This window comes from Convolutriloba macropyga, chromosome 4 (genome assembly GCF_964194025.1).
Source record: "Convolutriloba macropyga chromosome 4, txConMacr16.3, whole genome shotgun sequence".
NCBI classification, from domain to species: Eukaryota; Metazoa; Xenacoelomorpha; order Acoela; family Convolutidae; genus Convolutriloba; species Convolutriloba macropyga.
In genome coordinates this window covers 62,495,659-62,567,747 of record NC_134471.1, presented here as the reverse complement: position 1 = coordinate 62,567,747, position 72,089 = coordinate 62,495,659, and the positions used below count along the sequence as shown (strand labels likewise).

At 35.3% G+C, this 72,089-nt stretch overlaps 1 protein-coding gene across 1 annotated transcript; it reads left to right on the top strand.

The window, feature by feature from the left end:
* Positions 1-38,493: 38,493 nt before the first annotated feature.
* On the top strand, positions 38,494-59,560 carry LOC142338596 (uncharacterized). Its single transcript, XM_075388418.1, has 4 exons — positions 38,494-38,530; positions 49,619-49,758; positions 52,150-52,274; positions 59,107-59,560. The coding sequence occupies exons 2-4, from the start codon at positions 49,680-49,682 to the stop codon at positions 59,347-59,349; spliced, it is 447 nt and encodes a 148-aa protein (XP_075244533.1). The 5' UTR covers positions 38,494-38,530; positions 49,619-49,679; the 3' UTR covers positions 59,350-59,560.
* The last annotated feature ends 12,529 nt before the right edge of the window (positions 59,561-72,089 follow it).

Sequence of the window (72,089 nt, the reverse complement as noted above, 5' to 3'; positions counted from 1 at the left end):
GATCGAAAACTGGACTTGTTATTTATAGTAGGAGATGTCACTGTAGCCAAACGGCTGCACCTAAGTTGATGACATGAAACTTCTTGTTAGGAAAACTTTTGATGTTAGTTTAGAGTTGTACAAAAAGTTTTGCAGTTTAAATCTAACTCTTGCATGTCCTTATGATACATCTAATCGAATAAGCCAGCAAAATTGGATTTTGCTATTTTATTTTGTGGGGTTCTACTGAGGAAAGGTTGCCCCATCAACGATATTCGTAAGCAAAGGCAACATGGGCAGCAAAGGTATGTCTCTTTTTGTATAATTTTAGTAATTCGTAATGTCATCCACCGATCGGGGAGTTTTAACTTGCAGTGTATCACTTGTTTTGTTCTGAGCCCCCACTCACCCCAACCGTTCTAATATTGTTAATTTTGCAAATTTTTCGTCTAATTTTGACTTATATATTGTTGGCTTATTCGAACTTTTATGCGTGTTCAATTTATTGATTTTTGCTTGCCGCTTATCAATCATAAATGTTCTTCCACTAAAAAGACCAAACCGTCGTTTTTAAATTTGACCATTTTTTGGTAAATCAGCCATAAAGTATATAAATCGGAGCTAAATCAGCAAATTCTAGCTACAATTGGTGCTTTGTATTCAACTAGCACCCCATAATGCTGCTTACCTGAATGCCTTTAATGCCTCATAAGATGTTTTTCCTGCAAAACCGTAAGTTGACTAAGTGTTAGTAATACTGTTTTTTTACAGCCTGCTTTTAAGTTGCAAAGTTTTGGTTTCAGGGAATTATTTTCAACTACAGCAGTTTTTCAATTTTGTTTTCTTGACTTTTGTAACGAAAGCTGTTATACAGGTAACCTAATGGCGAGAAATTATAAGTTTCGGGAGCACTCGATAGGATGCTAAATATTTTGACGGCATTCATATAAACTATTTTCTTATTTTATAGGTAAATTTTTTCCAATTTTAGCCGTAGTTGCTGTGCCTTTTGTTTTGACGTGATTCAGTTGGACTTCTGTTCTTATTTTTTCTCATTTTGGTTTTTTGAAAATTTTTTTAACAGATAAATACCTGTACTTAATTGCTGTAAAGATGCCTATTTCTTCGAAATGCAACTGATCGTGTACATGAATTAGGCACCATTAATCCTTTTTAAAATTTTGCTCCGTTTTTTGTCCTTTTCACTGTCTTGTGTCGTAGACTGTTTGATATGTTGGCGTTGGCTTCGGGTAAGAATTGGTCCTCAGTAATTATTTTAAGTGCTACATATTCTCACGAATTCTTAAAACTTCTGAGTCTTCTAAAAAATTGTTTGCCTAAAAGCTCTTAACAAATTCATTTTCGAAGTATTTTTACATAGCGGATGTTGAAGGCATTTTTAATGATGTAAATGCATATATAACAGTTGAAAGACGGTCATAGTGTGTTTTCAAGAATTATCAGTGAGTTTTGAGTTGTCCTAATGTTTGTTATTCATTTGTTGTCTTTTTTATGCGGAACAAACCCTCTCAATTAATCATTTAAATTTTGTGTCGCAGTTTTTCCTCAGTCGGTAATTTCCTCAACTGTTTCCTTTTTGATTGTGTTCTACAACACTTAATACTATTTCGTATCTATATTCCGCAATTTTCAAGAGCTCAATGTTCATAAGTTCAACAGTTTATGAAAGTTCGCTTGCCTGTCTCATGCTCAGTTCGATAACTTTTCTATTACCTAGCTGCATTAATCAGAAGTAAAATTTCCACTAATAAACTCATGAAGTAGACTTGTTTTGATAGTTTGCCCTTTAGCGCATCTCGGCTCTATTTTAACAAACTGTTTTTTTTTCAAATATTTTTCCATATAACCTCATATATATAATTTATAACATTTTCTAACTTAAAATTTGCGCTAAAAGGTTAAAGTTAAGGTTAAAGTGCGGCTGTTTTTAATGACCTGTACTTGAATCACTATAAATATCAAGAACTTCATACTGTTGGTAGTATGATACTTAACGGTTTGGTTGCCGGGTTGATGACAATTTAGAAAGAATAATTATTCCCTATTTGCGGAAATTTAAAAGATCTTCAATGTCTCATTCACACTGTATGTCCTGTATTCTTTGAAGATTAATCAGTAAACTGTTTTTTTAAAGTTATAAACGGATTAGAGGGCAAGACAAATATTAGCCTTACAGACATTGTTTCGGATTCGCTTTTGGTTTATGATATTAATTAAGAGCCCAAGTAGTTGAAATAATAGTTAATTTTTTGGAACATCATCGAACCTTAGACTTCGGAGTCTGAGAATTCCAGCGCCACCCTGGATGAGGTGCGCGACCCGAGTCAGCCTTGATCAGACCGACTTGGGTCGCGCACTGGGGGTTAACTGCAACCAATCCACCATGGGGTTTTGTCGAGAAGTAATGTAAGAATTGCGGTGAATAGCGGTGAAAAAAAATCATTTTCACACCAAAGCAGTCACCATCTTTTTGCGATCAATGCCGTGAAAACGGCGAATTTTTGTAAGATTTGCCGTTTTTAGCGGTGAATTTTTGTAAGATTTGACGTTTTTAGCGGTGAATTTTTGTAAGGATTGCGGTTTGTAGCGGTGAAGTTCTTATTTTCACAACATTCAGTGGCTTTTTTCAAACTAAACTGCCCTACAGGGTTTCGAACCTCTCATATTCTGCATGTCAACAACTTCTTATCCCACTGCGCCATCTTTCTCTTACTTCAGTGCTATTTCGTTTGAACTTAAATCAGATTCAATAAGGTGGTACTCAGGATGAGGCGTACGAGCCGAGCCAGCCTTCATCAGACCGACTTGGGTCGCGCACTGGGGGTTAAACACGACCAATCCAGTCTGGCAGCACTATCTAAGGTCTGGACAGTCTGATCACAAGATCCCATTAAGAGTCTGAATGATGTTATCAAGCCACTTTCTAAGGTCTGAACAGCCTTTCCAGAGTCTGTCGGTCTGATCAGAACCTTTTCCAGACTCTGGAAAGTCTGCTGAGAACCAAGAGGTCAGACTAAAACAAACCGCCAGTCCCCGAGAGAAGAAGAGATAGTTTACCCCCAAGTAGACTATTTTTCGGGGAGCACTTCGCAATTTTACTTCGTGAACATCAAAGACCCCACTAAAGACTGAGTTTTGATAATTGCTGTTGAGCTAAGTTTTTTTTATTGTTATGTATAGTGTTGGCGCCACTATTGAAGAGAAGAATGAGACAACAGAACTGAAATCAAATCTCTAAAATGCTCAAAACCGAAAAATTTTACAAAGTCAGATAAAAAATTCGTACACGTCCGATTTTAGGAAGGGAAACCCTGAGCAAGCACTTGGTAGGATAACCTCTAAACTATCCTTGGACCCAACGAACTTTATTGCATTATAAATTCAAGTGTGGCTTTTGGCAGAGTTCAGAGCAGACCCAGGAAAGCATTGATGGCGAAAGGTCAACTCAAGACGCTAGAGAAAGAACGAGATGAACTTTTCATGTTATTTCCCGGTCAGCTCGCCGAGCTAGAAGGCTACCTGACAATAAAACAAAAAAAGACGTGAAAGTGCTCATCGATGCTTCTTCGGGACGTGCAACAATTTAGAAGACAACAGAGAGCAGCATAGCTAACTGATCAATAGTTTTGAACTATCGGAAGGAAACATTTTGTGGCTACAAAATGAAGGAAGTCGCTGGTCCAATTGAGAACGAATTGTTAATATTGGAAAATAAGTTAAAAGCAGATAATTCAAGCGACTCCGAAAAAAGACATTGTGTAATCAGCTGCAGCCGCTAGATGAAATTCACACAGGGTGCATTCGAATATTAAATTCAAAAATTCCGCCCAATTTTCTGCGAACGCCGTAGGAGTTACTATAGAAGCCTGATCAATCAGTAAGGGCACATGAAGGACTCTGGAAACCAAACGTCCCTAGAGGAATCCCCAACGATCAGCAAAAATGATCCAAACAAGACGGTAATTGGCAACGACAAAGACGCCTCAAATTAATTTGGAGAAATTGTTGAGATTTTTTACCCAGAAGTCTGCTAGCAACAGGAGCAGAAAGGAACTCAGTGTTGCCAAGTCGTGTTCTTCGAGACAACGTGAAGTCAAGCAAATCGAACTTGAAAACTTGGTGGCCGAGCCAGAAGCAAAGCAACAACTTAGAGACCAACAAATTCGGAATTCGGTTAGAAAATGAAAGAGAGTTAATGACGCTTCAGCTACAACTGCAGGAACAAGAAGAAAAGCTGCGTATTTGAGTATTTGACAGCGAAAAAAAAAGAAACAAAAGAAAGTAGAAGCAGAGGAGCAGCAGTGACAACTAGAAATCGAACTAACGAGAAGAAAATCAGGAAAATCTGGATCAAGGGTTGACGACACAGAAAGTGTTGGAACAAGACCAAAGACAAGAACACTAAAAACAGTTGCTGAGCCCTCTAGTTGTAGCCGGCCACTATCTCCAAACTGTGATATCGACTGTCCCAAGAATGTCACACAAGACTTAGGCGACAAACAATTCGGCGCCTATATAAATCTACCCCGCTGTTTCACGTGGGTGTAAGTCTCCTTTTAGCGCCATTGGCTGAGCCGAGCATTCTCAAGAAAACAGAAATTCAAAAACCAATTAGGAAAACGGACCCGCAAACGCAATTGGCAAGACGATGTGTCAGCAGCAAGGAACTTCAGCATTCCAAAGCACAAACAGGAGTCAGAGTCCCCTAAATCTTTCTGGAAACAGACCTGCCAAGAGTATAAATAGGAGCACAGTGAATCAAACCAATCCACAAGTCATTTATCAACCATGATCGACTGTTGGTTCCATTGACTTGCTAAAATTATAGCTAACTGAATTTTCTCTGAAGATCCTATAGAGTGGCCCGAGTGGTAGGGTCTTTTCGATATTGTTCATCAAAAACAAATCAACCAAAAAAGGATCAAAGAAAAACAGCAATGTTTGGAATGGGATTCTGCTCACAATTATAATATCATGCTTGGGATATATTATGCGAGAAGTACGGCAGTCCATATTTAATATTCAATGCATACCACAAAAAGTACATAATCATCCTCCAGTGCGGCACGACAATTCCACGGGCATCATCAAATCTGCAAACGTGGTTACAAATGTGGTAAACACTTCAACTCAACTTGGATACAGATAAGACCTATAATCAGAAAGCGGGCTAAGTTCAGCAATGAGAAAGCTTTATCCGCAAGAGAGAGAGAGAACATTGTATGCAGTATCTTCAAAGTTGTTGACTACTGAGAGAAGTTCTAAATGTTTTCAAAGGTTGCATTGCCTCAAAAACGGCTCTTCATAAGAATTTATTTGCACAAACAAACTCTTCGATTGAAAGAAGTAAAATTCAAAGCCGCGATAAGCCGAAGACGAGTAGTTTTGCTTCAAGTGCTGAAAACGCAAGCAAATCTATGAATCTCGGTTGTCCCTTCAAGGACAAACAGCAACCTATTTGGGCTTGTGAAATGTTCAAATCAATGAAATAATTGAAAAAATTGAACAACAAGGTCCTTTCCAGAAATTCCGACTGAGTTTCGCTTGTTTGAGACCAGGTCACAGGTCGGAGGACTGCAAAAACAGGACATGTAGTTTACCCAACTGCGGAAGGAGACAAAACAGATTTTTGCAGTGTGATTTCTCAAGGAAGGAAGCCACAGCGAGTGTCTCAGACGCTACAATGGCTTGAGCAACCAACATCAATCACCGTGTTGCAAATCAAACTGAAGAACAGAGGCTTAGGCCTAAGTGTGCTAGCAATGCTTGATTTAGGATCACCAATCTCATTTTTTGACTAATCAGTGTTATGTAAACTTCAACTGCAAGGCGTGAAAGCGTTCTTATCACTAGCAGCGATCAATGGCTCACAGGATGTCAAGACTGAAAGAGTGCGAATAGATGATTCAACCACAAAGAAGGCTCGACCATTGACAATAGTGATATTCTATATTGCACTAGGAATTGAATTTGGGTGACCCAATTGTGGAGCTGCAAGTGTTGAAAGACCGTTACGCATATTTGAGGAATGTGCAGAATCAGAACTGCAATCTAAACGAGATTCTATTTTATCTTGGACAAGATAATTATAACGTCCATCGCCATTTCGATTTTAGAACGTCAGAAGACGAAACTGCACTACGAGCGGTGGAATCAAAGTTGGCTGGACTTTAAGTTGTCCACTACATGCGAAGAAAGCAGCAACTTTTACCAAAACTGCAACATCAATTGCAGATGATAAATTAGCAAACCAGTTGAGTAAATGGTGTTTGTACTTTCGCCTCAAATTGGGATGTCACCGCTCGCTCAGAAGATGAACAACAAGCAGTCCTAATGTTGGAGCAAACAATGCAATTCCGCCGTAAAAGACACTAATTTTCATAAATATTGTAAGAAGACTAAGTGAAGTTGGCGAACAACTGCAACTCTGCAATGGGACAACTCAAGTCCCCAGAACGACGCACACAGAAAAAATGAGATGCCAAAGAATTGCTATCAGGATACCATCGAAACTGATGTCAAAGCTAAATACGTTCGGAAAATTGCTCAAAGTGAATTGAATGAAACCCGATACACACTACAATGCTATTTGACACATGGTTTTGTCACTAACACGCATAAATTTAAAAAGGTCAGAAAAATGTGATCTATACGAACCAGACGTACTGCAGCGTCTGATCGGATTTTTTTTGCTTCCAATAACACAATTAAGCTTGATCAGCCGACATAGAGGCAATGTTTTTTTGAAATTGCTTTGCCAACCGACGACAACCGATGTGTAAAATTTCTCTGGCGAGAAGACCCAGATTCGAAGATGAATGTATACAAGTACACGTGACACGTTTTTGGGGCCAAAAGGCCTCCGACTTCTACAAATTACGCCTTGCACCAATTGTCGAAAGAAAATGCAGTCAACAATGAAATTCTCGTCAAAAAGATTTAGGCGAAACTTCTTCATGGATGACTTCCTTAAGTCAGTCAAAATACCTCAAAGCGCACTTGAAATCTACCAGAAAGTTAGAGACATCCTGAGCAAAGGTGGACTCGTATTGCCAAAATGGAAAACAAGTGACGATGAAGTCATGTCACAGATCCAAAAGACAGACAGGTCAACGAAAGTTGTGAAAACTTCCGGAGCTGAACCACAGTCATCTTCAATTTATTGGTCCCGACTTGAGTGTTGGCAAAAGTAGTCTCATTTTTTGTCGTAGAAGTGAGCAAAAATAACTCTGAGAGTTGTCCTATCGTTTGTGTCACGGGATATGATTTGGGCGGCAATTGGACAAGCATGGGTCAGGGAAAGTTTAGCAGGCCACTCAAAACTGTTTATTGACTGGTGCTCTGAGTTGACAGAAATAAGTTCGATGTCATCAAGCTGACTTTATTTTGAAAACTTCGCACAAAGTTTACAGATGAGTCAGAAGAAGCAATATGCATTGCGGCTTATGTGCAAGATGAAACAACTTTGAACAACTTTGAAACTGAACTTTGTAATCGGGAAATGTTGTAGAGAACCCTTCAGACACGTCACAGTGAGGGAGTGAGCTGAATTCGCCTCAGAAAGCAGATACTCAACGAACATGATGTCAGAACTGAAAAAAAATCTATCAAGGGACCAATTCATCAACGATGTTATAGTTGCTACAAGCAGCGCAAACGAAACAACGTGTTCGTTGCAAACAGAGAAGCAGAAATACTGGAAAACTCACCGATGGATCAATGGCGACATGTCAAAGGTGTCGAAAACCCTGCCGAAATAGGAACCGGAGGAATGTCCATTGAAGGACACCGGGAGTCCATGTTGTAAACTGACCGGCAAGTCAACAAAATGTTGAAGATGATTTTTCAAGGCCGTGTTGTTAATTAAGAGAACGAGGTCGAAACTGAGCAAGCTATCAGTGTTGTAGCGACAGAAACACAACCAAGTTAAGCAACCATTTGACTAGAACCGCTACAGTCAGCTTCAAAAGATTCAGAAAATTTATTGCCCCCGGCATGAGGTTTACGGCGAAGCAGAAGAAACCTCTCAAAGCAAACAACGTCCTTTAAGCAGAACAAAATTTATTTAGATTTTTTTAAACCGAAAGCTTCCCGAATGATTCAAAGTCGATATCAAGCAGCAAAGATTGAACCTCGACAAAATGTCACCATTCATAGAAGATGATGGAACAATTCGATTGAAAACTCGAATGAAGCAATCAAACCTTGATTACAATGCCAAACACCCAATATTGTTTAAAGCAAGTTCCAGGTTTTAGAACTCTTGTTGGAGAGAGCTTATCGCGGAGACATTGAGCATGTGAGGAGCTTTCTTCAACAAGAGTTCTCGATTGTTGCGTTGCAAAGATCATTACGAAAATTCAACTCGAGATTTATCAAACGCAGACACAGGAACGCCAACCCTATCCCCTCTCCGATTGTGGACCTTAATTGAACACGACTTCTTGAACATGTTCTTCCATTCACCCATACTGCAGTTGACTGCTTCGGACCCATCGATGTGAAGTTAAGTTGATACCATGTACCTTAAAGATATGGTGCTGCCTCTTCACTTGTCTAACAACAAGACCAGTACACATCGAAGTTGCACAGTCATTGGACACCGAGTCATGTCTAGCTGCAGTGACAAGATGTATTGCAAGAAGTGGCTACCCAAATACCGTCACCAGCGAAAACGGCACTAACATGGTTGGAGCATTGAAGCAACTGACAGCAGTCCTGGACAAAAAGGTGCAAAGCTAGGGTTGAATGTGACTCAGCTCAGAAAAAGATACCTCCTTGCAGAAACCTCCTGGAGAACCGCATTTTGGTGGAGTCTTGGAAAAACTGGTTCAAAGTTGTGAAAAGGCTTGATTTGATTTTTGGACAACCAAAGGCTTGCCAGCGAGGTACTCAGTACGACGATGTGTCTTGTAGAGCAATTTCTCAGAAAAAGACGCCTAACAGCAGTTGTCGACAATCCAGAAAATTGGACAGTCCTCGCACCTAATCATTTCTTGTTAGGACAAGACAACCCGAGTGCGCCATTGAAGCCATCCAATGAGCGCTACCATGACTTGATAAAATCCATCCAAACGGCTCAAACATATGCCGCCGTGATATGTGAAAGATGGATTCGTGAATACCTTCCCCAATGGAATCAGAGATCGAAGTGGTCAAAAGAACATCCAAGTCTTCAAACTTGACGATGACGTCGTACAATCAGCGAGAGTCAATATGGCACATGGCGAACAGACAGCTAGTAAAATTGTCGCCAGTTTTCTATGATGGTGTTTCCGAGATCAAAAACAGGGCTGGCAATCTTAATCAAATCCAAATGTTTTAAAGGTTGTGACCCAAATTTTGTAGAGCCCCCGATTTTGGGAACACAAATGTGAGCAACCCGAGGTTTTAGCACACGGCTAGGGTAACCTCTAAGCTATCTACAGACTCAAAAAACATCATTGCATCATTTTTACGGGTGTGGCTATTAGCATCTATATTGTGCAAAAAAGTATTTTTTGATTTTTTTTGTCATTTATTGTTAAATTTCTTAAATTGTTATGTCTATGATCGTTTAGGTGCTCATTCATGGTCAGAAGCCTTATATTTGAGGCATATAGTGTTACCTTTGTATCGGCCTTGCTTATGTCAATGAATGCAAATAGTTCGTTAATTTGAGATTTACTACGTAAATATCGACTTAAGTCACTATAATTGATTTGCCTATCATCAACAAGTATTGTCATGTTATTAATGATATCTATATGTTTATTTACGTTAACCGAAATGTTAAATTAGTGCGACATTTTTGTATCCTCAACCATTAAAAACTGTTAAAAAGAACAGTTTTCTCTCAGATTGCAGTAAAACTTGATTTTTCATCAACATTACTGTTTTATGTAAAACTTTTCTTGGTCCTAAGATCTTCCGAGTTCTAAATTATTTGAGCTTTCTTTACACGAAGTCAGCAACAATACTGCCATTTGGCTGGAGCCTTACCAACTTCAGCATGAAATTGAACATAGATTATCACTAAGGATATTCTTAACTTCAATCAAAAATAATGTTACACTCCTTTAATACAACCAAGCGACTAAGAGTTTCGACGAAATTGTTAGTCAATTGGAACCGAGTCACAAACCAAGCCGTTGTAAAACTCGAAAATCAGGTCGTGAATATTAGGTTGCGCTGAGACTCTTGAGCACCCGCAACAAATAGATATTCTTTACTTTAGAGTCGAGAAATCATAATCACGAAATAATCTATCTTACCAATTAGTTTTGATACTTCGACAATTACAAGTGTCAATCAGAGTACCGCCAATGCGCGACTGAAGTCGGTCTGGAACCCTCAGTGCTCACCTCGTCCTGGGTAAACCAACACAGTTCAATAGTAAAAACTTAATTCATTCAGTTGAGTCACTTATTCCAGGTTAAAGCTATGCTTGGAAAAGGTTTGGAATTTTAAGCTGAATGAGACAGAATGAAGTCTGAGCAGCGCAATTTCATTAGTTTTTAGCTCAACTGATTACATTTGAAGTTTGCAAGCTCTTTATACATACTCTAGCTCCAAGCTAATTAGGACTAAGCCGGTTTATATGAGTGGTTACGACTTTCTATATAAAATAGATTTTACAAGTGCGCACATGTAAGTTGTTAAGCTGAACTCTATATTTTTCATGCAGAAATTTTTACTCAAAAATCAGGCAACAGAATAATGGCAGTCAAATAAAAACTCCTTTTCAGACAAATTCAGCTACGATTTGCACTGTCACGAACCGCTGGGCAGCAATGTTTTCAACGGCCAGCTATTTTGATAGAAAAGCGCAGGTGTATTTACTGATTAGCAACTCTCGCATTAATTTACAATTTTTTTCTTACAAATTTGACCTCAGATTTTTTGGTCACTCCGTGATCAAATGCGCATTGCTTGCTTTTTATTTCTGCGGCTCAATGGAGCAGATTACTTTGCAGAAGACGTCCGTTTTTCTTGCGACAGCCATGTTTGAGCTAATAACTATAGAACAAATAAAATTTATGGCCCCAGAAATATCATATAACTGGTTAGAGAATTTCATTCCTTGCCGAAAAGAGGTTTAACAATCTGAAAAATCTCATGGCAGAATAAGGGTATCAGATACAAGATCGTAAGAGTAATTAAGATAACATGGAGGCTCGTTAAAGTGCGTTCGCACATGATGTTCTGACCCGCGCTCATCCACATTTTTGACTTAACTGTCTTTTGACTGACATTTTTGACAAAAATATAATCAAAAATAGATGTTTGATTTTTAAAAAATCGTTACAAAACCAAACTAATAATTGAGTTAAGAAATGCCATGCCTCATTACCACGAAATCGCAATTAAAAAGAGAACGGGAAAAAACATTAAAAAAGCAAAGACAAAAATTTCACGGCAAAAACTCAATATCTAAATTTAAAAGCACCTATTAACAACGTCAAATTACAGTCAGACATAACCCTAACTACATATATTTAATTTTTCCTAACTACACAAAAGATGGAAATTATCCTTAATGAGACTAAGTCACAAGTCGATAAAAAAGAAGGAATAATGAGGCGAAATTCAAAAATCAATCAACCTTTTTAACCAAATAGATTCAAAACATTAGGTTTTAACAAAATAATTCCTTATAAATATACTAAAATGTAATAAAGAAAACAATAGGACCTGTCATCGGGTTTTGATTAAGCCATAGGAACGGACTAAAGATGCAGAAAAACTCAAATTATTACAAACAACAAATTACAAACATTGCAAAAACACAAATTAGCGATGCCATTAAAAGTATTAGGACTTATCTGAATATTATGTATTTTTATTTCATTTTCTATATATTGAATTATACTGAATGAGTATACTGAATGAGCTAAAATTATACTGAATGAGTAATTAAGTTCAATTGGGCCACATTTGAAAGTCATTGGGAACTGTTATTACGCGATTGTGCGCTAAAGGAAGAGAAAAAATACACAAATACATCACTCACATAACGTTTTTTAAAAACACATATTGTCCAACAAACAAAACATCAGTTTCGTCTTTTTAACAGTAAACTTGTTCATTTTTAAAATACAGGGAACAGTAAATCTTAGAAATGTGTATTATCATAAACTTTACAACTATTCGCTTACAACTATCTGCGTAGGGTAACAGCATTGTTTCAATCCCCAATTACAAGCGAATGAGACCGTTAAGCATTTTACGGCCACCTAAAGAATAAAAAACAAGCCAAAAACAGAAATTCAAAAAAAAAAGTGTCGAAACCATTAAAAGATGAATTTTTCAGTGAAAAATTTTCCCCTTTCAATTAGTTTTTAACAGCAATGGGATTCCCTTTTTTAATTTTTTGACTCCAATAAATCAACAAACATTAATAAATACATTAAAACCACGAAATTTTTTAACACGTAGTATCAAAGCCGTTAAACTAAATAGTTTTCAACGGAAGCTAATAAATACGCTAGACTATGCCTCGTTGAGACAACAAGGATGTTTTCCAAAAATTCCAAAAATTGAGTCGAAGAGTGCGACAAGAAAGTGTCGAAGCCATTTAAACCATAAGCATTTCTCTGCAGACTTTATCTATGATCCAATGAACGTCTTCTCTAGGACAATGGGAACTACCAATATTAGGATTACGTGTTTAGATTCGAAAAGGAACCAAAAATAAGAAAAAATATCCAAAGTTTTAAAAAGATTTGAGAACTCGTGCATCGAAGTCATAACACTAATAGATAGAAGATTAGAGCGCTAACTAGGTTATTTTCAGTTGAATTCTTGAGAAAGAAGGCGCGATCATTTCTGAGACTGACTTACAGTTCACGTTAATAAGTTTAAGATCGGTTAAGGTTAAAAAAATTTCTCGAAAAATTATTTTAAAGCCATTAAAACCGATAGCTTTCAACGGAAATCAATAAATACGCTAAATTATGCCTCAATTGGAGGACGAGAATATTTTTCATATATAAGTAATTAATAGAACGTCACAATAAGTTTTTTGGCCATGGAAACAAGGCTGTTTGCCATTCATATTTCATCAATAAACCAATACAACAGGTCATTGACAAAGAAAGCAACAACAAATACAAACAAAAATTTAAAAAATCAGTAGAAAAGTGCAAGAAGAAAGTGTCGAAGACATTTGAGCCATAAGTTTTACTCTGAAAATTTTATGCAAGATCCATTGAACGTCTTCTCTAAGCCAATGAGAGATATCAATATCAGGATAATGTGGTAAATTTTCAAGAGGAACCAATATTACGAAAATACCCAAAAACATTTCTTAAAAAACTTTGGAATCTTGTGGCATTGATGTCATACAATAAATAGTTAGACGATAAAACCAATCTCACCAGATTCATTTTGGTTTCAATGAAAAGGAAGGGGGTCCTGACATTGCTGAGACTGACTTACAATTCACGAAGATAAGTTTATGATCGGTTAATGTCAAAAGAAATTCTCGAAAATCATTTCTAAATTCCTAACAGCCATTAGCTGTCCACTCCACGCTCTAGATAGGTTCACTTAAGGCTCATTATGAAACCTATTGCAATTGTAGTCAACGATTTTATGCCATAGATTTAGTCAACGATTTTTCCTTTAAAATCTCGAAAAAACAGAGTCGATGCAAAAAAAAAAACACGAAAACATTGAAAGCAAATTTTTTGTTCCTTGAAAAGGAATTGGGCTTCATTAGACTGTAAATCAGGTTTGTCATCAACGGAAACTCGATATGAAATGTGACTAGTCTCTAGGTGACTTAAGAAAACAAAAAAATAAGAAAAGTTTTCTAAAAAAGAGATCTCAAATAGAATTCGATTTTTTTATCATAAACTTTCCTAGGAGACCAGAAATAGTCTTTTTTTATCGCCCTTCGTCTGTTAGGAACTCAAAATTGATTCAGTTACTTTCGTAAAAATTTTATTTTCATTTAACTTTTTTTTTATAAAGAGATCTTAATTTGAAGAAAAATTACACTAAAAGTGAACAAAATCATGCCAAATATCCCGTGTTCAAAAAAAACTTCAATCCTCGATAACTCCTTGGAAAAAATCGAAATTCAAAAAGATCTTTTGAAACGAAATTAAAAAAACTTTTTAATGATACCGCTCACATTTCTCTTCGATGAATATATCGATCGGCCAAAATTGTCTGAACAAAAGAAACCCATTTGAGTATATAGTTCCTCTCCTCGTAAGTGGGGTCGGAACAAAAAAAGCAAATTTTTAAAGCGCAGAGTTTGGGTGAGATGGACTCCAACAAGCCCTTTTTTTAACGATAAATGAAGTGCCAAAATGCTGATAACATTTGACCAAAAATTACAGAAATTATCTTTCTGTTCCTTAATTTCAACAAGAAGCTTATTTTTGGCAACATTATTGTTCAGTTGAACCGTTTTATTCAACCTATTCTTTCAGCGCAATGAGACCACAAACGAGATTAGTTTTGATGTAAAAAATTGAGGAACATCATTAAATATTTGCTAAAATTCCTATTTTGTGTTACCATTCATCTTGTAAAGCTGGTTTTTGCCCGCCTTCATATACTTCTTTAATTTCATTTGCTGTAATTTATCAAATGCAACAGCTGCTAACAACAATTATGTCCGAAATATGCGCCTAATAGGAAACCATAACCTAATAATTGGATCTAGAAGAATTCAAAGATGTTTTTTTAAAGCTTTCTAAAGTGGATGAACAAATGGCATTCAAAATGTAACCATTAGAAAATGTTGCTTGCTGATTGACACAAGTAACTGTTGATATCTGACTGGCAGAAATCTAATTAAAAGCTTAAAACTTTAAATGAGCATCCAAAAGTATTATAATTTAGTTTTTTTCAAGCTCTAGTTGACTCTAGTCAATCCTATATCTAATTATTCTCTTTCAGAAACAATTAACCTGGGGATCCAGCCATTTAGGTCGATGAAATGCTGCAAAGTTTTGCCGCTTTCAAAAAAAAATCTCCAACCTCACGAAACAAAAATACAGATGAAGACAATTAAATTATGTATGTACCGCAACGATTTTTTGCGCTATCGTAAAAAGCAACAAGTTATTGCTTATCTTTGTTATCGGTAACTTCATGCGTTCAAAAGAAAAATAACCTTGAGCTGCAAAACTCATCATTGGGCTTACCACGGTTTACGTTTTGAAAACTAAAAGTTATGATAAAATTCAAAACCTTATTGTCCTGAGTTTTCTCAAATTGCAAACTCAGTTTGCGATACTGAAGTATTGCAGTTTTTTTCGGAGCTTTCATGATTTTGCGAACAAAAACTTGTAGAGGCTAATCATTCCGTCATTTTTTGCTTATAAATCGAGGCAGAATAAAGTCCTCAAACATTCAGAATTAAATCGTTGAATTTTTGTTTGAATCAAAGTAATTGTACATTGAAACAATCCGTGCCAAAAACATAATCTTAATTCAGATTTTGGTCCAAAAAGCCTGGAAAACTTTAAATTAGCGCATCAAAGGTATTACTTCAAAGTATCGTATTGAACCACTTCTTGTGATTTCACAATATAATGTTTCTTATTATTCATAGATTAACGAGAACATATTGGCATGAAAACTGATTACTGCTGACAAATATTTGCTTCAATGATTACCCCTTTATCATTGTTAATAAAACAGTTGCTGTACGAGAAAGATTAAATTCATTTTATTCCCATTTTTTTGAAAAACAAAAACAAAAACCCTTAAAGTAGAAAAGACATCATTGTCTTTTTGAAAAAAAAGATTTGTCGGTTTTGGTAACACAGATCAATGTTTCTGTTAGCATTTTATAGCGCACGTTATCAAAATATCACTTACCAATGAAAATATTGAGGCATCTTTTTTTTGCAAAAATTGTTAAATACGTGTAAACTTTATAACGTTTTAAAAATATTGAGACCCTTCCAACAAACCTGCTTCAAAATTTTTTATCTTTTTTTTAAAAACCTCAACATGAGCCTCCTGGATACTTTACTGTTTATAATTTATGTGCTCGTGTCTTTTTCCAAAAAAAGAATCTAAACTGTAACGGCTGCACTCCTATCAAAGTCAAGAAAACGTTACACCTCCCAGTTCGTTTCAGCGGTTTCAAATCTGTCCGAATATTGTGTTTTTGCAGTTAACTTTTGTGAACTGTATTATCCGCTAAACTGTAGCTTACCGTTGCATTACTTGTTGCTCTATTACTCCTGATAACTAATTGCTCAGCTTTGCTGAATAACAAACTTGTTTCTCTCAGAATATGGTGTTTTGGTTAATAACTCAAGTTATAAACCGAATTTCGGAAATCTAGTTTCCAAAAAAATGTAGCCCTATAACTTGGCTATAACTATGCACAGTTTCAACCTGCTACAAATAGCTGTTGTAAAACAGGGTCTTTTACCATTTGCAAATCTGATAATGATATAATTTTTCTAGCTTCAAAGTTATCAAGTCTCTATTGATTTCAATAACACCAATGTTGAACTAGAATGGGCTTCGTTATAGACAGTAAAGGAAACTGACTTTATGCTTTGCACAATATTTCCCTGACTTAGGAACTTTGTTCCTCAGAAAGAAAGTTTTGAGATTATCAAAGTTAATTCTCTTTTCACAAGTCAGAGTTAAGTTAAAACTGTACAATCAGTAAAATGACCTACAGAAACAAGACACAATAACAAGTAATTAACCGCTCAAGAAAGTGTGCTTTAATACGCACTGTATGACAGCTTAATAAAACCAAAATTGCAAATTTCTTATGATTTTTGTTAGTTTTTCAAGCTCTACTTATACTGCCGTACATGTCAAAATTGCATCTCTGATTGATTGTAGATTTTTATGTCGTAAGATTCTCTGAATACCCTGAATTTGGGGTTCGGGATACCGTATACGGTGCTCCGCACTCTCTGAATTGGTATGAAAGTCGCCAAATTCATCGAATCTGGTTTACCAAGTTGGAAATCTCTTGCTTCATTTGAGCTATATTTGCGTGGTTGTGAACACTTGAGTACGTGGCAATAATAGCGTAGTTCGAGTTTGACTTCAGTTTAACTTCATGTATGACGATTGTGTACTAATAATAGTTGCTAAATATAAATGTTGAACAAAATGAACAAATCCGTATGGTTTCGATAGATTGTAACATTGAATTTCGCTCGTCATGCTCTTCTAGCTTTAATGCTTGAAATGGCCTTGAAGCGCTTTCCATTTTGGTTATTGAGTTAGTAAGCTCAGCCGCCACAGAAACCTCATCTTGTAATTCAGAAAAACAGAGTCACTTCAGTTAAGATTTTCAAACTTCTAAATGGCGTTCTTTTTTTTTTCATAGAAATTTTTTCCAACCGAGAAACTGATGACCGATAAAAACTTGGTTTTCTCAAAATCAATCATTTAACCCAGAAACGTGTAATATTAGAAAAAATGAGCTAAGTTTTTTTGGTGTAATCTTTGGGTTTATTTGAGGACAATTTCATGTATCTGCTAATGTTTTTCATTTTATGTTGGACCCCCAGTTACGAAGATTGTTTCTTCTGCTCGCACTAAAAACGTTATTTCTTCAAGGAAAACTGGAGTTACAAAGAAATTTTAGAAGTCAGACTAAATAAAATTATAAACTGCTGCAAAATTTATATCTGATTTTTGTATTTTCCCTTCCCTCATGAGATTTGAAAAATCCTACGTCACCAATTATATTCGCTGAAACTCAATTGATTGAAAATCCAGATAAATAAGGATTGAAAAAAACTGTTAACAATTTCTCTGTCACGTAATTTATGTATGTTATGGATCAGTTTACGGCAGACAAATCTCCTTATTTTTTTCAGAGAATCTAGAATTTAGATTTGAAGTTCTCAGTTCATCCCTATTGCATGGCTGTTCGAGATCTTTTTTTAAAAAACGGGCTGTACATTGACCAAATTGGTTCGAGATGTATTCCGATAGTTTTGAACGCAATTCAAGAGTTTTTCAATAGAATAGGTTCCATAGAATTTACTGATTGAGTTCAGATCAGAGAGATAAAATGAAAAAAAATACAGTACTCACAAAAACGTTGTAGATGTCACAAGGTAGCTTTTTTCATTCGATTTTCCTTTGATTGAATGTTTGAAAAAGCACAATTTCTGTCCAGTGAGCCCATTTTTTAAGTTTTGGATTACATCATCCTTAATCAAGACTCCGTCCCAGAGATTTCACGTTTTTCTCATTAACTCTTTATGAGTAATGGTTTTGAATATCAAAAAATTAGTGTGGTTCAATCATGTTTTATAATGAGACCGACAGCATAACAAAACAGAACTACTTGGTAGCAAAATCATGATAGAGCGTGCTTTCTAAATAGTGAGCCATAATTTTGGAAAACTTTATTTTCTAATAAAGAACGTGAAGCATAACTGGTTCTGTTATACTTGAAGTTGACCTCAATCATTACAAAAAGGAGGAAATCAATGAACTTTATTAACATGGCACTTAACCTACATTTCTAATATATCATTAATAGCTCTAACTGCAGTTTCCAATTGGCAAAAAGAAGTTAATTTTCCGCCTGATTCATCTGAATCATTTACCCCTAAGAGCGCTAAAACAGATCTGGCTGTTGTACCCAAAACATTGTCTGGTAATCTGAATGCACTTCAGAACCGTTTTGAAGTATTATTCTCCAAAGAAAGTAAAAAGCTTCTCCTCTCCTTTACTAGTCCTAATTTAACGTTAGAAAAGAAGCAGAATTTTATTAGTGAGTGTAGCGCAGACCATTGTTTTTGGCAGTGTTTTAAGGCACTATGCACCTAAATATCACTTAGTAATAAAAATTGTGAACAATTCTTTGCAAATATTGTTAAGTGCGCATAAACTTTATAACGTTTTTCAAATTTTAAACAAATTTTAATTAGCATGCTTACTTTTTCAGATAACAGACACATGAGCTTGCTTGATGAACACTAATTTCCAAAGAAAATCGTGAAGTCTAGCTTGTTTTGTTTTGTGATTTGTATAAAAAGACAACCCCAAGTAAATTATTTCTTTTTGTCTGTAGTTGCTCCGACTTTTTGAAACTGCATTACTTTTCATTCTTTAATTCTGACTAGTGAAGAACAAAAGATCTATTGTAAATATCGCATTCCTGTGTCACGATTCATTGATATAATATATCGGTGAATGGTTTAATTGTCTTGAACATTCCCGAAATTTCGCAATGATGTCAGATCGTGATTGAAAAACTCGAATATCTGATAAACAGAAAGGAGAAGAAACTGCTCTCTCACAATATTTTCAGAAGTTCTCATCACGGCGTTTAAGAACTTAAGAATAACACAATCTGAAATTATTAAAATATGAGGGTTTTTTAATGGTGTACTCTTTGTCTCGGTTGTAAAAAGTAGACTAAGAAAACTTGAGAACATAACAATAGGCTTCAATTTTTGCATTTATGATGCTAGTGTTTCATCTTATGAAGGCAAGGAGAGTCTTTGCAATAAAGTGGATCCTAGTTATAAATAATATTGTATAATATTTCCTCCTCAATATTGTTTTCAATTTGACTTAAAAAAATTGAGATAAATGACAAAACGCTGATTGGTATGTGAGAGAATGAAATTCTCTGTTTTTTTCTTGAAAAGTGATTAATAGCAATTTTGTCATTGTAAGAACAATGATTCCATTCCACAGAAAAAAAAAAGAAGTATGTGTTCGTACGGTTTGTTCAACTACAGGGGATGAGTTGTAAACTTTTGCTCTCTAAGCTTAGTAAATTTATTTAAGCGGTATGGTAGTTAGTAAATTCAACAATGTTATTAAAGGTAAGGAAAGCTGGTAATAATACAAAATTCAATTGAAAATCTTATTTTTTATTTAGAGTTAAATCAACAAACAAATCTCCGTCGTTCTTCAAACATATACAAATTATACTCAGTATTCTTCCATTCTTAGCAATCTGTTCCTCAATTTAAGCTTGCAAAAATGAGATTTACTGAACAATTTGTAGCAAAAAGTAACATTTCGCCCTCGAAATGATGGTCAGAATAAATTAGTTGCCATGTTCTACGAAGAAAATTTGGAAATAAAAAAAAAACTTCTCTTCGGATTGAGATAGTAAAATCTTAAGGTTTCGTTAATAAATACCATTTGTTACCATCAAATTTTAGTTAGTTGAGACCTATTCATCGAACTAAAAAAAACGAAAGATTTTTTAGAAAAAAATCAATGGTGTGTAAGGTATTTTTGAGCGATTGAAACTTTTTTCTCAAAGCCAATTTTTTTGGCATTTATAAAACCTGAAAATGAAGAGCAAAAAAGTAGGAGCTCGAAATCAACAACCCGTTCAATATCCTATCGGTAGAGAAATGAGAGTGTTGATACCACTGTGAGATTCTCGCGGAAAAAATCAAAAAGCATGCAATCAAACTTAAAGAATTGTAAGAACTTCAAGAAAAAATTTAGTCAGCAACTACTCGATTTATTTTAAATAAACAAACAGTCACAATACTCCAGAATTAGAACTTAGACCGACAGAATTAGACTCGAAGTAAAAGTTTACAGCCAGTCAATAGTAGGCCCTCTCCGACTACTCACTAAAAAAACAAACTAAAGGAACAGAAGAACAGAAAATGTAGGAAAAATAAAATGAGAAAAGTAAAATCTGAAAACCAAGTGTAACCCAAAAAATTCCGCTGCACAATTGGCAATTCAAAAAACCAATTTGCAAAAACATGGGATGGAATTCCAATAACACTCACTAAAACAACCGTCAAAGGGTAGATAAGAACACAAAAATACCATTACTAAAACCAAAGAGAGAAAAAAGAGAAAACCAAAAAATCATCATAAGAGAAATTTTAAGGGCACAATTTTTTCTCCAAAAGCCTTCTTTATAATCTAAGAAAGATACCGCTCAAGCATTGACCAAAAAACAGCAGACGTCTCCATTTAGCAATTAAAAAAGCATAGAAATAGCTACAAAGTTCTTTTTTTCTAAGACAAAATTGCCACAGAACTGCCACTAATGTTAAAACCGAACTAGTTTTATATTGGGACAAAAAATGCATAAAATCGTAAAAAAATAAAAAAGCGCAAAAAATCGACAAAAGGCAAAAAAACGCCAGAGCAAGACAAAAAAAACCAAAGTTTGATTTGATTTACCGACATGAGTAACTATTACAAGAATCAATAGAACAGACTTATTTTTGACTAAAAGAAGTGGCAAAGCCGAACCAAAAATGTAAAAAGTAGTAAATTTTTCGCAAAAATGGACGTGATCATTTGCCCACGCACCGAAGCTTTTCTCTCTCTTTTTTTCTTGCTGCATAATCAGACAACCACCCTCGTCTTTCTGTTCTTTGGTGTTCTTCAGAATTTTCAATTAAACACTTGTTTTTGAGTTTCACTTCCTGTTTCAAACACACTCCAACAAAACTGCCGATCAATGAAACACTCCAACAACATTCCTTTGCCTATATGAGATTTACTGAACAATTGGTAGCAAAAAGTAACATTTCGCCCTCGAAGTGATGGTCAGAATAAATTAGTTGCCATGTTCTACGAAGAAAATTTGAAAATAAAAAAAAACTTCTCTTCGGATTGAGATAGTAAAATCTTAAGGTTTCGTTAATAAATACCATTTGTTACCATCAAATTTTAGTTAGTTGAGACCTATTCATCGAACTAAAAAAAACAAAAGATTTTTTAGAAAAAAATCAATGGTGTGTAAGGTATTTTTGAGCGATTGAAACTTTTTTCTCAAAGCCAATTTTTTTGGCATTTATAAAACCTGGAAATGAAGAGCAAAAAAGTAGGAGCTCGAAATTCACAACCCGTTCAATATCCTATCGGTAGAGAAATGAGAGTGTTGATACCACTGTGAGATTCTCGCGGAAAAAATCAAAAAGCATGCAATCAAACTTAAAGAATTGTAAGAACTTCAAGAAAAAATTTAGTCAGCAACTACTCGATTTATTTTAAATAAACAAACAGTCACAATACTCCAGAATTAGAACTTAGACCGACAGAATTAGACTCGAAGTAAAAGTTTACAGCCAGTCAATAGTAGGCCCTCTCCGACTACTCACTAAAAAAAACTAAAGGAACAGAAGAACAGAAAATGTAGGAAAAATAAAATGAGAAAAGTAAAATCTGAAAACCAAGTATAACCCAAAAAATTCCGCCGCACAATTGGCAATTCAAAAAACCAATTTGCAAAAACATGGGATGGAATTCCAATAACACTCACTAAAACAACCGTCAAAGGGTAGATAAGAACACAAAAATACCATTACTAAAACCAAAGAGAGAAAAAAGAGAAAACCAAAAAATCATCATAAGAGAAATTTTAAGGGCACAATTTTTTCTCCAAAAGCCTTCTTTATAATCTAAGAAAGATACCGCTCAAGCATTGACCAAAAAACAGCAGACGTCTCCATTTAGCAATTAAAAAAGCATAGAAATAGCTACAAAGTTCTTTTTTTCTAAGACAAAGCTGCCACAGAACTGCCACTAATGTTAAAACCGAACTAGTTTTATATTGGGACAAAAAATGCATAAAATCGTAAAAAAATAAAATTAAAATAAAAAAGCGCAAAAAATCGACAAAAGGCAAAAAAACTCCAGAACAAGACAAAAAAAAACCAAAGTTTGATTTGATTTACCGACATTGCCGACATTGAGTAACTATTACAAGAATCAATAGAACAGACTTATTTTTGACTAAAAGAAGTGGCAAAGCCGAACCAAAAATGTAAAAAGTAGTAAATTTTTCGCAAAAATGGACGTGATCATTTGCCCACGCACCGAAGCTTTTCTCTCTCTTTTTTTCTTGCTGCATAATCAGACAACCACCCTCGTCTTTCTGTTCTTTGGTGTTCTTCAGAATTTTCAATTAAACACTTGTTTTTGAGTTTCACTTCCTGTTTCAAACACACTCCAACAAAACTGCCGATCAATGAAACACTCCACCAACATTTCTTTGACTATAAGTCCTTTGACCCTAAGCCAACTGAATTTTCTTTGTTGTGATCTCTGCTTACGATTTCTTGCTCATGTATTTGTTATCTTCTGCGTCACTCATGCTTAAAGCTGTCAAAAGTGTGAATAAAAAATACATAAATTGCGATTAGTTGTGAGATTCACTCTCGAGTGAATGCAAATTTGCATTATAAAAATAGGGTGAAAAAACCCATATGAGTGTATATCCCCCCAAATAAATTGGCTCAGAATAACTACTCATAATTGTTCTAGTCGAAAAACAAATTCTTTTTGATATGAATAGCATGTTTTAGTGACCTCAGCAGATATGATGAAAAATTTGTTTTTCGTTCTATCACAGTTTAAAATTCGAGATTTTTGGAGCACAAATAAACCTTAAATTTGTAGGATTTTGACTCGAGACAAAATTAAAGATTAAGTGGATATTGGTGCGTCTCGTATCTATTTTGAAAAAATCCGCTATGCGATTTTTCTTGTTCCTGTAATGTGAAACATTTTGAGGCCAAATCAGTCATATTAATGCACACATCAAATATTAGATATGAAGCTTGGAGCAATTTCGATTTTTTACCCTTAAAAATCACTCAGAAAATAAAAAATTATTTACAAATATCTACTCATTTAACTATTAAACAAAAAACTGTTTTTGAAAAGAAATTATGAGGATAAATTATAAAAACAACAACCCAACCAAGGCCATTAACTTGGAGTACTTTCGGGTTCTTTTTATTTAGCTTTTTGTTGCCTTAATGTTTGTTTGTTGCCTTAATGTTTACTTAGCTTTTTGATCCCACAAAACATTTTGGTACTATTGTTTTTTAAAGAAAACAATATCAAAAAATATTTGCACACTGAAAACTCAGTTATGCACGTGTTTGTTACAAGGTCGGAAAACTGAATTTGAAAATTAAAAAAAATCTAAGAAGATTGTGCCATTTTTCGAATATAAAATTTCTCATCTCAAACGATTTTGCCTTATTTTTAAATATGCTGAAATGTTTTTGAAGTTAAGATACACAATCATTCGACTTTAATTATACAGAAGCGATATTAACTGGCGTTGTTTATTTGTGTTCAAATCGTTTTTCAACAAGAATCCGGTTTTGGAGTGCGAGTGAGTTCCATCGATAGATCAGTAAATTTTTTCGATTTGTCAATGTATCTCAATGCGAGATACATTGACAAATCATACTATGACCCATTACCATTTTAACATGGTCTTAAAAGTTGCTGTAAAATTCCTTTGAAACTGCGGTGAACATTTATTTCTGAATCAGGCTATGGATATATGATTAATTTCTTTGGATCATAAATACAAAATTTTGATTTTGCGAGCACATCAACAACTTTTGATAATATCCAGATTGATCCTTGTTTACTCCTTCTTGTACGCAATCCCACAACCTGTCGTTGAAACCCCCCCCCCCCCCTGACATCGTACCACTGTGTCACTGACCTGTGTCACTTACAATTTAGTTGCGCTATCTTGAAAAAAAATATGTACTTATGTGCGTCATAAAAACAACTCAAAGCAGGTATAATTTCAGCCAATAGGAGTCGTCAAGTGAAATCAAGCTTATCTCCTAAAGGAATTTTTTGGCTTTAACAAACATATCATGAGCCATAATTCATATTTTTACTTCTATAAATTTACCATGATCAATCGATGGAATTTTCTATCTTCTTCTACCCAATCCGCAAACTGTTTTTAGGAGTCACTTAAAATTTTGTTGATTTATATGGTGTAACTATCCCGTACTTAACGGCAAGCCAAGTGTAGTAATGGAAACGTCTAATAGCAAATCTATTATGGTTTTTCAGTACTTTGCAAATTTGTTTGTCAAAACTCAGGCGGCACCTCGAAGTGAAAAATTTGAATTCCGCAAAAAATCCTCTAACGTGCCACGTTTTGAGATTAAATTTGAAGCACTTTCCCGGGACACTTGTGAATAAGCCCAAAACTGTTCAAAACGTCCCTGTGTAGGCCCTATATCACAACTGATATATTGTATACGAACAACAAAACTCACGTAAAACCAGAATCCGGTTTTACGAAATTAAAGAGTTCGTGGTTCTTAACGAAAGCTCAAGATCTACGAACGGAAGTTCGCCTCAGGCAACTAACCATGATTAATTGAATGGGTATTAATTTGTTGATTGTTCATTGATACATCCGTTTCGCAAGCATTTACGAGTTCGACAACTGAAGGAGGTCTACATTTCTTTCAAACACGTTCCCGGAGTTATCTTGCAGTTCATTTCAGCATTGAATCAGCATCTTTTCATCATGTATTTTTGTCTTACAAGAGTTCTGATTATGACATATTTTACACATATCATAGTAAAATTCATAGCCTTTATCTGCCATTTCTATGCCTAGGATGGATATTTAACTGGAGTTTGCATTTGCAGGATGAGCTATAAACGGAGGTTTGCATGCGCAGGATGAGTTATAAACGGAGGTTTGCATGCGCAGGATGAGTTATAAACGGAGGTCTGTATGCGCAGGATGAGTTATAAACGCAGGTTTGCATGCGCAGCATGAGTTATAAACGGAGGTTTGTATGCGAAGGATGAGTTATACACGCAGGTTTGTATGTCAGGGATGAATCATACACGCAGGCTAGCTTGCAAAAGATGCGTAGGCTGAATACAGCGGTTATAGTTAATGGCGGGAATTAGTGACTCAAGTACCTCAAAACAAAGACGAGTCTGCTTATAATAATTAATTTATAACAAAATAAATGCAAAATACATGCGGTAAAGAATAAACAGAAGATTATTTTTCCACTTTCGATTAATCAATGGCACATGAATTTGGAAATAAGTTTATATATTAATTAATTAATAACATCAAATGTAGCATTTCAACAAGAATCCGGTTTTGGAGTGCGAGTGAGTTCCATCGATAGATCAGTGATTTTTTTTTATTTGTCAATGTATATCAATGCGAGATATATTGACTATGATCCATTACCATTTTAACATGGTCTTAAAAGCTGCTGTAAAATTCCTTTTAAACTGCGGTGAACATCTATTTCTGAATCAGGCTATGGATATGCGATTAATTTCTTTGGATCATAAATACAAAATTTTGATTTTGCGAGCACGTTAACAACTTTTGATAATATCCAGATTGATCCTTGTTTACTCCTTCTTGTACGCAATCCCACAACCTGTCGTTGAAACCCCCACGGACATCGTACCACTGAGCCTGTGTCACTTACAATTTAGTTCCGCTATCTTGAAAACAACATGTACTTATGTGCCGTCATAAAAAAACGCAAGGCAGGTATAATTTCAGCCAATAGGAGTCGTCAAGTGAACTCAAGCGTATCTCCTAAAGGAATTTTTTGGCTCTAATAAACGTATCATGAGCCATAATTCATATTTTTACTTCTATAAATTTACCATGATCAATCGATGGAATTTTCTATCTTCTTCTACCCAATCCGCAAACTGTTTTTAGGAGTCACTTAAAATTTTGTTGATTTATATGGTGTAACTATCCCGTACTTAACGGCAAGCCAAGTGTAGTAATGGAAACGTCTAATAGCAAATCTATTATGGTTTTTCAGTACTTTGCAAATTTGTTTGTCAAAACTCAGGCGGCACCTCGAAGTGAAAAATTTGAATTCCGCAAAAAATCCTCTAACGTGCCACGTTTTGAGATTAAATTTGAAGCACTTTCCCGGGACACTTGTGAATAAGCCCAAAACTGTTCAAAACGTCCCTGTGTAGGCCCTATATCACAACTGATATATTGTATACGAACAACAAAACTCACGTAAAACCAGAATCCGGTTTTACGAAATTAAAGAGTTCGTGGTTCTTAACGAAAGCTCAAGATCTACGAACGGAAGTTCGCCTCAGGCAACTAACCATGATTAATTGAATGGGTATTAATTTGTTGATTGTTCATTGATACATCCGTTTCGCAAGCATTTACGAGTTCGACAACTGAAGGAGGTCTACATTTCTTTCAAACACGTTCCCGGAGTTATCTTGCAGTTCATTTCAGCATTGAATCAGCATCTTTTTTCATTATGTATTTTTGTCTTACAAGAGTTCTGATTATGACATATTTTACACATATCATAGTAAAATTCATAGCCTTTATCTGCCATTTCTATGCCTAGGATGGATATTTAACTGGAGTTTGCATTTGCGGGATGAGCTATAAACGGAGGTTTGCATGCGCAGGATGAGTTATAAACGGAGGTTTGCATGCGCAGGATGAGTTATAAACGGAGGTCCCCCAAGTTTCTTTCCCCCCTCCTTTTCCTGTTCACCTTTTCTGATGGTGCAACTCTGGTCAATATCACTGTTCCGTGGCAAGCTTCGGTTTTGGGATCAATAATCCCCAGCAACAAATTGATTCCACACGTAATGATTGTTTCGTGAAAACAAAATTCGAACTTAATATCACTGGCCATTACAATACTTCAAGTCGAACAAATTGAGGGAAACAAATGAGTAAAAACAAAGCAACAATCAAATCTGAAATACACAACATATGAGTCTACCATTGAGTCTACTTTTTAGACACTGGAAAAGATAAACGGAAACACACTGATGAACACTGGGATTGACACCCCACGGGCGAAGCCCGATGCTTGCACAACTACTTTTACCTTCTACTTCTACACAACTAATGCTGACTCGCACAACGCCCTCGGACCTCCGCCTCTGACCTCCGCCTCCGACCTCCGCCTCCGACCTTCGCTACTGACCTTCACCGACCTCCGCTACCGACCTCCACCGACCTCCGCTACCGACCTCCACCGACCTCCGCTACCGACCTCCACCGACCTCCGCTACCGGCAAATGTTTTTTGGTATTACGAGAGCACATAGAGACCTTTTTACACCGCCGACCTCCGCTACCGACCTCCGCCGACCTCCGCTACCAACCTCCGCCGACCTCCGCTACCAACCTCCGCCGACCTCCGCTACCGACCTCCACCGACCTCCGCCGACTTCCACCGATGCACCATTATATGGTTTAGATATATGAACGCACCAATATATGGCTTGGTTAGAGCTAGAATGGCTGTTCAGGGTATCGCCATCTTAAAAATTTTATGCATGAGACCAATTATTCGAAATTTTCAAAATTTGCTATGTGCAGTCTGTGAGTTCTTTTTCTGCACAGTCTGATGGTGAAACATTCTGTGCAGATTTGACCAGAATGTAAATTAGGCTGCGAAGAAGAGGAACAGAGTGGTATGTTTCTTAATGTAGTCTGGGTAGACTGACAAATGGTTTTATACTTCTATTTGCCTGGTTCAGTACTGGTTAAAATTGAAAATCAATGGTACAGTAATGAAACTCACTGCGACCAAGGTCCGGGTTGTCACTAAAAGTTGTAAGACCGCTAAACTCAAACAAAACCTATCACCATAAGTATATCTGAGTCTTGGATCGCAAGAACAGACAAATTTTACTGATGAAGCTGTTTGTAATTACCAGAGGACAATTAAGGAAGAATAAGAAATTTCCCTGTACCACGTAAAGTGCTGATATCCCTACTGCAAAACGGGTGCTTGAAAAAAGCTTTCGAGCCCCGTTCCTTACCTCCAGCGCAGATCACAACTGGAACATAGTAAATTCATGGACCCACTCAGAGCTCGATCAGAGTTCGATCAGGTCATTTTTGCGCACGACAGAGTGGCTCCACCCAATAATAGCTTTGTGGCTATCCTTGACAGTAGAGATCGCAGACTACACCTATTCTGGACTATCCCTGACTGAGCTGGCTCAGAGCAAGCCTACTCTGGACAGCTCTTGGAAGAGTTGGCTCAGAACAAGCCTATCCTGGAATAGCTCGTGTCAGAGCAGACTCAGAGCAGGCCTACTCTGGGACAACCCTTGACAGAGAAGGCTCAGAGCAGGCTTCCTTTGTGAAAACTCCTTACCAAGCGGGTTTAGAGCAGGCCTCTTCTGGGACAGTTCTTGACAGAGAGGGCTCACAGCAGGCTTCCTTTGGGAAAACTCCTTACCAAGCGGGTTCAGAGCAGGCCTCTTCTGGGACAACTCTTGACAGAGCTGACTCGGAGTAGGGTTCCTCTGGGACAACGCTTGGCAGAGCTGGCTCGGGGACGCCTTAATCTGAGTCTACCCTTGAAAGAGCTGTCGGAGATTAGGCAAACACTGTGTTTACTCATCACAAAAAACCTGGTCTTGACGGAAAAGAAATAAATTTTGTTCTAGCTTTATTATTATCTCATTGGAATGTTTCATATGTTTTCATTTTCCTTCAACTCTAAGTTTCTGCTAACTTGTGTTTTGAGATCATCACCTGACTGGCGCGTTTATTATAGTTTTGGTTTTGTACAGCTCCCCGTAGTTGAGAATTTCCGTAATTGAGAATTTCCCCGTAATTGAGAATTTCCCGTAACTGAGAATTTCAATTGAGAATTCCCCGTAACTGAGAAACGCAACTGAATTTTTTTCCTAAGAGGAAAAAGAGGAAAACACAAATTTGGTTTTTAAAAAGGTAATCAGGAATTCTAGTGGGGTTATTGTGAATCATTAGCTTTAATGAGTATCTACTCTGCAGTGAACTCTGTCAAGATCAATTTCAGATTAGATCTACTCTTTGCGGTCAACTCTGACAAGAGAAATTTTGTGTATACACATTCTGTGATGACTATCTCCAGAGAAGATCTACTCAAGAAAAAAAACTCTGCCAAGCCTAAACCACAAATGACTAATCTCGTACTCTGGAGGAATACTATTCCATCTCTGATCTACTCTGGAGGCTCAGTACTGTTCATGTGCTAAGGAGTTGCCAGAAACGCAGAATTTTTTTAAGTCCGGAAATAAAAACCGTGTATGATTCTCAGATTCTCAGAATGCATCGGTTAACATTGAAAAAGAAGAATCTTTTGTTAGATCAGACTCCGATCGACCCCGGAAGCACTAGAGAATTTGTTCAGATCATTTAATTTCGAGCGCAGATTGCCCAGTTGCACTCTCGATTGATCGGAAGTGATTTCAGTCTGGGTAGCCAGAGTCCGAGCATGTTCCTTTTCAGTAATGAAAAGGAGGCAAAACCGCTGCCTATGATGATGGTTTCTATCTGGAATCTATTTCATTGAATAAAGCTACTAAATATATTCTTGGTAAAGCACATGAAGGATAGTTTAACTTTCAATAAACCAACCGCTTCAAAATTTGGTTAGTGTTTGTACCTTTTGTCTTTTATTCTCGAAGTCATCTCTCTGCAAAAATAAAGAAAAGCAATCCCCGAAAAAAATGTGTTTTCCTTTTTTAGAAGTTTTTGTGCATTTTTAGTGGACTTGACCAATGGTTTGCAATGATCCCTTTTAAGCGTTTTCCCTTATTTTAACCTGTTGGTTCCACGAGAAGCGCAGAAGCGCTAATTTTTTTCTCAAAATGTGGTGCAGAGAAATAAAAATATTTTTGGACACATTGGGCTCAAATAGGCAACAACTGAAAACGAGGAGTCAATAGGTTGATATGGAACAATGAAAATAATATCGTGAAAAACTTTGTCTTAGATGAAAATGAATCATGTCCTAATTTCAAGGAACTCCTAGTTCAAACGAGATATACTCTTTCTTTCTGTTCAGAGAACTTATAAAAAGAAATTCTTCCAACTGTGTACAAAGTATATAGTACGTTTTACTGTAAGTTCCTATTGATCTTCAGTATTTAAGCATGTTTTTTTTAAGCTAGACAGAGTTTTCGAGCGTGTTTTGCGTTATTGTATATCTCTACTTCGTATTTTTTGTAAATGAGCAGCAAAAACTAATGAATAGTTTTGATTGGTGCAATATCTTATGAAGTTATTTCTAATTTTTGTGTGACAAACCACTTGCACAGATTCAATTTCTTGGGCGAAATTGTTTTCTCAAAATCAAGTCTCATCATATGTCCAACATAATTAATGCGATGTTATTTGTATTGTTGATTTTTTTAAAGAACTGAAAATCCTGAACTTTAACTCCACGGTAACTCAGAGCTGGAGAATAGTAAACCCCGAGAACTACTCAGAGCTCGATTATAGTCTGATCAGATCACTTCTTTAACCTGGCAGATTAGAAGCAGAGAAAGGCGATTGAGCTATTATTGTTATGAGTGCAGGTGCTTCCACAGCAGCAGTACTCTGGGACTTTTCTTGAGAAAGAGAGCTAAAAGCAGACATACTCTGGATCTTATTCATGACAGTCTAGCACCAGAGCAGGCTTATTGCTCTAGGACTTCTTTTTAGAGAGTAGTGCCAAAACTGGCCTACTCTAGTAAGGCTCTTGAATTAGGAGTTGTCATCAGCATTTTAGTAGAATATCATTTGGAAAGGAAAAACAATATTAGCACTTGGGCAAAACTACGTTAATGAAGGGAGAAGTAACCAGTTTCAATTTTTTAATACCTTAAAGAAACAGCAACTTCAAAAACTTGATTTTTCTATAATTAAAGACACCAAACCGACTAATTGAGTAATGAAAGTCAACGATTGATACCCAAACCTATGAAAAAGCATCTTTGGACGTTGTCTCAAAATTCGAATTCAACTAAAGATAATGTGACGGTTAACACCTACAAGTTTTTGCTTTTGTATTACAATATTTTTTCAAAAATTTTTGACGCAACAGTGAACGCCTCTTATACAGGGGAAATGATTTAAAACAAACAATCTGCTCTGCAAACATCTGTAGACTCGGGATAACAGCGTTCAGAGTACAACTGTAACAATTCTGCCCAGAGCAAATCCAGAGTTAAACACTGGGGTGTTCTCTGTAGTTACTCTGTCAAATGTAGCCACAAAATTTCTGTATTTTGAAACTTACTCCACCCGGAGTAGTTCAATAGGGCTATTATCGAGAAATTTACCCTATCATTTTTTACTCGAGAGGTAATATATTGCCTACACTAGATATCACCTGGTCAAGGCACTCAAATAGATTAACGAAATTTTGTCAGCCGTCGTTGTAAGGGTAATCAGCGTGCATGACTTTGGTTCAGGGTTTAAGATAATTTTAATACTATTTTCGCACGCTGGATTGATGTCGTCATTTTGATCCCGAAACGAAAAGTCTCAAGAACAGTCGATTTCTTAAACTTGAGTTCTAAATTGTGAAGACCTGGGAAAGTGAAAGCTCCTCTTTATTTGAACATTAAAAAATCAATCCAAAAGTTTATCACAAACTACAATTATAAGTTAGCTATGACATAAAAAATAAATTAAAAAGATGTTCTTGAAATTTATCAATTTTATGTTTTTCTGGTTGCAGAATTTTGCCAAAAATGAAAAATCTGGCCTTTGTCTTCTTGGTTGTGTCTTCAACTCTCAGTGCTACAATGGGAAATAAGGCATCTCTGAGAAGTTCAAAAATTTCCAAGCGTATATTTAATGGGCGAAACCTTACAAAACCACGAACTAACTTCTTCGTTACAGTGGAATTAGTGGAAGCAGCAACGAGGAGAGTGGAAAAGAACTGTGGTGGTTCTCTAATATCTGACATCCATGTCTTGACAGCTGCACAGTGTGTCTACGTCACCCAAGAAGACCGTCAAAACAATAAATGTAATTATACAGTTTTCTAGAACTCGACTTATGAAAACAGTTTAACGTTTAGCTGCCGAGGGTATCGTTTCAAAGTTCATTATAAATACAAGGTACAACTTACTGTTTTTAACTCGAGCTAAAGTCTTTCCCACGGTCTTACCTTTTCCATACTTACCTACTTTTGCGCTACCAAGCCTACAGTTCACCTGACCAAAACTTTTTTCAGGTATTCAATTTGACAAAGAAAAAATTCAATTTTTTCAGGTATTCAATTCAGGTATTCAATCAGCAACAAGTTGCTGATGTTTGTGATGTTGCAAATATCGATATTGAATAGTTTTAATTTAATTTTGGGATGCTCGAGATGTCTATTTGATGTAATAATTCTAGAAATGAGTGAATATGCCCGAACTACATACTCATTGAAAAACAGAAATGAAAATTTAACTTCCAAGAATTGGTTTTTACTCTTATTCATATGCTGATCAAGACAAAAACAAATCTGAGCAAGATAATATTTCATGAGTACTTTTAGTCACTAATAACCGCCATTTTTGAATAAGGTTGTTTCAAATGACAGAGCAGCTTGGAGTAGTTTTGTATAATTTGCAGCAATTAATTGCCGCCTTTTCCTTTAATGTGCATAAACGCGCGCTTTATGTTTTATAAATGCCGGCAGCTAAATGTACCGCCTTCTCTTTTGATGTCTCAATTACTTTGCATACTGAGTATATTATTCGCTCTGAACAATGCGGCAAAAATTAATAACTGCTCCTGAAATTAAATATGAGTTGCCCTCTCGCCGACCCGATCATCTTCAAAGCTGATTGGCTTCATACCTTCCTGGATCGGCATATACCTTATGCAGGTTAATAACGTGGCATGCTCACCTAAGTCTCGCGAAACTTAGAATCATGCAAAAACAGTTCAATTATCAAAAAAAATGATGCAAGAACACAAAACATGAAACAGAGTAATTGCTAGAAAATAAATCAATTCCATGGACTTGCCACCTTGCAAGAATAAAAAATCAATTCCAATAAATTGCCCCTTTTCCTTTGATGGGAGCCAATACAGTTCTTCCTCGACTAAAAAGTATTAAGTTTGTTTGATAACAAAAAATAGTGTAAAGGAGAGGGGGTAACAAAAATTCATGCAAAAATACTTATTATTTTTTTTCGAAACAACCCGGGAACAAAAACTTATTTATAAAAAGCAATAATTCGGAAAGACGGAAGGAAAATAATTCAAGAATCTGTCCCCCCACCACCACCACTAGCAGCAGCAGCAGCAGTAACCTCTATGATTTGAACCAGTGCTGTTTCTGCTATTTTATTCTAATTTCATGTATCATGCTCAGCAAGAATACCCTGTATTCGAAAACTTCAACTTCTGAGTTTCGGGCTGACTTTATGCTAAGATGATAAAAAAACGCACTATCGCGATAATCTCCTTGCATTTTACTCTGTAAAGTCTATACTACGTTTATTTACACTGCAAAGAGAAATTTAAGTCAGCCAAACGATGACCCTGTTAGAGGTCAGTTGACGATCAGCGAAGGTACGATCCCGATCTTCCATGAATTCAGTCGGGTCAGAAGGAGGACATAAAATAGAAAACGTTACGCGCTTCTATAAACTCAAATACAGTTCAAAACCACATTTTCAGCACTGTACTAATTAGGAAATACTTTGAAGGACCTGTTGCTGCTTTGGCTTATACTGAGTCAAGAGTCCAGTTGAATTTTGCACAATAATTTTGCTGCAATTTTCGCGCATATTTCGTGCTTCTGTCTTCACAATTTTTTGACAACGGAGAATGGAAAAATTTGTGGCAATGGAAAAATAGGCTTCAAATTTGAAATCTTTCTGACCTAATGTTCCTTTGTTTGCAGCTATTGACCTTGAATTTAAAAAAAAGAATGTTCAAAAACTAGGATAATCTGTTTTTGATCTGCAGGGTTCAAAGGATTAGAAGGATTTTGGTGTTCATCTGAGCTGCGGTCTTCTGGAGAGTTTGAGTTTTTATCATATCTTGAGTTGTCTCAACATGTTTACCGACAAATGGCGTGATGTTTTGCCATGTTTCCTTGATGTATCATTAGTTTTGTGTCAGCGGTTATTAATTTCAATGAATTAGGAGGGAAATTTTAAATAAGACAATCTAGTCATTTTTGAATAAAGGTGTTTCAATTGGCAGAACAGCTTGGAGTAGTTTTTTATAATTTGCAGCAATTATTTGCCGATTTTTCCTTTAATGTGCCTAAACGCGAGCTTTATGTTTTATGAATGCCGGCAACTAAATGCCGCCTTCTGTTTTGATATCTCAATAACTTGCCACACTGAGTATATTATTTGCTCTGAAAAATGCGACAATAATTTATAACTGCTCGTGAAATTAATTATGAGTTGCCCTCTCGCCGACCCGATCATCTTCAAAGCGGATTGGCTTCATACCTTCCTGGATCGGCATATACCTCATGCAGGTTAATAACGTGACATGCTTACCTATGTCTCGCGAAATATAAAAACATGCAAAAATAGTTGAATTAACAAAAAGAATGATACTAAAACACAAAGCATGAAACAGAGTAATTGCAAGAAAATAAATCAATTCCAAGGATGGAGAATAATGAATACAGAATAACAAGTAAAAGGAATAATAATTTTAAGGTCGGATTAAAATAGAGCAGCAGTTTACACGGAAGGTCATACGACAATTAAATGGACCTTTACGATAATCAGCGGGGTAAACGAGGGGGACAAGTTATTGATGTTGAGCTTCAAGGAGCCAATACGCAGCCGCAAATTGCCTTTTTTTCTTTTGATGCGAGCCAATACAGTTCTTCCTCTACTAAAAAATATTAAGTATGTTTCATAACAAAAAAATGGGGTGAAGGGGAGGGGGACAACACAAATACATGCAAAAATAATTATTACTTTTTTTCAAAATTTAACCGGGGAGTTTAAACTTATTTACAAAAACTGTATTCGAAAACTTCAACTTCTGAGTTTTGGGCTGACTCTATGCTGAGATGATCAAAAAACGCACTATCGCGATAATCTCCCTGTATTTTACTCTGTAAAGTCTATACTACGTTTAATTTACACTGCAAAGAGAAATTTAAGTCAGCCAAACGATGACCCTGTTAGAGGTCAGTTGACGATCAGCGAAGATACGATCCCGATCTTCCTTGAATTCAGTCGGGTCAGAAGGAGGACATAAAATAGAAAACTTTACACGCTGCTATAAATTGAAATACAGTTCAAAACCACATTTTCAGAACTGTACTGAATAGGAAATACTTGGAAGTACCTGTAGCAGCTCTGGCTTATACTGAGTCGAGAGTGCGGTTGAAATTTTCACAATTTATTTGCTGCAATTTTCGCGCATTTTTCGTGCTTCTATCTTCAGAATTTGTTGGCAAACGAAAATGGAAAAATTTTTTCGCTATGGAAGATTAGACTTCAATTTTGAATTCTTTTGGACTTAATCTTCCTTTGTTTCAAGCTATTGACCTTGATTTTTTGAGAAAGAATGTTCAAAAATTAGGATAATTCATTTCTGATCTGCAGGACTCAAAGGATTAGAAGGAATTTGGTGTTAATCTGAGCTGCGGTCTTCTGAAGAATTTGAACTATTATCATATCTTAAGATGTCTCAGCATGTTTACCGTCAAATGGCGTGATGTTTTGCCACGTTTCTTGGATATATTATTAGTTTTGTGTCAGCAGTACTCTCAATCTCTTCTTTTTTATTTTCGAGGGAATAAATTTGCAGGTTAATGGTTGAAGGATCAGGAAAATTTAAGAAATTTGGAATATTTTAGAAAAAAAATATCAAAACATCAGACCATTCATTGTTACAATAGAAGATTTAAAAATCTCGATGAGGGAAGAAATTATAACAACTTTAACGTTCAATCTGAAAAACGAAAAAAGGTCTGCCAATCCAAAAATCGATTAAGAGGACGCTCGAGTACAAAAGCACCAAATACGGTTCGTTTGCAAGTTCAAAAAATCAAGGGAAACACTCATTATGTAATTTAGTAACGAGAGCTAGGTGATAACAAAAAGTTTTAACTATACACATTATGTGCACTCCCCTTATAAAGAGGCAGGAAAACAGCATTCCAAATTTTCGTTCGGACGAACACACGAACATGATCCAGGATCCATTAATTTTGGAAAATTTTACCTGTCGAATTTACTGAAACACCGAAGAATTAGCTGAACTGGGAGATGATAACTCCTAATTGGAAGCAAATGAGGACATCAAATCTCGTTCAGAGCTTTATTCAAACTCAAAATTATTGTGTCTTATAGTGCAAACATTGTATTTTGATCTTTTTTGGGGCAGAGTTCCCTTGCTTCATAGAAATTTTTGAAGCTGCATTGAAACGTTTTTAGATTTGTGTTAATTTTTAAGAAAGGTTTAGATAGGAGACACTAGCAGTGTTAATGCTCTTAATTATTTCATTCTTTTTTGAGGGAAAAAGGTTCCCGGTTAATGCTTGAAGAATAAGTTTAGAAATTTCGAATATTTTAGAGAAAAAATCTATCAAAGCATAAGACATCTCATTGCTACAAAAGGAGCTTTAAAAATCGGCAAGGGAAGAAATGATCACAACATCAATCTTGAATCTGAGTCAAAGTGTGGCAATCCAAAAAAATGGGTTTAAAACAACGTGCGATTACGAGAGCAACAACTTTCGATTCGTTTGCAAGTTCATAGATTTAAAGGGAAAACACATTAAATTAATAAGGTGATTACATAATGTTTCAATGATCAACAGAATTTGCTCTCCCCACACAAAGAGGCAGGAGACACCATCTTAGGTTGATATTTGGACAAACACACGATCATGAAACATGATACAGGATCCATAACTTTTGCAAAGTTGTATCTGACAAAAATTACTGAAACCTCACAAGAAAAACATCAAATAGGAGATTCTACCTCTGAATTTGACAAAAAAGAGGACATCAAATTTTATCTTGAATCTTTGTTGGCAGTCATTCTGGAACTCTAAAGTTTTGTACATTATTGTGAACATTATTGTTAACTTTAGCCATTTTTTATGCAGAGTTTCTTTGTTTCTTAGAAAGTTATAACGGTTCCGGAATAACTAAGCGAAAATTTGAATACAGTTTTGTAATTTTCATGGTTCCCTAGTTTGATCTTAAACAAAAATCTGGTGAAAAATTTCTTTTCAGGTTTCAGGAATATCTTAACAGAGAAGAAAATTTAACCAATTATATTAAAGTTGATTTCATGAATACGGATTAAAGTTACGAGCAGAAATTCGTTTCATATTAGCGCTTAGATTAACTTATTAAATGAAAGCCATAAAACAATTTGAGATCCTGTTACATGATTACAAAATATTTTTCCTCGTTACTATTGTTTTTGTTTTTTTTGTGAAATAAATTTTTAAATATTAGTTCCTTCAAATATAACTGCAAAATCATGTAAAATCTCATGTCCTTCGATGATTCGTTTTTTAAAGTTATTATAGTACACCATAGTACACAAAAAGTTTTAACTATAGTTCAAAAAAACTTTGCGCTGTTCGACATAAAATCAAAATGAATATCTTGAAACCCACACTTGCGAAATTTTAAATAGATTCGTTTAATCACTTCAGACGGAATGTCCTACACACGCATAAATCTTTGGAAAAACACTGACTTTGGAATCTATGCAATATAAGTTGATTTCTTGCACTGTTAATGAAATTAAGCAACAATTTTGGCTATCACAAATCCTTTTTTCCATTAAAAAACTTTTTAAACAACTTTGTAGGCATTCAAAAATAGGCATAAGAACATGCATTGTCATCTGTTCAGTTGATTTCTACATTCTGTTCTTTATTTACGCAGCAGTCAAGCTCACATTACTGAATGAATAAGGCAGAATAAATTAGTGATGCTAAAATACAATTTTTTTCAGACTTTGTTCAAACAACGTTCGGGGACTTCGCAGAATTGAGAACTCCACGATATCGTGACATATCTCGACGGTTTTTGAGTCATGAGCTGTTAGTATCAGCTTTCAATTTAAAACAGTTTTTATGGACTAACGTCAAGGTGGAACTGGTGCTGATGAGCCCAAAATAATGGTCATATTTGTCTTTACTTCATTCCCCCGTTGAGAGGTCGACTTTATGAAAAGCCTTATAAAGTCGACCTAGGGGGTATTTCCCTACCTTAAATACACGGTCGACCTACTTTTAAGGGTCGACCTAGAGTCTTTTCATAAGTCTACCAACGGTCTTTCCGTACCCAATATCGGTCGACCACTGTCTTTTCATATATCGACCAACGGTCTTTTCATACCCGGTACAGTTGACCTAAATTCTGATCATAGGTCTTTTTTACCAAAATTATAGGGTTTAATAGGGTGCAGATCTTGGTTATTTCTCAAATGGCTGGTGTTCAGTTGAGCCGTGTTTAAAATGACCGATTTTCAGATTTGGCCAATACATGGCACAGTCTTGAGTCGTGTGTTGAGTCGCCCCGAACATTGTAATCACATTTTGTTTGTTTTTATTTATTTCGTGGAGACTAGTCACTTTTTACAAGGAAGTGCATCCGGGTATCCAAACTGAATAAAGAGTAAAAAAAACACGACAGTATAACAGAATGGAAACATATTTAAAAGATCGATCTTGGGAAAACAAATTCCTGTTTTAAAAAAAGACAAATTTGTTTACATGGTTGAGAATGGATTTGGTTGGTCTTCCTCGTTTTGTCTGCAAATTTTTGTACGCAAAACCTGAAACGTCTAACATGATGGTCTAACATGATGGAAACGTCTATGGATGATGTTGTCAACAGCTTAGTTCCTCAATTTAGCAAATTTTCGCTGTTTTATATCCTAATGGCAAGATTCTTCCAAAAGAAGTTAGTCTTGCAAAATTCTTACAAGATTAACTCTGTCTTGCGTGATCTTGCAAGAATTACTCTGTCTGGTAAGATCTTATAAGATTAACTTTTTTGCAAGAATCTTGCAAGAAGATCTCACAAGACTAACTTCTGATTTCGACTGGTATGCAATTCAGACATTATATACCTTATAGGATCTCTCTCAGAAGACAGACAAAAGAACGCGTGTAAGTTTGTGGGTGGCTAACAGGAAAAGGGTACTTCAAAAGAAACGACGGGATTAATGACAGTCCCTGTGGAAAAATTTACGATTGAAACAAATCAATCAACAGCCAAACACTGGCTAAATGGAGCTCAATCTAAATATAACACTTGTGCCGCATTTCCAAAATAATGGTTTCCTGGGAGGTTTCGAAAAAAATAAGCTTTAATTAAATTTCGCAATTGGAATTGCAGAGACTCAAGCGATCTCCAATCAGATCACTCAAAGCTTTGTCCCCTGATCCAATCGTGTCAGATTGAGACGGCCTCTGGTCACATCTGCGCTCGATTCAACAAATTTCCCTAACAAATAGTGCTATCTTAGCGTGAATGTAGCCATCTCTGATTTTTCGTGCGACTTTCATGCGAGCCTAACTTTTTGCGCCCTTTTGTAGCAACCAACGCTCCTTCTGGTCAGACAATCATCCCTACTTTGCCTTCTGATCAGACCATTCTCTAGTACATGTCACAGTTACTTGAATATCGTAAAAAAAACTTGCGTTTTCAACATAAGTTTGATCATAAATACTCAACATAGGTTTGTAAGATTTTGCATGTTGTCCATGTTAGCACAAAATTTATCGTGGCAAATTTATTGACAGGTTTCATTTTGAATAGCTTAAAGTACTTTCGCGCAACCATTCGTCCAGACTTATGTGCGACCCTTGTTTAGACTATGTTCAAACATTGGCGTTTGGTCAGAATTTCCTGTAAAATAGGATAACACCAAGTCCCGATTTTGATCTCTGATCAGACTTTCGTGCAACTTATTATCAGAGTGCAGTCAGACGTTGGTCTCTGATCAAACTTTTGTGAGATCTGTGAGCAGATTATTGTGTCATCATAACACGATACTCCCAGTGTACGGCCTCAAAGTTGGACTTATTGGACTTAACAAAGTTGGCTTAGCTCTGGCGTTTGAAAAATTTTTTGAAAACCTTAGTTCGATGTTTTTCAAGTAAAATTCAAACACAATATTTTAATGTGCGCCACACAGATATGCAGGCTCATCAGGTCCAGATGAGTGTGCAGTGACACCTGTGCTATTTGGCTAGAATTTTCAAGGAAAATTTTTTTCGTTCTGTAGAGTTGAAAAAATTTCGAAACATTATCAGTGCTTTTGTGCGTCACGTTTTTTCATTTCACATTCTGAATAATTGAATCTGCTTTGATGTCGGTTGTTTTATTTCCGGACAAAATGTAGTTTTATGCAGACGTTTTTTAGGAAGGTTTGTGAAGCTTAAATTTTACTGACTTGAGTAGAAAGATTGGCAAGTTTGCGGGTGTTTTTACAAATTTTATGTCTAAAAAAAATTCCAATCAAAACAGTCATTTAGTGGGTTTAAAAAACTAAATTAAGCTCAATTAGAATGTTTGTGTTGTCGTGAATTTTGATAACAATTGTTATCTGAGACCTTTCATAAAAAGAAATTCGTCTCAATTTCAATGTTCAATTATAGAAATTTGCTTTTATTTAATTTATATTTTGCGAAGTCTTTCCTGTAGTTCACCGCTGCCCTTCTGTCTATAAACCAACTAATTCCGTCAATTCCTGTTTTTTTAAAGATTGTTGAAGAAAGGGAAATTTGATTTTTCAACCTTCCACTTTTGTTCCTAATATCGTTAATTTTTAAATGTCGACTGGGGTTTACTTACTTTTGGGATGTCCGAGATAATTTTTTGTGGTAAGTCTAAAAATATTGGAGTTGAAAAAATATTTTGAATTAATTATGCTTTATTTTGTTCGCATTTCTCATGACAATTGTCAGAAAATTTAGAAAGCAGAGAATTAAACTAGAAACTTAAATCATTCTTGACCTATCATTTCCTGGTTCCAACGAAAGAAAAAGATATTGGCTACAATAATACAACAAACTTTTATAATTTGAAGTCATATATGGCAATGAGCGAGCTTTAACACTTCATCTCTTGTTTTTTTCACGGCTGAAGTTCAAAGTACATTGAACAGGTGCCAAAATGAATGCGACTGATTCTTGAGAAACCGATACGCGTTTGAAATTTATCCGAACGCCCATTTGATTTTAGCCGAACTTTTGAAACTCACGAAGTTCAATTCGCTTTTATTTGAACACAAATGCTTTTTGGAAATTTTTTTGCTGTAAAACTGAAGTTCCCGGGTCAAATTGGGACGGTTATCTGCTACGATCTTGCAAGACTCTTGCAAGACTCTTGTATGATTATGCGTCATCTTGTAAGGGCTCTTACAAGACTCTTACCAGATAATAATAATAATAAATTGTTCGTAGTGCCGTTATCATAAAATATTAGCAAGAAAATACATACATTGTACAAATACAATCGATTACAATTTGTGACACTACAATGTCGCCATTAAACCTAAATGGTTTGTTTTCAGGCACCTCACGGAAGAGTAGTGCAATTTTAATCGAAATAATACTAAAAAAATGAGTCAATAAAAGAGTTGATATTATTCAATGCCATTTTAGGCATACTTTCTAGTAGAGTTTAACTAGTGAAGAAACTGTGTGTTTGTAGCAGCCAAAAATTTTGCTCTAATGAGCATGAAAAAGTCTGTTTAACTGGTGAAGAAACTGTGTGTTTGTAGCAGCCAAAAATTTTGCTCTTATGAGCATGAAAAAGTCTGTCTAGCAAGTCCTGGTTACCAATTATATAAAGATTCAAATATGTATGGCAAAATTTTTTTATGTTTGCTTCTTTTATTGTTTTAACATCTTCAATAAAAGAGTTGATATTATTCAATGCCATTTTAGGCATCCCAAGAACTCTACATTTCAATGAATTACTATAGAATCTTTGTCTGCTAATTTTTACATACTGTCCACGATTTCTCTTTTTCTTGATATCATTAGGGTCCGAGTCCACTATTATGGTTTAAAAAACTTCACTTAGCGGTTGCTTTTTTTATTAGTTTACTAGTACTTTGAATATTTCAAAAGCATGTAGCTCTAATGCGAAAACTTTAATAGAAACAACTCTATTGTCAGCATAAAATATAGTTTGGCTTTCTATTGATTTTAGTGTTGAAACGTCGTTTAGGTAGATAATGAAAAGCAGTGGATCGAGAAATGATCCTTGTGGGACTCAACATTTAACGCTTTTCTTTTCAGATTCAACTTTTCCTATTTTAATATATTGGAGTTGGTCTTTCAGATACGATTCAATCATTTTCAGTACCGTTCCTCGGAGTCCGTAGTGTTAACACTTTTTTTAGCAGTAGCTCATGGTTCACTGTATATAGTTATGTTTTTTTTATTTAAACCAGTTTGCTCTGATTTCTTCAGTTAAGGAAGCTATGGCGTAAACAGTAATTAATTTGCTTCGAAAACCAAATTGATTTTTTGAAAACGTGTTGTTTTTGCTCAAAAACGTATAAATCCTTTCATATAATAGTTTTTCAAACAATTTGCCAATGGCCGGAGGAAGTGAGTTTGGTCTGTAGTTTGTGGGTTCGCTACAATCACTGTTTTTGAAAAAAAAAACACAATTTTGGCTATTTTCAGGCACTGTGGAAATACGCCATGATTCAGACACTCGTTATATAATGTTTCAAGTAGTGGACTAACTGCCCGAGAAATTTTTTTGAAAAAAAAGTAGTTTATGTTGTGGCAGTCTAAAGTTAACTTTGATGGAAGCACTCACAGTGTGTCAATGATTTTGGAATTGGTTATTGGGAAACATGGTATTTGTGTTAGTTTCAATTTCATACCTCTGCTTTGTATCAAACGTTTTGCTAGCTCTACTCCAATGTTTGCGAAAAAAGTCTTAAAAGTTTCTATGTTTTCTACTATTTGTTTATTGTGGTGAGCCGGTAGAATTTTATCCCACGTTTCATTGAAGAGATTGAAGAAACTTCTTTTGCTATTGGCTACTTCTTTTTAGATCTTATTTTGGTAAAAAAATGTTGATAGTTTTTGTTTGATCAGATTTCTGACAAGTTTGCACTGAGCCTTCTAATCATTTTGCAGACCATTATTATCATGGTTTTTTAGACACAAATTTCTTAGGAACTTTTTTTTGCCGCAGTATTTTTCACCTGATTACCTATCCATGTTTTTTGCATTCCAGTTTTAGCTGAACCTAGTATTGGTAGACTTTCGTCTAGGGTATTAATCAAAATTTCATGTAGTTTTTCCAAAGCCTTATCGGGGGACCATTCACTGCCATTACAGGTAATTACTTTTAATTTGTCTATCAAGATATTGTTGAGTTCTTCGACAAATTTACGGTTCTTTAAATTGACCCATTTTGTTGTAATCTTTTCGTTCCTATTGGACGAGTTTTCCAGAGATTGTTCAAATGTTAGTGTTACTGTATGATGGTCTGAAAGGCCGGAAACAGTAGTGTGGACAGTAGACTGAGTGTTTGAACAAAACGCATCCAGTGTTGATTTCGTGCTCAAGGTTTTGCGTGTTGGTTCAACGTTTTCATCTATAGAGAGGTTATTTCCTGCCAGCAAAATGACTATTTTCCAAGAGTTTGCACTAATATCCAAAAAGTTAATGTTGAAGTCTCTGGAGAGTATATGCTTAACTTCAGGATCAATTGGTAAGGTATCAAAGTAATTTTCTAGCCTTTTAAAAATCACAATGTTCTGTTTTCTAGACGGAATATATATACAAGTAATAATCAGATAATGCTGCTTATCTGCTTTGATCTTTATTGTAAGAGCCTGCAGATCGTTTTGATCGCATTTTTTCACTTCAACAAAATCCAAGTCGTTCATTACAAAAATTCCTACTCCACCCCCTCTTTTCATTCTCTCACAGCTGCAAAGTTTTTGGTATTCTTTCATTGAGAATTGTGACGTTTCGTAGTGGTTCTTAAATCAAGTTTCTGTCAGGCAAAGTGCTATTGGTTTAGATTTTAATGTTTCTAAATGGATGTATAGCAGATCAAAGTTTTTCTGAAGGGAACGTATGTTCTGTAGAATATTGTTTTGCTTATTTAAAATCATCTTTCTGTCTAAGTTTGGAGAATGTAGAAAGGAAACAACTAAATTAAATACTGCAACTGACCTTGATTTTGGTAAGCTGTAGATTAGCATAAGAACATGTCTTCAGCTTGCTCATAGGTCCCAATTTACCTTTTTTTGAATAAATTTCTCACCTCCCCTTTCATTTTTTTAAAAAAAATAAATTAGGTTTACAGCTGGAAAAAGGAAAGCAAATGTTAATTCGCGGATATCGCAAACAGACAATGCAATAACCGAGTTATTTCTCACATTGATTGCCTTTGTCAGTCGCGTATTTCACGACTAGGCAAAGAACGGCCCGCGGAAATCGCAAGCAGAGAATAACTCAGCCTGAAAAAAAAAGAGAAAAAAAATGAGATAGAATCAGTTTTTGGTTTTTGAATGTTTTAGAATAGAAAAAACACACACCCCTAACGGCTCCATTGAACATCTCTTCCGTCATTGTGACGATAAATATTACAAATTAAATCATAAGCAGTAAAAGCAAACACAAAGAATTGAGTCTGATCTCAAGCTTGTTTCTCATTGTTTTGTTTTTCTGTTATTGTTGTCGACAAATTGTCTTTTCTTGGGCGGAGACGTTATGTTTTCCTCTGATCGATTGTTCGGTTTTTCGTTGTCGTAGTTTTGTTTTCTTTTAATCGCCTGTACTTTATCAGGATCCTCCAGCTCGTTGACTCTCATAAACTTTGGTTTGTTTATGCCGTTCTCAACCAGCACTGACACTACACAGTTGTGTATGGACACGATCATGTTGCTTTTTTTTGCTTCGTTGGCTATACTCGCTTCACTCTCTGGGAGGAGTTCGTTGATATACATGTTTTTTTCTGAGGGAGTGTTTTTTTGTTGGGAGTGTTTTTGGGAGTGTTTTTCTTTTTTGAATAGACGTTGTTTTTATCATCAAAATATAGGAATTTACAGATTACCGACGGCAATTGCATCGCATTTCCAGTGTTGGGCAGTATATGGCAAGCCTTTATGTTCTCAAAGGGAATGTAAATTTGCAAAAAAAATTTAGTGCTTCTGCAGTCACATTGTTACATTTTCTCGCATCGAATGGGGGTTTTACGATAATAATGGAATCCTTTCTTGTATAACACTCTTGAGCGCGCAATCATTCGTGTAAATCTTCTGTTGTCTTCTTAAATTTATTGATTTCTTCCGACTGTTTTTGAGAAAAATTTATAACTTTTTCCAACTTGGAAACTATTGTATTTACCGCGTCTTCTGTGTACTTTTTACTCACAAGACCTGAAGAGCCTGGGTTTCCACTTGCATCATCCATTCATTGAATCCTTCAAATGATGATAAAAGATAACAAATGTTGTACGTTTTAACAAAATAACAAGAATAGAGAATTGAATATAAAGTTCTTATGCCTTAAAGTTGTCAATATTAATACACAGTTGAAGCGCAAAAAAATTTAGAACATCATTTTAGCTGAAGGTCAACGACCGCTTCCTGTTTGTGAAGTCACCTTCACCTTCAAATAACCGTTAATTTTGCAAGGTTCTTAGCAGATAACCGTTGTTATTATAAGATTCTTATAAGGGTTCTTTTGGCTATCGTTTTTAAGATCGATTTGCTGCTACGCCAACCAAAAACACTTATTTCGGAACTCAGGCGAGCAACTAACTATTGCTGAGACACATCTTAGAGAAATAAAAAAAACCTTAAATTCGCTATAATGTCTCCAGAATTTTTAAATCGCTTTAAAATTTTTAAGTGCAAATCTATAAGCGTTCTATGAAAACCTGTTATATGCATTTTTGAAAAGTGAAGAAACTCAATGAAACTTTTGACAAAATAGAGTTTAATTTGAAAAAGTTTTTGTACATATGCTGATGCAGCAGAGGCCTCTACAGTGGTTTTATACATTCTTTGATGATAAATTATTGATAAGTTTTTGCTGTGATCTGTGTATTAAAAAGAGAACAAAAACTAAGTCTTCTTTATTTATCCTACCTACAAGCAAATATAAAAGAAATGCATATTAGAATAAAAAATTGTTGTGATGAAATTGTGAGAAGTACGTAAGCGGAAGGACAGAAATAAGCAGCGGAATTAGCGGAGTTGAGCCGATTCTTAAAAAACTCAAGTGCACAGAAACAAAATTAAAACCAAAAAAATGGTGCGTTTCCTTCTTTTGAAAAGCAAAAGTTGGGAAAACGTTGTTAACATTGCCACATTTTTGTCAACTGATTCAATGCCTTGAGAAACAAAAGATTATTTCTAATTGTCTAGCACAAACAAAGATTATTTCTTTAACTTATTTCTTTAATTATGCTTTAAATTTATCCCGAACGAAAGCTAACTGAACCTAGACATTTGTATCAACTAGTCTCTGAAGTTTCACGTTCGACAAAACGCAAAAAAATGGGGGCCAAAAAGGGTTCAGAAGAAATAATCAGCGTTGTTGTGTAGATCTCTTCTGAAAAAGAAATAGGTCAAAATAGCGAGCACTCAGTAACATGCAATTTTTTGATTATAGCAGCATATTATTTCCACAATTTTTTTCTTCTTTTAAAATAAAGATTTGTTGGTCTCATATTTTTCTTTATCAAAAAAAGAAAAATTACATTTTAAGTAACATTTTTAAAGAAGCAAAGAAATAAAAAAATAATTGCACGAAATTGCAAGAATCGACCTTCTTATGCCTTTTTCTATTCGAAAAAAAGAATAAAGCATTGTGTTTTAGTTCTAATCAGGCAAACAATTTGCCGGTGCTCCATGGGTTTCTCAACTGGACCAGAAAATCCTAAAATTTCAGATTTCCTAAAAAATTAAAACTATAACCTCGACTTACTCTTTCATTCTAATTCTTTGGTTTCTTGTTTTTTTTTGATAAAAACCATTAGTAAATATAAATCAAACTGGGGACAACTGTAGTGTTATGGACTCCATCTAGCGTTTGCTATTTTGGGGATGGATTCCATGGCAGAAAAGTAGACAAAAATCTACGAGGTCATCAAAAATGGGTAAAAACTCTGAAATTTTAATTAAAATTTTTCTAAGTGCAAAAATTCACTTTAAGTCTTCACTCAAAAGAACTTTTATAGAAAAGGATCTTTTGATTCTTAGTTTGCTTCTTAAAGCCAAGACCCAGAACCCGTTCAACCGCTGCCATATATGTTGATCATGGATGTTCTCAAAACCAGCCAAAAATGGTCTGACAGAAATGTGTGGCTGTTCTAAAAACACTGTTTGCTCTGAAGCACAAAAAGGACGTTACATTTCAAAGTTTTGAGATGATTTTTCAATCTCATTTTCTCTGACTATCACCAGAATTCATGGTTACTTTGTCGTGTTGTTTGCAAAGTTATTGCGCTGCGCAAAGTAGTATTTCATGAAAAAAAAATACAAAAAAAGTAGCGTCCGCAAATTTTATCAGAACTGTGAGCATTCCGATTTTTTTTCTTTTTTGTGGAATCGTGGAAGCAACAATCGTACAGATTATTGGAGATGAGTTAGCAGGAAACTCAATAAAAATCAAAAACTGTCTGACAAAAAACTGGTACCAGCAAAGGCTCTCTCGTTTTTTTAAAAGCGTGAAAACTTTACATTACGTCGAAAGCCCTACAATTTTCGTGGAGTCGGCGTTTGCGATCACGAATAGCATTCTATTGTCAATCCATTTCGCGTGGTATAAAATTGATTAAATTGTGAACAACAATGACAAGAAATGCGGCGGACAATCGGAACAAAATTCCGTCACTGATCTTGAAAAATCACGTTTTTATGTCACAAATGTCAGCAATTTGTGAGTGGGGAAACTGTGATCACAGTCCGCAATTTTGAGCATGATTATTTATTCCATTTCAATTTTATGCCGCTCCCTAATTTAAAAATAATTATGCTGCGGTTAATTTCAAGGACAGAAAATTTAAAATCAAGGACAGAAAATTGTCAGCTTTGTCCACAATTTAGATTTAAGAAAAGCACACAAAAAATGCGCTGCAATTAGCACGTAGGTATCTGTTCTAGATCATCTGACATTGAATTTGACTCAGTGGCAATCATTCTGAATGGCGTCAACCACTAATTGAGGCAAAACTAGGCTTTATTATAATTAGCGTCAGATTTTTTAATACAAGTCACTCAGTGCTTTTTTCGATATATTTAAAAATAGCCATTTGATTATGTTAATAAAGCCCTCCAGTGTTGTTTTTATTTATGGATAAACTTGGTCTTATGTTTGTTTTGAAACAATTCCCTCAGTACTGTTTCATTTTATAGATAAAATTGGTCCTTTGATTAATTTAATAAAAATCCCGTGTATATAATTAATTACAGTTGTTATTGATTGATTTAACAGAAAATATTCGTTGAGAAATTTTTATACGAAAAATTTGTCATGTAGTTCATAAGTCATTTTGCATGACTCGTTGTTCATCAGTCGTTGGTAGTAATTTTTTCTCTGTTAGTGTTCTTTCGTCTATCAGCTTTTGCATTTAAAATCCATCCTGACTCTTTAGGGACAATAGTTCCCCCCTCTTTGTGAAAAAAATTTAAGCAATTGAGAGCAATTAAAACAATTAAGCTACTTTCTAACTATTAGCCCCGTGTAATAGTGATTTTAAAGTTGCGGATAATAAAGACACGGATAATAGTTACATTAATTGCGGACAATAGCGACCCAGACAATAGTGACAAAGACATCAAAAACTGTGGAAATAAGTGACCATTAAACCGCGGAAAATAGTTACCTAGGCGCGGATATTAGGGACGTAAGTTTGCGGATAATAGCGGCAAAATCTGTCCTCCTTTCTCGCGCGCCATCAAGTTCCGCAATTGCGGACATTTTTGACGAATTCCTAGATTTTTGAGCAAATTTGAACTAGTTTCTGTTGGCGTTACTGTTGCCCACGAAAGCCTATAAAGCCCTATCTTAAAACATGGGAGAACGGACAACGCTGGATTCAGAAAGCAAAGCAAATTTGATGCCTTCTAATTTGTTGCCTATATATTTTCCCCGAACAACTGGAACAAATGCGCAATTTTTCAGCTTTGTAAATGGAAACAACAGAGATGTGGGGTACGACATCGGACTCATTGAGCTGCGCACAATGGTGCGGCCTGTTCACGAAGCTATTCGACGTTGTAATGGATCCCAGAAGGACAAAAATTATTTATACACAGTTTATGGTTTGTTCCGATTATGTACATAGTTTTAAAAGCACTTTTATCAATAACAATTAAAATGCTTTTTCCTTCGTTGCCTGGAAGTATTAACCTCTAAATGACCCCTGATGCAAAAGTTCTCCAAAATGAAAAGTAAAGAACTCGCCTTCTTTTCATAGCTCAAACCAGTGTATCCAATCCTGCGAGTCCTGTCGGGAATACCGGGAATCCTACCATTTCTAGGACAAAAATTAGTGAGACACGTTCCTTGATTTCTTTCGGGATTATTTTTGAAGTCAGACGGGTTTCCAGGCAATTTATTGGAAAATTTCTCAAAAGTCATGATCAGATTCATAACTATATTGGTTTTCTCGAAAAAGTCAAAAAAATGTCTAAAAACCCTTGGAGGAGGTTCTGTGTCTCGCATGTCCTGTCAGGAATCTTCCCTGACAGGATTTCGTGCGGGGATATGCGTGATCCTACTCCACCCGTACCCTACCTTACAATCCGCGGTAAGTTACCCGGTTAGATCATCAGATCTTCCCAACTTATTTCCTGGATCTTTGCGGGAAAAATCTTGGATCTTATCAGGGCTACTCGAATTCAACGCATTGGGAACTTTCTTTTGTTTCCATTAAAAGAAACGTCAGTAACAGCAGATCCTATAGGTTGATTTTGAAGATTAAAAAAAAATTAACGAAAAGTCTCAAAGTGAAATTTAAAAGAAGTTTAGTGAAACATTAAATGAATCCCATCAGGCACGTCCTTCGGTGGGGTTCAGCTCACTGATCCTGTCTTAAAGCATTGGTTGTATCAAAACAGATCATTAATGACTACTTTAACCAATCACTTTTTCTTTTTTTTGCATTCAGAAGCAAGATAGATGTGAGAAGACGTGTAGATATCAAAGAATTGAGACCGAAGCATTTACAAATATTTGTTTTCCCTGGGGTTATTTCATTTTCAATTAGCAATTCACCAACTGGGTAACCTTGCAAGCTCCTTTGACCAAATCGGCGATTTAAAAATGATGAGTTATGTTTTCGCTGGAGTCCAGATGTTGGATGAAAAGCATTACACCGCAGAGGTATACCCCAAAATTTCCGCCTTACTAAAATTCGCTCGAATATGAGATACATAAATTGAACAAAATTAGGGGACATCCTTTGTATTTTTACTTTTTACCTTTACTCGGAAAAGGGGTTTCGCCAATTTTGCGAAATAAAAGAACTTTCAAATAGTAAAATAGGTCACAAGTCTTGTAGCACGTTTCCGCTCATTTTAGGTATCTATTATTTGCATTAAAAGAATCTCTAGTCCGCAATTGAGCCGAATTAAACGCGCGCTTTTTGAGCATGCAAATTGATTTAAAACTTTGAAATAAGCAATTTAATAAAGATTCAATTGAAGCTTTCAAAGCTTCAAAGTGGTTTAAATAAAGTCAACACCAAAAACAGAATTTTTTCCGAAAAATCCCTCGCAACTCAAAGGTTTTGTATGTCAATGTGGGACTGACCGATTTTAATAAGTAGTAATAAATAGTACTAATAAGAAGTAATAAGTACTATAAGTACTATAAGTACAATAAGTACTATAAGTAGTAATAAAGTAGTAATAAGTAGTAATAAAGTACTACTAGTAGTAATAAGTTAGGCTTAATTAATTAAGTAGTAATTAAGTTAGGCTTAATTGCGGATTATAGTGCGGAATCGAGTTACGTTGCGGCGTGTAAAAAAGAGATACATAAATGGAGCAGATTCGTGATACAAAGCGGGCGAAAAATAGGATACATAGCTTTTACTTTTAATTCGCGGCTTAAATTTGGACACTTTTCCGAACACGGGTTGCGCAATTCCCTTCAACTTTGCCTGTTTTTTGATAAAGTAACTATTTTTTGCATTATTGTTGCATTTTCAATGTTTTAAAATAGGAAAAACGAACACGAGATACACAAATCTGGCATATTCGCCCGTGACGATTTGGGTATACCTCTGCGGCCTAATGAGAAGAATAAACGAAGATTATATTGCAAAAAAACGTGAAATTTGTTAATTTAAACCGCATCGAAGTGTACTGCGGGTGCGAAGTATACGAAATAATTAGCTAATCCCACATCAACCCACGTAAAACAATTTGATTTAAAATTATGAATTATATACGTTCTTTTTAATGATGAGGAAAAGCTATTCAATATCATTATCATTTGGAATGCAACTCAAGAGTAGAAGCAAGAAACAGTTGACAACCTAACGATTTTTCAAATACATAATTGTATCATTTTTGAAACGAGAAAAAATTTTTGGTTAGAAATGTTGAGATTTGAGAAATAACCTAACAACTTTAAGCTTATTGTTTACAATAAAATGATTATGGTATTCTTTCAATTCATGATATTATCAGTTTTGTCTTTTTCAGGAATGGGTGCAACTAATTTCAACGAGGAATCTCCAGTTTTTCCAGATGTGTTGCTGTACGCTCGCATGGAAGAAGCAGTAAGGTATCTTGTCAACTGTGGAAAACAACCAAACAGAATATTTGATGTATGTAATCCCGTTACTGAAAAATGATTCTCTATAATGTTTTTTTTTCAATAGCTGTCTGTCCCTTTCACGGCGTTAATCAATTTTGAGGGGCTATTTTTTGCTTGAAAAAGTAACCTTGATTTCTTATCCGACAGGGTTCACAAAACAAAATCCGTTCTCGTCAATTTGGCGAAAATGATCAATATACTTCCGGGTAAAGTTTCCAGTACAAAAGCAAATAAGAGTGAGGCTCCAAACTGGTGGTAAAGTTCTTGAATTTTTCTCCCACCGCCGCCCCAAGTTCAGATCGTTTTCCGTGCGTTTTGGAAGAATTCAGCCAGTTGTCTGTGTCTTCTCACCTCACAGATGCCTTTCTTGTCAGATGCCACAGACGACAACTTTCTTGTCAATCTACACGACCAAGACTTTTTCAAGGCAATTTGACGCTCTTCTTTAAATTGAGAGAAAATTAGGGAGGACAATCCAACTCTGTGTCTCCATTGCCAATATTTCACTACAACATTTTTTTTCACTTTCAAAGTTACAGTTTCTAGCCAAGTTTGCGAAGAAAGAACATTTACTGCAATATAATTGAAGAACAAAAGGTAACAATGCACGAAACCTAAAAGGAAAATATTGTACGTAGTTTTTAAACCTAAAGTACGACAAGAGGAATTGGCACCAGCTGGGCTTCGCGCAAGAGGTTTTCCAACATATAAATAATCGGATCTTTTCCGTTTGTGCCCCCCCCCCCAGTACGTTATGCACCCGCAATTACAGAGCACGTGCCATTACATATTAAATCATTATGTAAAATTATGTGTCTGGGGGTGCAAATAATATGCGCCCACTAAGCTGGGGGGGGGGGGGGGCATAAACGGAAAGGATCCAAATAATCTTCTGTTTCAAAGAGGTAAGAGTGAAGAGGGGACACGAACAATTAGTAGCAATTTGAAGTCAAAGTATGGAACTCAAAAAATATCGGATCTTTTCCGTTTGTGCCCCCCCCCCCATTACGTTATGCGCCCCCAGTTACAGAGCACGTGCCATTACATAGTAGCTCATCATGTAAAAATATGGCACGTGCGTCTGGGGGGCGCAAATAATATGCGCCCACTAAGCTGGGGGGGGGGGGGGGCACAAACGGAAAAGATCCAAAATATCTTTTAATATCTAAAGTCAAGTTAAAACTGGAATAAATATGCTTGGCTCTCCGTTCTTTTAAAACAAACACGGCCAAAAAAACATCAAGTGTTCTGATCACGTGTTCGTGCTTCTCCTCAAAAGCTTTTAAGTGCTTCGCGTGATTTTTTTCTCTTTGGAAGGGAGCCTTTAACGGGTAGTGGACCTCTCTAAATATTTTTACACTATATTTATACTGATATAAAACTACGTTAAACCATATTCCTGAAATAATATGACTATTTATATTTTTTACGAGAAACGTATCTCAAATAGTCGAAATAATTTTTATCGGCAATTTTGTGATTTGAACAATTTTTTGATCAGCATTCTTTGAATTTCCAATATAGATCACTACCCAGGTTTAGGCCCAGACCCAAATTGAGCTATGATCAGACTATGCAGACGGAAATGACCTCTGATCAGACTTTCCAGACCGAAGTTACCTCTGGTCAGACCTTCCAGACCAAAATGATCTCTGATCAGACTTTCCAGACCAAAATGTCCTCTGATCAGACCGAACCCAGACCACTGTCCAGACTATAGTGCGTTTATGATCAGACCCAAATTCAGACCATTGTCCAGACTATAAAGAGACTATGATCAGACCATCTTCAGACCATGGTCCAGACTCAATTTCAGACCATTGCCCAGACCCTAATCAGACTATGATCAGACTCAAGTGCGCTCAAAATAGTCTGATCAGAGAAAGATTATAATTATGAACAAATCTCTTAATTTTGCTATAATATATTCATTTCATAAAAACTGGTGTTTGCAGTATTAAAATCATCTAAGGAAAAGCCAATTCTGAAAATATTGCTAATGAAAACGAAACCTAACTGTTGAGAAAAAATTTTTTATTTTACCATACCCCTTAGTTCATATTTCTGACTCAATGGATGAACTTAGACAGCTTTCCACAAGAAACGTCGTGGTCTTCAGTTAATCAAAAATTCCTCTTGAGGGGACCGGCATTTGCTATCAGCTGGACTCCTTGTTTCTGATCAGAGTCATCGGACTTTAAGATGAGTCTCTGATCGGAACGCTGCTTTGTTGTTGCCTCTTGGCAGAGCCAACATTCCTCAATAAAAGAAACTAAAAATTGAAAAAAAAATGCACTAGAAATCAGACCTTCCAGACGGAATTGACCTCTGATCAGACCGAATCCAGACCATGGTCCAGACTATAAAGACTATGGTCAGACCTTCCAGACCGAATTGACCTCTGAGCAGACCGAACCCAGACCATGGTCCAGACTATAAAGACTATGATCAGACCGTCCAGACCGAATTAACCTCTGATCAGACCGAAATCAGACCATTGTCCAGACTACTGTGCGCTCGAACCGCTTTCCAGACCCTGTAATTTCGGTCTGGGAACACAGGGGTGTGCGCTCGATTGGGTCTGATCATAGCTCAATTTGGGTCTGGACCAAAACCTGGGTAATATTTTCATTATTCTAACAGCTATATTAATCGAAGCTCAGTTTAATCCAAAAATGAATTTAAAAAATCTAATTTCCTTTTAGTAACAAAGAGAAAGACTTCAAAATTTTTATTGAGTTGAATGCGATAAACTTTTGCTTTGTTCTAGAACAAAAATGATGATATAGGAAAAACTTTGCGATATTGGGTGCAGGCTAGAGTGCCAAAAAGATTATTAGAAAACAGGGGGCTCAATTTTGGGAACTGAATTTTCAGAATACAATTTTTCCCCATTTACTCTACGATATAAAAACAAATATTAAATTAACTTTCTCTGATACTGATATAGGGAATTTGAAGAAAAATTAATCAACTAAAATTGTCGCTTAAGCGGTTTGCTGTAAGGAATTTCAAAACCAGATAACACTCAAAAACACATTGAGAGGCAAATGCGAACTCAGGCAAATTGTTGTTGGATTAAGGAAACTTTAATTTTTTTAAAATCCAAGTTTTCAATTGCATTCACGCAAAATTTCAACTATTTTCTGCACTAACTTACAAAAAAAATATTTCGTTTTTGCCTACGAGTTTCAATTTTGTCATCTATATCTGCCTCATTCTGAGTTTCAGTTAACGATAACTTCCATCTGTTAAGAAACAAAGTTTCTAAACTATATAAAGTATATTTAAGTACATAAGAGTAGATGAGGCTTTGAAAGCTGTGAAATGTTTTGAAAAATATTTTGAGCGTCAACTTGTCCCGCAGATGTAAAAACTTCCAAGGCTTTCAAAGTGAAAAAAAAATACTGGCTGAGAAAGTAAACAAGTACACAACAAGTAAAAAATTGAATTCTCTTTAGTGTTCTGATATAGCGAAAATGCAAGAAGTATCTCCTCAACAAGCCATTCAGTTTTCCAAACATTTTTAGTTGTAGCACTTTCCACTTTTGCACCTCTCCTCAAACAATAAAAATCTTTCTATATAAATTTAGGAAAAAACATGGGTAAATTTGGAGATTGCAACAGAAAAATGATCACGCATCTTTCGGTCTTAATCTAACAGGATTGGATTCCCTGAGCAATACAAAATTTTGAAAAATCAAAATAATTCATCAAAAAATTTCATAAATAAACCATTCTGCCTTTCTTATCAAAAGCTCACTTCATTATGGATCTCTGCAGTTTAAAAGCGAAACAATCAGATTTCAAAAACGCTTCCACAAAACATTTTCGTTCCAAAAATTTTATTCAATTTTACTTTTAAATAAAATTAGATTGAAATTTAAAAAATAATATGTCAAATCAACATTTCCATAGTCCCATGTTGCAGATCCCTTACAACAACGTGCATGAGATGCGGGTTTCGACAATATTGCGAACGTACAAAAATATTGCAACACACTCATTTAGCTCCAGTATAGTTTGTTTCTGTGAGGTATGATTCCAAAGTATTTGGGTTATTTCATTGTTTTTGTTCATAGTTCCCTGAAATAGTTCCGAAAATTCCTGGCCTTCTTCGATTAATTTTTCGTTTCAAAAATTTATATAGGAAGAAATTTGAAAGAAAATCGAAAGACTTTCATTGAACTCCAGTGTTCACTGCTGCAATGTTTGAAACAAGCATCTTTGTGTTTTTTTCTTGTTTTTGGTGATATGTCTCTGAATTAGTTCCAGAGATTCCTAGCGTTCTCTGTTTAATTTTTTTCGAAAATGTTGTTTATGTCAGCAATTTTTCTCCCCTTATTTGTTGCACGTTCTGCTGCTTTCAACAGACACAATCATTTGTAACTCCAGTAGGAGAGAAAGGAAATAATTCCAGGAATTTCACCATAAAAGTATCAAACAAAACAGAATAAACATCAAGTTATTACACAATACTTCTTTTTTAGAGCTCCCAAGGAAAATTTCAGAAGTTTATTGCAAATATTTATTTTGCATTGCTCTAGCAAGATAGCCGATTTTTTAAAACGTATTCCAATATAATTCAAACTTACCTAATAGTTTGAAAACGTGGCTCCCGCAAAGTACATCTAATACTGACTTGATTTTTAACCAGAAGCAACCAGACACCAAAAGTGGAAGAGATTTTTTACATTTTTCAAGATTCGATAGATACTTCACAAAAAGAACGAAAACACATTAAAAATGGTAGTGAACATTCACAAAACAACTTCAATCAAGCAGAAAGCATAGCTAGCTAGGTTTTTATTAATACAAAAATTGAGCAATTGATGGTGGGTTCTTTTGTTTGCCTAAGACTGTCAATATTTGTGGAACAATAAAAAAGAGGTAATCCAGAAGAAAGCCAGCAATTTTCATAAAAATATCATGCTATGCAATGACCGCACGGAGAAAAAACAGCCGATATTTTTTAAATCTTGAATAAACCTCCAAATTATTAGCAATTCTTGTCATATCATCCATATTATAAAATTACTTTCTATTCCATATATTATAACAGTTTGTCAAATTAGAGCCTTCATTTTTATGTGCAATAAATTTTCCGTTTTTTTGTTATGTTCTAAGTAACATTCTCAATAAAATTTATTGAAATTTAAATGAATTTTTTTAAAATTCCTCATTTGGTTTAATTCATTCAATAGGGACAGTATCTGCTTAATTATTGAAACTTTTTAACAAAGAAACCTTCTAAGGTATCAGGTGATCTGAGTGAAATGAATCAAAACAATTCAGATTTAACGTTGTAAATAATTGCTGCTGCTATGTAGATTTTTTTGAAAAGATTGTTTTACATTGTTTGGAAAACGACTCACGGTTTTGAATTCTTTCGTGTTCTATTCCACGGCCATTGCAAGAAATTATTTAAAGAATTCCTTGATATCAGAGACTAAATAAAGTCTCAGTCAACCTAATAAATATGGTTCGTAGTCAAAATTTTGAATAATTCAAACTTAAATTGGTGATTCTCGACACATTTCAGAAATTAATTTTTTCAAGAAATGTGCTATATGTTTCTGCTTTGTGTCCTGTTTCTAAGTTAAAGTTACAAAGCCAATCAGTGCAATATTTTGCGATAGCAATGAGGTTTATGCTGTATTTTTCCCGATAAGTTTCCCCAATACTCCGGCGGAACATTTACCAGGAATGCTGACGTGAATAACATTTCGTGAAAAAAATGTCTGCTTATTTTCGTTATTTTCCGAAAAAGCTGCCTTTTTATGCCGGTAAATTTCTGGGAAATACTTTGTTGTCCTTGTCAACATTTTAGGAAATTTTCAGGTTAAGTGGGAAACGTCTCAGGAAATTATCAGAATAAGTGGACAATTTTCCAGTGCAATTACAATTATAAACGGGCTGAACAAAATGTGAGGAACAATGTATTTATGGGAAAAGCCTTTTTCTTGGTATTAGAAAACAAGTGTCAAACCACTGAAAACGCTGGTATCTAAAAAAACCTTGTTAATTTCCTCTGATACACATAAGAATAAAAAGCAAATGGTAAAAGAGGCAATGTAAAGTTAAGGAATATAACATTATGTAAAATTATAAAATCATTAAATTACTTAACTAAAAATTTGACCTTACATTTATAAAAAATGGCCTAAAATTCAAACATAAAATGTTCTCACTTTTTTTTATGTACATCATGAAGTTTTGAAATAAAAATTAAAATCTAATGCTCTGAATGTCATCTTTCATATCAATTACTTTTGGGTCCTTCAAAATGTTTTTCCAAACATATTCTTTCAGTTCTTTTTTATGGAAGCTTTCGATGTTGTTTTCAGTCTAATATTAGAAGACAGACTAATATAAATTGGAATGGCCTGTGCAATAAAAGAATCAGTTAAAAGCGTATTGTTCTTTCTTATATCGAACGTTTTTTTTTACCTGTCATGTTGTTTTATTCTCATGGTAGAGAGAGGTTCAATTTTATATGCTGAAAGATCGTTGCTGAGTAAGCGAAAAAAATATTTTGAGCAATGATATTTCAAGAGAAATTAGACTGGCAATATTCTGGTATTATTCTGCTCTCTTGGCGACTGTCTAAAATAAGCGCTCTAGTTAGGCTGAAAGAAGCGAATAAAACCTAAAACGTTTCATTGGGTAAAACATCAATGGTTAGCAATAAATTGTGCCCTCTGACCTTATTAAATTAACATGGGCAGCTTATGTAGCATTTTCAGCCGTTTCAAATTTTTTCAATTATATAGCACGTGATGTCACTTTTAGTCATTACCAGAACTCTAACCATCGTGAATTAATGCGCTTTTTGCTTTTAGAGATCTACCCAAATTTGCTTGAGGGGATGGGATCCAGCCAATAATGTGGATATCAGTCGGGATGACATTGGAGGGCCAGCTGTACTTCGAACATCGCTTGACGACTGTCTATATGGAATAGCCTCAAAAATGGCTGACAGTTTGGACCATAGAACACAAGGCTCAATCTTTACACGTGTATCGTATTTTGAAAACTGGATAAGTGATGCAGAACAAACTCTTCGTACTATACAACAGATATGAAGTACCTGATATCACTTAACAATCAAAACAAACATTCTAATCCGAAAAACAAAAACAAGAATATACCAGAGTTTGATTCGGAATAAATCAGTGTCTGAATCAGAGTCTGAAACAGAGCATATTAGAGCCAAATATAACACATGAACAGACTCTGTCCATGTCCTTTCTGAAAAACATTCTTATTCAGTACTGATTTACTCTGAGATTTAGGTGCGGGAGTGCTTTGCGTAAAATTCAACATATTGCCATAATTCTCTTTGTCATACAGATTTTGTTACTGTACTCAGAAAGAATTTGCGGTGCCAATTCAGGAGTTTTGTCACTACAAAATTATTGGCTATTTCGCGGAGCGAATTCACTGTTAATTTTGTGTTTTGAAATCCGTTTTTCTTAGTTCTAATTATGAGTGCTATTAGCGACGATAAGTTAGAATTTATTTCCAAACTAGTATTTCGCTTAGCGAAATGAGGCTTAATCTGATATTGTGAAATTGAGTAAGTCGCGGGGCGAATTTCGGACTGAAAGAGATGCAACTAAACTTGAATTCAGATTCGACAAGAATGATTAAATTAAGATTAACAGAATGTGATCAGCAATTTGATCATAACTAAAATTTACAAGTTGCGGCGAACAGAATAACTAGACAGCATGAACAGACAATTATTTCAGGAAAATATGTAAACCAATTTAAAAAGCATGAAATGATGAAGATTTGATCTTCAAATACGAATTGAACAAATAAGAACTAAAAACTGATGAAAATGAACTAGATTATAATAACTAAAATTAAAAGGATTTAGTACTCCCAAATCGATAACCCCATCCATACTAACTCATACTATATCACACTCTTTCAGCTGCTGTTTCGAACTTCAGCGAATTGGATTTACTAGAGAAATGTTTGAAGTCAATTTACGTCTGTGAAAAATAGTCGGTCGGGTTTTAACTAAAGATTTGGCAGTGAACAATGTTGCTCAAGTTAGGTATCCTTTTTAAGCAAACAAACCAAGAACAAATTGGAACAGATTAATTAAAGTTAATACAGCTTTTCCGATCTGTCGACTGCAACAAAACTTGTTTCGCGAAGACATCAAGGATCTCAAGAATATTGAGCACCGATTATGATACACTGCCAGTGAGTTCAGATTACCCTTATCGATACCCGGATATGTTAGAAACTCGATCAAGCTATAGTCTTGAACTTGGTTAGAATTATTGGAAAGAAAGTTTAACTTAGCAGATTACAAAGGCAAGAAAAAATTTGATTCTAGTCACAAAATTTAAATAAATTAATCTTCAATTAATCGTGCTAAGAATCAGTATTCGGTTCAAACTGGTGAATCTAGAGTCCCTTTGTCAACACCATCGCCAAAAATCTTGTGCTCCAGATTGGAAGGTCCCATGCCTTTCCTGTGTAGGTCAGCAGCTTCGCTGATGCATTGTAGTTTAAGCAGGCAAAAAAGTTGTGAAAAGAAAAATTACAGAACAGAAAAGCATTATGACGGTCAATAAAAAAATAGTTGCGATGAAAAAAAAGTTTTTTGACTTTGAAAATTGCTGGGCCCATAAACTGTTGGGTTTTGGAATTTAGCAACTGAAAAAAAAATTGTTTTTTACTAAATTGAAAAGTTCTCTCAAAATGAGAGATTAACAAAAATGATACTTCACAGTAGAATTTAGAGATTTATAGGAGAGACCGGATTGTTAGATGAAGATGGTGATGTGATTTTGGATATAAAAAAGGCTCAGAATACAGCTGTATACATACCCATTATCAAAGTCTGAATCAGAGTCTGAAACAGAGCATATTAGAGCCAAATATAACACATGAACAGTTTCTGTCCATGCTCTTTCTGAAAAACATTCTTATTCAGTACTGATTTACTCTGAGATTTAGGCGCGGGAGTGCTTTGCGTAAAATTCAACATATTGCCATAATTCTCTTTGTCATACAGATTTCGTTACTGTACTCAGAAAGAATTTGCGGTGCCAATTTAGGAGTTTTGTCACTACAAAATTATTGGCTATTTCGCGGAGCGAATTCACTGTTAATTTTGTGTTTTGAAATCCGTTTTTCTTAGTTCTAATTATGAGTGCTATTAGCGCCGATAAGTTAGCATTTATTTCCAAACTAGTATTTCGCTTAGCGAAACGAGGCTTAATCTGATATTGTGAAATTGAGTAAGTCGCGGGGCGAATTTCGGACTGAAAGAGATGCAACTAAACTTGAATTCAGATTCGACAAGAATGATTAAATTAAGATTAACAGAATGTGATCAGCAATTTGATCATAACTAAAATTTACTAGTTGCGGCGAACAGAATAACTAGACAGCATGAACAGACAATTGTTTCAGGAAAATATGTAAACAAATTTAACAAGCATGAATTGATGAAGATTTGATCTTCAAACACGAATTGAACAAATAAGAACTAAAAACTGATGAAAATGAACTAGATTATAATAACTAAAATTAAAAGGATTTAGTACTCCCAAATCGATAGTCCCATCCATACTAACTCATACTATATCACACTCTTTCAGCTGCTGCTTCGAACTTCAGCGAATTGGATTTACTATAGAAATGTTTGAAGTCAATTTACGTCTGTGAAAAATAGTCGGTCGGGTTTTTAACTAAAGATTTGGCAGTGAACAATGTTGCTCAAGTTAGGTATCCTTTTTAAGCAAGCAAACCAAGAACAAATTGGAACAGATTAATTAAAGTTAATACAGCTTTTCCGATCTGTCGACTGCAACAAAACTTGTTTCGCGAAGACATCAAGGATCTCAAGAATATTGAGCACCGATTATGATACACTGCCAGTGAGTTCAGATTACCCTTATCGATACCCGGTTATGTTAGAAACTCGATCAAGCTATAGTCTTGAACTTGGTTAGAATTATTGAAAAGAAAGTTTAACTTAGCAGATTACAAAGGCAAGAAAAAATTTGATTCTAGTCACAAAATTTAAATAAATTAATCTTTAATTAATCGTGCTAAGAATCAGTATTCGGTTCAAACTGGTGAATCTAGAGTCCCTTTGTCAACACCATCGCCAAAAATCTTGTGCTCCAGATTGGAAGGTCCCATGCCTTTCCTGTGTAGGTCAGCAGCTTCGCTGATGCATTGTAGTTTAAGCAGGCAAAAAAGTTGTGAAAAGAAAAATTACAGAACAGAAAAGCATTATGACGGTCAATAAAAAATAGTTGCGATGAGAAAAGAGTTTTTTGACTTTGAAAATTGCTGGGCCCATAAACTGTTGGGTTTTGGAATTTAGCAACTGAAAAAAAAAATTGTTTTTTACTAAATAGAAAAATTTTCTCAAAATGAGAGATTAACAAAAATGATACTTCACAGTAGAATTTAGAGATTTATAGGAGAGACCTGATTATTAGATGAAGATGGTGATGTGATTTTGGATATAAAAAAGGCTCAGAAATCAGCTGTATACATACCCATTATCAAAGTCTGAGTCAGAGTCTCAAACAGAGCATATTAGAGCCAAATATAACACATGAACAGACTCTGTCCATGCCCTTTCTGAAAAACATTCTTATTCAGTACTGATTTACTCTGAAATTTAAGTGCGGGAGTGCTTTGCGTAAAATTCAACATATTGCCATAATTCTCTTTGTCATACAGATTTCGTTACTGTACTCAGAAAGAATTTGCGGTGCCAATTTAGGAGTTTTGTCACTACAAAATTATTGGCTATTTCGCGGAGCGAATTCACTGTTAATTTTGTGATTTGAAATTCGTTTTTCTTAGTTCTAATTATGAGTGCTATTAGCGCCGATAAGTTAGCATTTATTTCCAAACTAGTATTTCGCTTAGCGAAATGAGGCTTAATCTGCTATTGTGAAATTGAGTAAGTCGCGGGGCGAATTTCGGACTGAAAGAGATGCAACTAAACTTGAATTCAGATTCGACAAGAATGATTAAATTAAGATTAACAGAATGTGATCAGCAAATTGATCATAACTAAAATTTACAAGTTGCGGCGAACAGAATAACTAGAGAGCATGAACAGACAATTATTTCAAGAAAATATGAAAACAAATTTAACAAGCATGAAATGATGAAGATTTGATCTTCAAACACGAATTAAACAAATAAGAACTAAAAACTGATGAAAATGAACTAGATTATAATAACTAAAATTAAAAGGATTTAGTACTCCCAAATCGATGGCCCCATCCATGCTATATCACACTCTTTCAGCTGCTGCTTCGAACTTCAGCGAATTGGATTTACTATAGAAATGTTTGAAGTCAATTTACGTCTGTGAAAAATAGTCGGTCGGGTTTTTAACTAAAGATTTGGCAGTGAACAATGTTGCTCAAGTAAGGTATCCTTTTTAAGCAAGCAAACCAAGAACAAATTGGAACAGATTAATTAAAGTTAATACAGCTTTTCCGATCTGTCGACTGCAACAAAACTTGTTTCGCGAAGACATCAAGGATCTCAAGAATATTGAGCACCGATTATGATTCACTGCCAGTGAGTTCAGATTACCCTTATTGATACCCGGTTATGTTAAAAACTAGATCAAGCTATAGTCTTGAACTTGGTTAGAATTATTGGAAAGAAAATTTAACTTAGCAGATTACAAAGGCAAGAAAAAATTTGATTCTAGTCACAAAATTTAAATAAATTAATCTTCAATTAGTCTTGCTAAGAATCAGTATTCGGTTCAAACTGGTGAATCTAGAGTCCCTTTGTCAACACCATCGCCAAAAATCTTGTGCTCCAGATTGGAAGGTCCCATGCCTTTCCTGTGTAGGTCAGCAGCTTCGCTGATGCATTGTAGTTTAAGCAGGCAAATTAGTTGTGAAAAGAAAATTTACAGAACAGAAAAGTGTTATGACGGTCAATAAAAAAATAGTTGCGATGAGAAAAAAGTTTTTTGACTTAGAAAATTGCTGGGCCCACAAACTGTTGGGCTATGGAATTTAGCAACTAAAACAAACGTGTTTTACTAAATAGAAAAATTTTCTCAAAATTAGAGATTAACAAAAATGATACTTCACAGTAGAATTTGGAGATTTATAGGTGAGACCTGATTATTAGATGAAGATGGTGATTTGATTTTGGATATAAAAAAGGCTCACAAATCAGCTGTATACATACCCATTATCAGTGCGAGAAAGTCATGATACAAGAAAAATCCTAGCACGATGATTTACAGTGGGGATCGCAAGGGTTACCCAATATGGTTTGCTCCAGCAAATTTTCGTAGAAATCAGTCACAAAGGATACCATAACTAGTATGCATTTACACTTTTCTAAGAAATTGTTCACAATTCCGGTGGTAGCATATTCAATCAAACCGTTCTGGGAAGATTTTTCATCAAGTTATCTCTCTCAAATAAAAGTTATTTACAAATGACTACTTGGGACAGAGGAGCAACCCAATGAGCCTGCACCACTAGCCAATGGGTCAAGCAGTGACGAGAATAAGAACCACAAGGTGCTGAAGGATGCATATGAGAAGGAAGTTGCAGACATCAGGGAGAAACCAAACAATGTGTGGTGCCATCTGCCACTGACTCTAGATGCTGCAAGCTTCATGGGTCTCTGATGAGACATTACTGTGTGGGAGACGACGGCAGCAAAGGCTTGTAAGCTTTTGCCAGACAGATTACAGAGTGTGGAGACAACAACAGTGGTGAGTTTGGTAGCACAGCTTGCTCGACTGCAGCTCAAGGATTCTGAGGATTTCGACAGCTTTTTAATCAGGGGGCAGGAGTTTCTCACAAAGCTACAAGAAGCAGTGGAAGCAGTCTCGGAGAACTTCTTCAATGCCATTTATTTACAGGAAAGCTTCAACCCGGCAATGAACTTTACAGAATTGAGGGAAAGGCTGAACTTCCATTAATATATAAAAATTATATATATATATATATATATATATATATATATATATATATATATATATATATATTGAGGTGTGTTAAGCGTAAAGGCAAAGTGCCAGAGGGAGAATTTGTGTTCAACACAGAAGTTACATTGATCAAAATCTTGATATGGCTGATCACTTCATGGTAGGTTCCTTCTTTGTTGTAGAATCTGAGTGTCCGATGAGCCTCACGGTTAAAAACGAAATATCTAAGCAATTACCGAAAAACAATTTCGAGACAAAAGTCAAGCTGATTATTAGACTAACACAAACTTATTTCGGAACACTCTAACAATAATTTGAGCTGCTAAACTCGAACTCGCCAAACTCAAGATCCGTTACAATGTAATGCCAGCTAATTCTAACAGCTAGTTGCATCTTTTATTACTATTTATTCAAGATATAGAGCAAACAATTTGACTTTTAACTGAAGGACATGTTTGTAAATTAATCACCAATTATGCTTGCTTGAAACCTAAACTGGGATACGAAACCATAATTTATTACCCTCGGAAAAATTGTTTTTGTTTTTGGCTATCTTTGATAGTTTTATATTAAAACTAAATAATTTCGTTGTAGGCATTTGAATAATAGTAATAATAATAAGTACCTTGAGGGCTATTAAACAATCAAGATCTTGATGCATGAGATTTTTTCTTTTTTACGTTGTCGGCCATAAAGGAATTTAAGTTTTTGGCCATAAAGGAAAAAGTTGTCTTTTCGATGAAAATTTCTTGGTCACAATGAGGGCAAAAAACGCGATTGGTGGTGCAAAACAAGCATAGTGTCTGATGGTCATGTATTGCAAAATGTCTCGAGCTATCAAGTCTTGCCTTTCTGTGATATATTCTGCCCTCCAATGAAGGACGTTATAGTCTTGAATTCTGTTAGATTTCTTATTGTGGTTTTGATAATTTATATTGGGAAGTTATAATTTTCACTGCGATAGTGACGATTAAAAGAAATTTTTCTAAACCCAACAAGGCGTGAGTTATCAGATCATAATAAATGGGCAAATAAATGAGTCTGGCCACGACAGCTCCTCTCTTGTTTACTTTTTCCAAAGAGTTTGAAGCTTTAAATATTAGTGAACCAGTCAATTTGCACTAGTAATTTCGTTGAAACAATTGCATTTCGGTCAAACTGTACGCAGTAAATTATGCTGAAAAATTTATGCCTAATTATATTTTATCAATTTCATTTGGTTTTTATTTGGTTCAGAAGTATAACCAGTATTGAAAGCGAAAGAGTGAAAGCAAAATTTTGAAAACTAAAGAATTTAAGGGAAGCAATGTAAGGGAGGAAACAACATGTATGTAAATTCCCATGTAAGATCCGATCCAAAACCCTCTTGCAACTAATGCAATAATACGGAGGACAACGCTCTAATTCAAACACCTAAATATTTACTGCTGCTAGTGTCTTATGGGCTCACTTCTATTTGTCTAACTTCTCAATACTTCGCGGCACGTTCGAAAATATATCGACCGCAATCATGGGGTATAATACACGAATAATGCGAACAAAACAGGATCGAGTTTATGATCAAAAACAAACACCTACTGAAGTTTTTCGTCTATCAATTTTCGGTTTTTTTCCTTTTACTTCAGTTTTTATCACATAATAATTTTTAAATTTGTTTAAAAGATAAGATCTTCCCAAATAACTTCAAAGTATGGTTTACGAACTTCCTTTTTAAGCAGATATATTTTATCAATTGTTAGAAGCCAAAAAAGTTACATTGAAAATATCGCTAATTAAAGATTTGAAACATTAACTTTTCATTTCTCATTCCAGTGACTATTGACTTTAAAGGAAAAAGATAGTATGCTTATATGTACAGAAACTTTAAGACTACTTTTCTGGTTGTAATTGAAGCTCAGACAGTGTTGGCAGGCGCTGCTTTCAAAAGATTTTGTTCGATCAAAATAGTTGATAATTATGGTATATAATTCAAATCGTATAGTCAATAAATCGGTCTAATTTCTTGTGGACTGATGGTGTAAGTTAAATTCAATTTTACGTAAGTGATATCCACAGGCCTCAACTTGAACTAAATTAATGGGTCTGTATTAACCAGTAATGTTTTCATTAATTGCTTCTGACAACATTATCTGACAACATGCATCTGGGAGTATAAAATTATAGACCACTAATTTAAAACTGAAAAAAAATCGATTGAAAGATCATAAAAAAATATTTAGACGATAAATGCACATTTTTAAGCGAAACCTAGATTGTTTTCATGAAAAATTACAACAGTGCAACGAACACAATCAAGTCAAGAACAAATTTTTAAGTTTCAAAAATAAATGGACAGGAGGTATGTTTTCTAAAGTGAAATCATGGATCTGTCTGTATTTGAAAGAATAAAGTATAGGTTAGAACGCAGTGAAATCTAAGGAATCTGTCAAAATCTTGACTTGAACGCACGAAACCCTTGACATGAGGGCACAAAATTTTAAGCAGACGAAATAAGCACTTTCTGCCGGGATTTTTTGGGCAAACCGGTTCCATCTGCCATATCGATCAGTAGTAATAGGGTGAGCAAGGCTCCCCGGGGAGGGTCTAGACCCCATTTATGAAGATAGGATATAGGGTTATTTTTGAGAAAGGGTCTACCCTAACGTATTAAGATAGGGTATAAATCTAGGGCCGCCTACATGCATTCAGATTATGTATATTTCCAATTTATTAAGATTATGATTAGCCGCCACGTATTAAGATTAGGAATAGCCGCCGCAACGTATTAAGAATAGGAATAGCCGCCGCAACGTATTAATAATAGGAATAGCCACTGCAACGTTCCAAGATTAGGAATAGCCGCCGCAACGTATTAAGATAAGGAACAGCCGCCACAACGTATTAAAATTAGAAATAACCGCCGCAACTTATTAAGATTAGGAAAATGTGCCGCAACGTATTAAGATTAGGAATAGCCGCCGCAACGTATTAAGATTAGGAATAGCCGCCGCAACGTGTTAAGATTAGGAATAGCCCCAGTAGTATAGTGTGAGCAGATCATCCGCATTTCTGGGAGCCGGTCATTAACCTTTCCGCGCAGGGAATTGTACAGACGGGGAATTGTACAGGCAGCGCGCAAGGGAATTGTACAGGCGGGGAATTGTATAGGCAGCGCGCACGGGATTTGTACAGGTGGGTAATTGTACAGGCAGAGGACAATTCCCTTCGAAGTAAATTTTAACATTTTTATCGGTATAACCAGCGCAATGTTTCAAGATTAGGTATAGCCACCTACCGCAATGTATTAAGATTAGGTATAACCGCCGCAATGTACTAAGATTGGGTATAGCCGCCGCAATGTACTAAGATTAGTTGTACCTGCTAAAAATTGTGAAAATTGAATATTCTAAAAAAAGAATGAATTGTGAAGGTAAAAAAGACAGACACAGTGAAGATCAATTACGTTATCAGTAAATTTAAACACAACACAACAGAGAGCGCTCACAATATGAAAAGCAATTTAAGTAGTTTACAAGTTCAGGGGTACAGTATGAATTCCATCAGATAACACTTTTCGTTTAGGATAAAAATTTGAAAGTCCTTTCTTTGATTGTTTATAGGTAGCGACGCAATGGTTGATTGTCTGAAATCCTCTATTTGTAGATAATAAATTGATAATTTTTTCTATCACTCGCCGATACTTTTTCAATGGTCCATCTCTGGTCTCTTCCAATATTTATTTAGTCCTTTGCTGCTGAATTTGCACTTATCCCATTTGGCATCGTAGCAGCAAAAAATTCTGCTAAAAGGAAAAATCACTTCAGTACATCTAAACTCTTCGTTGAACAAACTTTGTTCACGCTTTTCGTGCTTTTTATGTTTATCACAACACGTTCTAGGAAAGAATTTTTATTAAGCATCAGCTTCGAAAGAATCATCACAATTGTGTTCCCACACTGCTTCTTTAGATGGACGAACGCAATCGTACAAATTATTGTCTGCTAGAGCTAAGTAGAAGGAGTCAGTCCATTTCTAACTCTTCGAATGTGTCCACATCGCAATATTTATCAAAATAATTGTAATAAAGCTCCAGCATACGTAACTTTGCGTACTGACGTATAAAAAAGCCGACTATTATCGGTTCGCGGTACTCAATTTTTGATTTTACAAATTCAACTTCGTATGTTTCTTTCGACAGATTGTTAAGTCTCTTAAACAATTTCCCGTTGATAGCTTTGTGGGTCTTTTCATTGTTCAGGTATTTTGTGTCTGTATGTCTGCTTCTGTCCATGATTTGGTACCCATAGGAACTGTTCCCTAACAACTTCATTGTTTCGGCTACAACGCTTGATTCAGGATTTTCATCTCCAGCTCTTCTAGCATCAACAACTGACCGGACAAACTTGTTGCAGCATGTTTTGTTGTGTAATGAACGAAACGAAAAATTTTGGTGCGTTTCATCCAAAGACTAGGGTGAAAGTTGGGTAAAGGTGTTATGACTGTTAAGATGTTTTCCATTCCCAACTTGAAGCTAGAAATCAACTCGCGTTGAGGCTGCTTGAGTAAATGGTTATCAATTGCATAGACCCTCATATAATCACTAACATCTGCTCGACTAATCTGCTCGACTAACATTAAAATTTTTAAAGATTGATGGAAAATTCGAGAACTTGTATTTCAACCCATCTGGAAATTCGAGATCACACTGAACGTAACCAAGCATTTTATCTTCTCTTATCTGAGCAAGTAGAGATTCTTGAGTCAGAGGTAGCTTGAATGAGAAATTGTTTTTCACGTGACTTTTTACAGATTCATCACGTTTGGGAGTTTCCCGCCAGTTACATCTCAACAATTTTATATCCTTTGTTCCGCAAAAAGTTTTGTCTCAGTTCATCATAATCCCGTTTCTTGAGTCTTCTCTGGGTATCTTCTTCTGACATACTTGCTCATGCTTCCTGACATGCACAAAAAAGAAAATAACAAACCAATGCTTCAAATACAGTTTTACTGTGAGCACAAAATCCGTCTACATTAAAACAATCAATCTTTTTCTGTGTTCCACTTGTGTAGTAACTTTCAATAGTGCAGTTAGGACGCTGATTGTAGGTACGACATAACCATGTTCTCAAATTTCCTCGATCTATTATGCCTAGCTTTAAACATCTGAGAGTCTGAATCAACTTCCCATCTAGTGTAAAGCCCAGTGGGCATTTATTGACACATTGAAAAGGGGTAAAATTGACTGGCGTCCTTACCCACAATTGACTTGCAAATGTTTTCTGAGTTTCGAATAAATGTTTGATCCACAACCGCTTTTCTAGTAAAGACAATAGAGGGACCACCGGTCACCTCGCGTATTTTATCAAGTAAATCTTTGTCTAAATCAACGAAAGGATAGCATTTGTTATTAGTTGATTTGTGTAGACAAATATTTGCCAAACAAGGTAGTTTGCATCCAAGTTTTAGCATATCAATCCCTTTGTTGTGATAGAATTCGATCAATTTCTGCATCGCGTCTAGTGTCGGGACAACATCCTTGTTATACCTCCTAACAAAATCTTGAAAAGTTGTCATTTGTTCCTATCCCAACACATTTTTCAAGTAATTGTAGTTGGCAACTCCCGAGGGGGGCACTACCTTCAATCTAAGTTTTTTCAGAGCCTCCTGTTTGGAAAGTCCACTATTCAATAATTTTTGTGAAATCCGTAAATTCTTTCTCAAGGGAATGTCGTCTCTCAACTTACTAATGAAACCTTTGCAAGGGGAAATGAAAGTTGCATCCAATTTGTTTGGCGAGTCGAACCTTTTATAGGGGAAAAATTTTTGGTCTCATTTGTCTTGTAAGCTTTGAGGAACGAATCTAGTGATGTTGCTCCGCCAAGAGACTATAGAATCTCGAGAAACTGTACATCACCAAAATTAAAGGATACAAAATGATTAGATTTTTTTTATTAATGGTTGGTTGTGTATCGCGATAGTGAATGAGGTAGGGTAGTAAATAATACTTGATAAGATTCAGATCATATTTCATGCTATTGAATCCAACTACAGGTAAAGTGTTGACATAACGTTCATATTGTTGTTGTAGCTGGAGAAGTTTATTTTTCTGAATTTGGAGGAATTGAGTTGACATATCATTTTTTTCTTCTTCGATATGTTGAAATTCCAACATTGGAGTACGCTCATTTTTCCTTCCATTCAGCTTTTCGAAAATAGAATTTTCTCGAAAATAAAATGGAGGAAACTTTTTGCAACATTTCTGCTCTACTTTTGCTAGCTAGTTCTTCTAGTGTTGCAACAAAAGATACAATCAGTCTCTTGGGTTCTTTATTGCATAGAAAAATAGATTCTTATGATAAATTTGAGGAAATTCACACACAGATTGGTTCATGTTTTCCTATCCAAACGGTTGTATTTTATCTTTTATTTCATTAGATGGAACGCAGATTGATTCGAAATCAAATAGAGTCAAGTTTTTGAACAGTTTTTGATCTTTCTCATATCTAAATCTAAATCCGTCAAGTTTATCGAACAAAATTTCTCTCAAAGTGTAAACACTCTTCGGATAAATGTGCTGTATCCTATCTTTACAAGATTTCACGTAACGTTGGAAATTACCAGCACGCTTAATAAAAGTATCACAATTAGGACAGCGGAATCGTTTGAAGAACGTGTTGATATCATCAACATAGCAAATGTAGTTGTTGTTGCGCAGTAGATTAATGTTGTTCTCGTACATCCCAATACTTCTTCTTGCAAGTTCACCTACAAAATCCCCGTCCTCAAAATCAATGTCATAAATGAAAATGTTTTGTTTTATAGCGTTTTCAACTAGCACAATGTGATCCATCGACACTCCTCTAAAGTTAATTGCGT

Coding starts and splice junctions, on each gene's coding strand:
- LOC142338596 (XM_075388418.1), top strand. CDS start 49,680: ATGGTGCGGCCTGTTCACGAAGCTATTCGACGTTGTAATGGATCCCAG. Junction 49,759..52,149: donor TTATTTATACACAGTTTATG/GTTTGTTCCGAT, acceptor TGTCTTTTTCAG/GAATGGGTGCAACTAATTTC. Junction 52,275..59,106: donor AACCAAACAGAATATTTGAT/GTATGTAATCCC, acceptor TTTTGCTTTTAG/AGATCTACCCAAATTTGCTT.